The 72,089-nt window shown below is 46.6% G+C and overlaps 1 protein-coding gene across 1 annotated transcript; it reads left to right on the forward strand.

Moving 5' to 3' along the window:
* Positions 1 to 5,881: 5,881 nt before the first annotated feature.
* RASGEF1C (RasGEF domain family member 1C) lies at positions 5,882 to 51,145 on the forward strand. Its single transcript, XM_055566466.1, has 14 exons — positions 5,882 to 6,010; positions 16,351 to 16,533; positions 16,703 to 16,825; positions 17,962 to 18,099; positions 24,995 to 25,195; positions 26,078 to 26,152; positions 35,270 to 35,359; positions 36,913 to 37,015; positions 37,556 to 37,635; positions 37,717 to 37,812; positions 41,240 to 41,335; positions 43,304 to 43,427; positions 49,900 to 49,972; positions 50,470 to 51,145. Exons 2-14 carry the CDS (start codon positions 16,357 to 16,359, stop codon positions 50,492 to 50,494), a joined length of 1,401 nt encoding a protein of 466 aa, XP_055422441.1. The 5' UTR covers positions 5,882 to 6,010; positions 16,351 to 16,356; the 3' UTR covers positions 50,495 to 51,145.
* Positions 51,146 to 72,089: the final 20,944 nt, after the last annotated feature.

The raw sequence follows: 72,089 nt of genomic DNA on the forward strand, positions 1-72,089 counted from the left end.
AGTCCAACTCTCACATCCATACATGACTACTGGAAAAACCATAGCTTTGACTAGCTTTGACATTACTTTCTTGGAAAAGTAATGTCTCTTCCTTTTAATATGCTGTCTAGGTTGGTCATAACTTTTCTTCCAAGGAGCAAGAGTCTTTTAATTTCATGGCTGCAGTCACCATCTTTAGTGATTTGGGAGCCCCCAAAAATAAAGTCTGTCACTGTTTCCATTGTTTCCCCATCTATTTGCCATGAGGTGATGGGACTAGATCTTAGTTTTCTTATTGTTCTTTTGTTCTTATTGTTCTTATTGATCTTACTTTTCTGATTGTTGAGTTTTAAGCCAACATTTTCACTCTCCTCTTTCACTTTCATCAAGAGGCTCTTTAGTTCATCTTCCCTCTCTGCCACAAGGGTGGTGTCATCTGCGTATCTGAGGTTATTGATATTTCTCCCAGAAATCTTGATCCAGCTGTGCTTCATCCAGCCCTGCATTTCTCATGATGTACTCTGCATATAAGTTAAATAAGCAGGGTGACAATACACAGCCTTGATGTACTCCTTTCCTGATTTGGAACCAGTCTGTTATTCATGTCCGGTTCTAACCGTTGCTTCTTGATCTGAATACAGATTTCTCTGGAGGCAGGTATTCCCATCTCTTGAAGAATTTTCCACTTTGTTTTGATCCACACAGTCAAAGGCTTTGGCACAGTCAATAAAGCAGAAGTAGATGTTTTTCTGAAACTCTCTCACTTTTTCGATGATCCAACGAATATTGGCAATTTGATCTCTGGTTCCTCTGCCTTTTCTAAAGCCAGCTTTAACATCTGGAAGTTCATGGTTCACGTACTGTTAAAGCCTGGCTTGGAGAACTTTGAGAATTAGTTTGCTAGTGTGTGAGATGAGTGCAATTGTGCAGTAGTTTGAGCATTCTTTGACCTTGCCTTTCTTTGGGATTGGAATGAAAACTGACCTTTTCCAGTCCTGTGGCCATTGCTGAGTTTTCCAAATTTGCTCCCTAAGTAACTTATTTCAAATATAGTTGATCCTTGAACAACACAGATTTGAACTGTGCAGGGCCACTTATATGTGGATGATTTTTCAGTACATACATACTACAGTGCTGTACAATCAATGGTGCTTTGAATCCATAAGTGCAGAACTCCATATTCAGAACTACAGATATGCAGCGCTGACTGTAAAGTTAAACATGGATTTCTGGCTGCATGGAGGGTCAGCACCACCAAAACCCTGCATTGTTAAAGGGTCAGCTCTATAATGACTTAGTTAGATTTAAAGAAGAAGAGTGGTAAAGGGTACACCATGAAAATATTAATCAAAAGAAATCTAGAGTAGCAATATTAATAACAGTAAACTTCAGAAATTTACCAAAGATAAAGAAGGATATTACATGATGATAAGAGGCTCAGTTTACAAAGACTGCATAACAGTCCTAAATGTGTATGCTTCTAACAGCAGGACATTAAAATACATGAAGCAAAACTGAAAGAACTGAAAGACAAAATAGACAAATCCACAAATATATTTTGCTTACAGACCTCAAAACTTCTCTCTCACTAAACATTAGAACTAGTCAACAGAAATGAGCAAGGATGCAGAACTGAACAATGTCATCAAGCAGCTGGGTCTCACTGATGTTTACACAACACTTCACCCAGCAACAGAATACACTTTCTTTTCAGATGCACATGGAATATTCACCAAGATATATTATGTTGGATCATAAAACACATCTTAACAAACACAAAAACATTGCACTACAAATTATGTCTTCTGACCATAAACGAATTATATTGGAAATCAAATATACAACAGTAACAGAAATTAAGATGCTTACTCCTTGGAAGGAAAGTTATGACCAACCTAGATAGCATATTCAAAAGCAGAGACATTACTTTGCCAACAAAGATCCATCTAGTCAAGGCTATGGTTTTCCCAGTGGTCATGTGTGGATGTGAGAGTTGGACTCTAAAGACAGCTGCTGCTGCTGCTGCTGCTAAGTCACTTCAGTCATGTCCGCCTCTGTGCGACCCCACAGACGGCTGCTCACCAGGCTCCCCCGTCCCTGGGATTCTCTAGGCAAGAATACTGGAGTGGGTTGCCATTTTCTTCTCCAATGCATGAAAGTGAAAAGTGAAAGGGAAGTTGCTCAGTCGTGTCTGACTGTTAGCAACCCCATGGACTGCAGCCTAGCAGGCTCCTCCATCCATGGGATTTTCTAGGCAAGAGTACTGGAGTGGGTTGCCATTGCCTTCTCTGAAAGCTGAGTGCCAAAGACTTGATGCTTTTGAACTGTGGTGTTGGAGAAGACTCTTGAGAGTCCCTTGGAGTGCAAGGAGATCCAACCAGTCCATCCCAAAGGAGATCAGTCCTGAATGTTCATTGGAAGGACTGGTGTTGAAGCTGAAACTCCAATACTTTGGCCATGTGATGAGAAGAGCTGACTCATTTGAAAAGACCCTGATGCTGGGAAAGATTGAGGGCAGGAGGAGAAGGGGACGACAGAGGATGAGATGGTTGGATGGCATCATCAACTTGATGGACATGGGTTTGGGTGGACTCCAGGAGTTGATGATAGACAGGGAGACCTGGAGTGCTGCAGTTCATGGGGTCACAAAGAGTTGGACAAGACTGAGCAACTGAACTGAACTAAACAGAAAAGTCTCCAAAACACTTACAAATTAAACAACACATTTCTAAGTAATTTGTAGGTAAGATAAGAGGGGAAATCTGAAGAGAAATTAGGAAATATTTTTTGCTGAATGAAAATATGAAAATTTGTGGGATATGCCTAAAAAAAAAAGAATTGATAACATTAAATTCTCACATTAGAAGGGAAGAAAGCCTTACATCAATAATTAAAACGTTTACCTTAAGAAACTAGACAAAGAAGAAGAAGATAGAACCAAAGTAAACAGAGGGAAGGAAATATTAGAAATGTAGAAATCAATGACATTAAAAATATACTGTGTCCACGGGGAACACTCAACATAGTAAAGCTATCAGTTCTCCCCAAATGAATCTACAGATTTGCTACAGTTCCAATCAAAATCCCAGAAGGATTTTTTGTAGGTATAGACAAGGTCATTCTGAAATGTATATGAAAATGCAAAGAAACTAGAATAGTTTAAAGCACCAAAATATGAGTGGTAAAAAAAACAAGAATCTATTTATGACAGTGCATGCCTGTAAAGAAGCTCTGCTGATTACCAAATGTTACTAATGAAATGCTGTTTGGCTTTGAGTTGCTCAGGGTGACACAGAGTAGATCTAAGTCAGGAAGATAGTTCTGGTTTGGGCTCTAAGAAGAATCTGAGACTCCCACCTCAGTCTACCAGGCATGGTGGCTTGTGGTCTGTGGTCCCTCCTTCCACTACTGAGGACTGGGAATCCTCCAAGTTGGGAACCAGAACTTGGACCTGTAGTGCAAGTGTTCCCTCTCTGGGCCTCAACTTCTCCACCTCCTGGCCCACCTGTATTCTCTTCTGGCACTTTGAGACTCAGAGGTAAATTTCCAGCCTGTACATGGGACCTCTGTGGCCCAGAAAGATGGAGGAATCTAGAGGCGCACAAACATCCTGATTTTCAGAAAGAAGGCAGGAGCTGTGGGCAGGATGCCAGGTTGCTGTTGACATTGGGCAGTCCTAGTGCCCCTATGCAGACCAGAGCTAGACAAGGTCAGGTACCCTCCCACTCCAGTCCCACCAATTCAGTGAGAAAATGAGGCCCAGAGGAGGGAAGCATTCCATCCCAGGCTATACCATAGATCAGTGGCCAAAATAGGACCAGGATCTAATAGTCATCCATCCACTTACTCATTTCTTCATTTTAGATGTGCTTGGGGGTATAGTCACAGCTATGGTTTTTCTATTAGTCATGTATGTATGTCAGAGTTGGCCCATAAAGAAGGTTGAGTGCCAAAGAAGTCATGCTTTCGAACTGTGGTGCTGGAGAACACTCTTGAGAGTCCGTTGGATTGCAAGGAGATCAAACCAATCAATCCTAAAGGAAATCAACCCTGAATATTCATTGGAAGGACTAATGCTGAAGCTGAAGCTCCAATACTTTGGCCACCTGATGCGAAGAGTTGAGTCATTGAAAAGGACCCTGATGCTGGGAAAGATTGAAGGCAGGAAGAGAAGGGGGAGACAGAGGAAGAGACGGTTGGATGGCATCACTGACTCAATGGACATGAGTTTGAGCAAACTCCTGGAGATAGTGAAGGATAGGGAAGCCTGGCATGCTGCAGTCCACAGAGTCACGAAGAGTCAGACATGACTTCATGACTGAACAGCAACAACCGTGTGCCTAAGCACAGTTCAGGCACTGGGGATGCTGCAGTGGACATGAAAGACTGTCCCAGGGTTCTTGATCTTGTAGGGAAACAGAGAAGAAGTAAATAAAAGGTATCAAAGACTGTGAGAAAATAACTCTGGTGATGAAATGTCTAAGGCCTCCAAAGGAGGTCTGTATACTGTGATCTGAGATGATCCAGTGTGCATTTCTCCTTTACTTTCACACTCACAACTTTTCTGACACCAGTTTAGCGTCCTACAATTCAGATTTGTTTCCTAAGCACTCTTTCTCAAGAAGCTACTGGAGGATGAGCTCCATCAAAATGAGGAAATAAACCAGAAGAGAAGACATGAGCTACAGAAAGCAGGAGACCCAACACAAGAGGAATGATAAGGGAATCCTTTGGAGGATGGTGAAAACTATTCCAGGATAGTGGAATTTGGACCATGACCCAAGTCAGACCATGACCCAAGACTCCTTCACTCACCTCCTCCTGTAGCCTCTGCCGGTGAGGGCAGTGCTGCTGTTTCCTTGCATGGCCAGTGTGTGCTTTCCCTCCGATTTTAAGACTAAGAAGTATGTTGCTTGGGGTAGATGCACAAGATGCCATAAAGCAAAGCAAGGGAACAATTAACACAAAAACTAGGATGGTTTTTGCCTAAAGGTTAGGGAGTAACCTGATTTATCAGGGAAAGTGCATAGGGATTTAATGGTACTGGTAATTATCTTTATCTTAGCCTGGATAGAAGTCCACAGATGTTCATTCTTATTGTTATAATAATAATAATAAAAGTAATTCTTATTTAAATTGTAGATACATTTGAAGAATCTTTTGTGTTTAAGAGGAAAGAGTATCAAGAGAACATCTTTGTGGTGGTCTCCAAACATGGCCCCATATTTACTCTGGTAGGATAACCTGGGTGGGTCCGTTGCTCAGGGATGGGATGAGGGGGCTACCGGAGGAGGTGAGTGGAGGAGTCTTGGGTCATGGTCTGACTTCCTGAGGTGACAAGACCCTTTCTGGGGAACTTGCGAGTAGGGCCATGACCAAGCCTTGGGAGACACAGGGCTCTCCACAGTTGGGTGCCTGGCAAGACTGAGGTGTCAGTCAGGCACTGGACATGCAGCAGAAGTTTGAGCAGTGAGAGTGGGCTGCTCTGTCTTTTCTATTCACTTTCATTCACCAGTACCCAGTTTACCCCCTACTAGCCCCACCCCTCCCTAACCAGATTCTAGCCAGTAGGGATAAGTGGTTCCTGGAAGTAAGGAAGCATGGCGGTTAGGAGGGTAAAACAAAACCACTTCATTGTAGTTTGGGGGAGCAACTGGCCAGTGTAGTTTGATTCCCTAATAAGGACTGGTGTCTTTCAGCCCAATGATGTCCCTTATAGAAGTATGTCCTCAGGAAACAGTCAAGGTTATAGACCAAGAGTAAGGAATTGACCAGATGGATTAGGGAGCAAGAGAGAGACCAACTTTCCCTTTTTGAAAGGCTCTGTTTTTACTTACTGACCTGTGGTAAGTATTGGTGCTGTCAACCTGCACTCCACAGATTGCCTGCAAGCTGAGCCCTGGAATTTCAGAAACCCTAGCTCCCCAAGATACGGAAGCAGCAGGCTCTGTCAGCAAGTTGAGGACCGTATGGAACACGAAAGCAACCCACGCCAGTCCTCTCCTCACAGTCAAGTGTGTTGGCTCCCAAGGTAAGGCCAGGTGCATTCCCATGTGGGTAAGTGCAACCTCTGGGCTCAGGTCTGGGGGAGACTCTAGCACCCTCACAGTATCCCTTCAAACAGTAGGGAACAGGGAGGAGCCCTTCATGAGATCCAAACTGAAAAGAGATGAGTATCCCAGCTCCAGGATTTGTTTAGGGAGGAGGGAAGGAGAACCACAGAGTTTGTTGGGCCTTGGACAAGATGCTGCCACAGCTCAGAGCAGCCAAGCATGAGATGGCATAGTCCAGGCCCCTACCTCAGTTGTACCCTTACCTCCTCTGAGGTTCCAGTGAGGGTGTGGGAAGGGCTTGGCCATATGCTGCAACCTCTTCTTCAGCTGAGTCCTTTAGGGGCTGCTCAGGGAGGCTGGGCCATGCTGAGATCCCCAGTAATCAGGTTGCCATCCTCAAGCTCTCAGCCTCTGAGCACAGCTCCCAGCTCCCCTGCTTAATCTCTGAGCTGTGTCTGTCTTCCACTCAGCATTTGCCAATCTCCTTCCCAGGGCCAGGGGTAGGAGCTGGGTCTGGAGTCTGGAATCTGGGTAATAGTTACTAGCTGGTAACCTCCACTCTACTATACCTTGTAGGGCCCAGATTTGCTCATCTATGGATGTGGACGATCATTCCCATATGGTCATTTTAAGGATTAAGTGACATGTGAGAACAAAAGACATATAAAGCCTGATGTAGAATCTGTTTCTTCTTGAAATGAAACCCCTGAGGGTCAGAACCTGTCTGGATCAGATGGGGCAAGTACTTGATCCAGGACCCTTGAAACAGCCCCGAGTTTAGCTCCCCTTCCCCTAGGGCACAGACTTTCCCTGTTCTTTCCCAATCAGTCCCAATCCCAAAGATGCCCACTTGACTCTCTCAATCATACCGTGGGCCAGCAGAGGGTCCGGATGCCCTACCTGGGGAGCAGGTCCTGCCTGGACCCTGTGAGAAAAGCTTGGAATTTAGGTCTCTTCTTAGAGCTTCAGATAGCCATGCACAGAGGGAAGTAAAACTGAAATATGGGCCTGAAGAGGCCATCTAGGTGGGTTTCTCTTTCTTTCTTTTAAAATTGTTTTTAATTGGAGAATTGCTTTACAATGTTGTGTTGCTTTCTGCTGTACATCAGTGTGAATCAGCTATAAGTATACATATACTCCCTCCCTCTTGAGCCTCCCTTCCACCCACCCCCATGGGCGGCAAGAGCTCATAGCAGGGGGAGAGGAGGCCTGGGGCTTTCAGGATGCACACAGATTCAGGGACTGTGTGGCCCCAAACCCTCCCAGAAAGCTGCAAGGGGATTAGGAGCATCATCCTACAAGGGGCCTCATCTCTGTCCCAGAGCACACATGGCCTTGACGGAGTGATGGAACAATATAAGATGCTTATTCCCACTAGTATTGTTTTTGTTGGAGTTTTTTTCCATGGTTGGTTTCTGGAAAATCCAAGACTTTAGAATTAATGAGGTATAAAAATCCATATACAAAACCTACTAGCAATACTCAATTAAAGATATAATGGGGGGACATCAGGGAAGATAGTGGCATAGAAAGTACCAGGATTCCATCTCCAGCTATATGACGGTAAAGCTAATATAATCTGTCTAATGTAATTATTTTCACACTCTGGAATCTATTTAAAGGCTTGCAACTCCAAGAGGAAGACTTAAACAGTGAGTCTTAATTAATTTTGTTCAGTTTCAGGTCTGAATATGCTAACAGTATCCTCCAGCCTTCAGCCTCATGGCAGGCAGCCATGCCCATGGCAAGCAGTTTGTCCATGGTTTATGGGAGCCAGGGTGGGCAATAAAGCCCTTGTTCTCCAAATATTGGGGGCCTGAACTTTTATGCTTATTGCTTCTGATCGTGGAGGCACAGATGCAGAAGCAAGCCAACTTAAACAGTCCCAACCAGCTGAATAGGCTTCAGGGAATATAAAGAGCCAGAGCCTGGTTACCCCTCCCTTCTTTTTTCTCATATTCCCCTTTTGGGAGCCAGACATTCAAGGACTAGGACTTTTTATTTGTTGCTTAATAAAAGCAGCCACATGTAGGGGAGAATTTTTAGAGTTACTGTACATGCCTGTAGAAAAGTGCAGGTTCAAAAAGATCCAAAATTTTAGATCTTAATCTTACACATTAGGCTGATCCCAGCACAAAGGCATTGTGAAGAAATTAAAAAAAAAAAAAAAAAAAAGAACCCTTGAGGAAATCTGATTTCCAGATTTCAGTTACTACATTGTAAGACTCAAACATCCCATTTTCAACAACAAATAAAAAATCTTAAGGCATACAAAAAATGGACCATTGGAAGGAGAAAAAAATTAACACAAACCATTCCTGAGAAAGACCAGATGATAGACTTAGTAGACAAAGATGAGGTGACCAGTTAAGAAAACTATTCTGAAACAAAATAGAAATATCAATAAAGAGATGGAAAACATTAAAAAAAAAGAAAGAAAGAAATTTGGAGCAGAAAAGTATAGTACCTGAAATTAAAAATTCACTAGATATATTCCAAAGCAGATTTGAGCAGATAGAAAAATCAGTGTACTTGAAGATAGGATGACTGAGATTACTGAGTCTTAAGAACTAAAGGAAATGAAGGAAAAATACTGAAGAAAAGTGAACAGAGCTGAAGGAGCCTGGGGAAAACAAATAAGCAAACATACATATTGTGAGGCTCCCAGAAAGAGAGATAAAGAGAGAGAAAGGAGCATAGAGATTATTTGAAGAAATGATGGTTGAAAACTCCCCAAATTTGATGAAAAACATGAATACAAATGTTCAAGAAGTTCAATAAACTCCAAGTAAAATACACTCAAAGAGACACATGATGAGACATATTGTAACCAAATAGTGGACGATAAGACAAACAGAATATTGAAAGCAATGAGAGAAGCAAATTGCCATGTACAAGAGACCCTCAATAAGATTATTTTCATATTTCTCATCAGAAACCTTGAAGGCCAGAAAGCAGTGGGTTGATATAGTCCAAGTTCTGACAGTAAAAACATTGCCAACCAAGAATTCAATATATAGCACAAGTATCCATCAGAAACTAGAAAAAGAAGAGCAGTCTAAACCCAAATCTAGCAGAATGAAAGAGTTTATAAAGATCAGAGACTAAGTAAATAAAATATGGAATATAAAACAATTATAGAAAATCAATGAAACCTAAGGTTGTCTCTTCAAAAAGATTAACAGAAATGGCAAGCATTTAAATAGATTGACAATAAAAAAGGAAATTCAGTTCAGTTCAGTTCAGTCGCTCAGTCGTGTCTGACTCTTTGCGACCCCATGAATCGCAGCACCCCAGGCCTCCCTGTCCATCACCAACTTCCAGAGTTCACTCAGACTCACATCCATCGAGTCAGTGATGCCATCCAGCCATCTCATCCTCTGTTGTCCCCTTCTCCTCCTGCCCCCAACCCCTCCCAGCATCAGAATCTTCTCCAATGAGTCAAGTCTTCGCATGAGGTGGCCAAAGTACTGGAGTTTCAGCTTCAGCATCATTCCTTCCAAAGAAATCCCAGGGCTGATCTCCTTCAGAATGGACTGGTTGGATCTCCTTGCAGTCCTCAATTACTAAAGTTAGAAGTGAAAGTGGGGACATTACTTCCAATTCTACAGAAATAAAAAAGGCGTATTAGAAAGTATTGCAAACAATTGTATGAGAAAAAATTGGATAACCTCAATGAAATGTACAAATTCCTAGAAACACAAAACCTACCAAGATTGAATCACAAAGAAAATCTAAATAAACCTATAATTAGTAAGGAGATTGAATCAGTAATCAAAATCCTCCTGACAAAGAAAAGCCCTGGAGCTGATGGCTTCACTGTTGATTTCTACCAAACATTTAAAGAAGAACTAACACCAATCCTTCTCAAACTTTTCTTAAAAAGAGGAGAGAACACTTTCTCATTCTATGAGAGCAGCATTTTTCTGATGTGAAAGTGAGACAAAGATACTGCAGAAAAAGAAAACTCTAGACCAATACTTCTCATGAATATTGATGCAAAAATCCTCTACATCATACTAGCAAATTGAATTTAGCAGCATATTAGAAGGACCCAATGGGATTTATTCTTAGAATTAAAAGGTGACTCAACATATTAAAATCAATTAATATATTGCATTAAGAGAAAGAAGGAAAAAAATCATTTCGATTGATTCAGAAAAATAATTTGACAAAATCCAGTATCCTTTAATGATAAAAACACTCAAGAAACTAGGAATAGAAGGAAAGTACCTCTACAATAATAAAAGCCACTCATGAAAAACCCACAGTTAACATTATACTCACTGATCAGGAACAAGACAAGGATACCAATTTTTGCCAATTCTTTTCAACATGTTGTTGTTGATGTTCAGTGGCAAAATCATGTCCAACTCTTTGGGACCCCATGGACTGAAGAACACCAGGCTTCTCCTTCACTATCTCCAGGAGTTTGTTCAACCTCATGGTCATTGAGTTGAAGTCATCCAACCATTTCATCCCCTGTTTTTCCCTTCTCCTCCTGTCCTCAATCTTTCCCAGGATCAGGGTTTTTTCCAGTGAGTCAGTTCTTTGCATCAGGTAGCCAAAGTATTGGAGCTTCAGCTTCAGCATCAGTCCTTCCAATGAACATTCAGGGTTGATTTCCTTTAGGATTGACTGGTTTGATCTCCTTGCAGTCCAAGGGACTCTCAAGAGTCTTCTCCAGCACCACAGTTCAAAAGCAAGACTTCTTTGGTGCTCAACCTTCTTTGTGGTCCAACTCTCACATCCATACATGACTACTGGAAAAACCATAGCTTTAATTGTATTCAACATAGCTTTAACTCTATTCAACATAGTGCAAGAATTTCTAGCCAGAGCAAGTAAAAGAAATAAAATGCAACTAAATTAGAAAGAAGTAAAATTAACTGTTTGCAAATGAATGACCTTATATGTAGAAAACCCTAAAGATTGCACACCAAAACAAACAAACAAACAAAAAAAAACTGAGCAAAGTAACAGGATACAAAATCAACCCCAGAGAATTAGTTGTGTATCTATACACTAACAATGAACAATCCAAAAAGGAAATTAAGAGAAAAGCTCCATTTACAATAGCATCAAAAAGAATAAGCTCAGAAACTTATATTTAGAAATCAAATCTGTTTGGCCCAGGAGGCAGAACACTTATGCCCTGAAACCATAAAACTTTACTAAAAGAAATGACACCAACAAATGGAGACAACCTGTGCCATGGATTAGAAGACTTAATGTTGTTAAGATGTTAACACTATCCAAAGCAATCTGCAGATTTAATGCCACCTGTATCAAAATTACAGTTGTGTTTTTTGCAGAAATAGAAAACTATCTAAAATTTATTTGGCATCTTAAAGAATCCTGAATAGCCAAAACAATCTTGAAATAGAAAAACAAAGTTGTAGGAGTTGTACCTCCTGATTTCAGAATTTACTACAGAGTAATCAAAACAGTATGGTATTGTTGTAAAGACAAACACATAAACCAGTGGAATAGAATAGATAGCCCAGAAATAAATGACAGTGTGTAGTCAAACTGTTTTTGACAAGAATGCCAAGACCATTCAATGGGCAAAGAACAATCCTTTCCCAAATGATGCTGGGAAAACTGGATCTCCTCATGTCAGATAATAAAGTTGGACCCTTTTCTAACATCATGTACAAAAATTAATGCAAAATGAATAAAAAACTTAAACATAAGAGCTGAAACTATAGATCTCTTAGAAGAAAACACTTGGGAAAAACTTCATGACCTTGCATTTGGCAATGATTTCTTATATATGACATCAAGGGCACAGGCAACAAAAGAGAAAAATAGATGAATTGCACTTCACCCAAATGAAAAACTGTGGTGCATCAAAGAACACTGTCATCAGAGTAAAAAGGCAACCCGCATAAAAGAGGAAAATATTTGTAAAACACAAACCTAATGAGATATTAATATCTGGAATATATATAGAACTCTTCAAACTCAACAACAACAACAAAAAAGCTTAATACAAAAATTAGCCAAGAACTTGGACATTTCTCCAAGGAAAATGTATATGAATGGCCAATAAGCACATGAAAAGGTGTTCAACATCACTGATCATTCAGTTCTGTTCAGTTCAGTTCATTTCAGTCACTCACTCGTGTCCCACTCTTTGCAACCCCATGAATTGCAGCACACCAGGCCTCCCTTTCCATCACCAACTCCCGGAGTTCACTCAGACTCACGACCATCGAGTCAGTGATGCCATCCAGCCATCTCATCTTCTGTCGTCCCCTTCTCCTCCTGCCCCCAATCCCTCACGACCATCGAGTCAGTGATGCCATCCAGCCATCTCATCCTCTGTCGTCCCCTTCTCCTCCTGCCCCCAATCCCTCCCAGCATCAGAGTCTTTTCCAATGAGTCAACTCTTCGCATGAGGTAGCCAAAGTACTGGAGTTGCAGCTTTAGCATCATTCCTTCCAAAGAAATCCCAGGGCTGATCTCCTTCAGAATGGACTGGTTAGATCTCCTTGCAGTCCAAGGGACTCTCAAGAGTCTTCTCCAACACCACAGTTCAAAAGCATCAATTCTTCGGCGCTCAGCTTTCTTCACAGTCCAACTCTCACATCCATACATGACCACTGGAAAAACCATAGCCTTGACTAGACGGACCTTGTTGGCAAAGTAATGTCTCTCTTTTCAATCACTGATCATTAGGGAAATAAAAATCAAAACCATGATAAGATGGCATTTCATACCCTAATGGTGGCTATCATCAAAAATAAAGAAAATTGGTATTAGCATGGATGTGGAGAAATTGGAACCCTTTTATTTTACATTGTTGGTTGGAATGTAAAATGGACAGCTGCTATGGAAAACAGAATGACAAAGGGGGAAGCCACCCAAATATCACTGATGGATGAGAGTCAGGGTGACAGTGAGAGTGAGGGTGAGAGTGAAATTGATGGTGAGAGCTAGGGTAATAAAGAAAATATAGTACAAACATACAGTGGAATACATTATAAATATCCATCCATAAAATGAAAGGAAATGCTGACACGTGCTACAACATGAATGAACCTTAAAGACCTCACGCTAAGTGAAATAAGTCAGTCCCAATAGGACAAATACTGCTGGGCAGCATTGGTGATATAGTGGGGAGCATAGCTGCCTCCAGAAAGACAGATACTATATGATTCCATTTATACAGGTAGCTAGAATAGTCAAATTCTTAGAGAAGAAAGTAGAACGGTGCTGACCAAGACCTGGAGGGAGTGGAGAATGGAGAGTTACTGCTTAATGGACATACAGGTTTATTTGGAGAAGATGGAAATTTTCTAGAAATGGATAGTGGTAATGATTGAGCAATGGTTAACGCCACTGAAGTGTACACTTCAGAATAGTTGATAGGAAAAAAAAAAAAAAAAGGACCTGCCTGCCAATGCAGGAGAGAGAAGAGACATGGGTGTGATCCATGGGTTGGGAAGACCCCCTGGAATGGGGCATGGCAACCCACTCCAGTATTCTTGCCTGTAGAATCCCATGGACAGAGGAGTCTGGCGGGCTGCAGTTGGGGCTGCAAAGAGTCAGACATGACTGAAGCAACTTAGCACCCATGCACACCAGTGACACCACTGGACCAGGACTTTTCTTCTGGAACGTTTTTTGATTACTACATTGTAGAGAAAAAGGAAGTAGATTAGTGGTAGTTTGATGACCACCAGCTTGTGGCTGATTTCCTAGTAACTGCTAAGGGGATGAGGGTTTCTTTTCTGAGAGTGACAAAAGTATTCTAAAATTAGCTTGTGGTGAGGGTTGGACAATGGTGTGAATATACTAAAAACACTCAATTGTTCACTGAGTGAGTGGGCTCTATGGTATGTGAATTATATTTTAGGAAAATTGTTTTAAAAAGCAAAAAAATGAATAGTTAAAATGGTAAATTTTACATTAAGCAAATAAATAACTATATGCTTAACAATTTTTGAAAAAGATATAATGGAAGAGAAGGAAGAAAGATTGGAATTCAAATATGTAAACGTGTAAATGTCTACTACACAGGAAAGCAAAGGCAGACGTGACCCTGATTTGAAGTTGTGACCTACCGCAAGGATAATCGCCAGCAGCTATTGATAGCTGGTTTCAGGAGCACCAGCCACAAAGCTGGAGGAGCAGGGTAGAGGGCCGTTAGGCCACAGCCAGCTCGGACAACCTGGAGAAGCACAGGAGTACTGTCGACAAGGCTTTCTGGCACAGATCTCCATTGGTATTTGGAATTGCTTCTCACATGGTGTCCTAGGCCCTTGCAGGTGGTGAGTGCCTGTGGGGAGGGCTGACCCTGGTGGCCCTTTCTTCTCCGAGCCCAGTACTGTGCTGAGCGCTTTGTGTACTTACTCTCAGCGGCTCCTCTCCATAAACGGCAGAGGAGAGATTCTCTTCCTGTTCTCAGTGCACAAAGGCGCTCTTCAGGGTCACTTTCTAGGAGTGTCCTCTCCCTCTGTCCCCTTGGTCAGGCCAGACCCAGTGCCCACTCAGGAAAGGATGCTTGAGGGAGCATCTCTTCTCCTGTCCCCTGCACTGGCCAGCTACACACATTTCTTCCATGGGTTCTTCAGAGTTCCATTTATGGCAGCCTTTTTATGCCAACGGCCAGTGCTGGGGGTGGGAGCAGAATGGGTCTTGTAGACTGGCTACCCAGGACCCAGAGATGTCATTTCTAACTGGGATTTGGAACAGGTTCCAGGGAGAAGATCCCAGGTGTCTGGCAGGAGAAAGCAAAACTTGCTGGCCTCACAAGGGTTCTGTTAATATCTAGTGGCTCCAGTTTGGGGCTTTGCGTGAGGGGCAAAGGCGGCACCCACCCCAGAGCTGACCAGCATACCCCACTGAGCATTGGCAGCTTCCATATGTCCACACATGCAGCCACTTGCCCACTGAGGGACAGGAGACAATTTTGTGAAATGTTTAGTTTCATCAGCTGAAAACTGGACACTTAACAACTTTGCTGGAAAGATGAAACAAAGCTGGGGCTGCCCAGGCTGCTGTCTCCACTGGTTCCCACACCCCCAGTCCCTGTCCCCCCACACCATGTGCCCTTAGGACATCCTTCTGTGGGGCTCCTTCTGGTACCCAACCTCAGCTTGGACTCTCCAAGTCCTTCTGTATCTACTTTCAGGGCCAGGTCACCCAGAGGACAGAATTCAGAAACAGGTTGGGGCCAGGGTCTGCCAGGGGGGTATGGCAGGGTAAGGTGAGCAGGGTAATGGGGAGATGAATCCCTGGAAGGCCCCTGGAGTGAGCCTGCAGGACTCCACAGTTAAGACTGTGGGGGCAACTTGAATGTAACGTGGGGGATGGTTAATCAGTCACAGGCTTGGCCAGGACTTGTTGCCATACCTGCCCCAAAGGCTTCATTCAGGAAGACTGGTCAACAGGGATATATGTAGAGCCTGAGAGAGGAAGCGCTGTCCACTGCACTCTCATGGATGGGCCCCTGCTGCAGGCCGGGCCCTTGACCTACTGGATCAGAAGACATGCCTGTTCTGGCCCCACCTGAAGGAGGTCTGGCTGGAGACTTTTCTTGCGGTGCTGGCTGCACCCCAAGCACTCCGCAGTGCTGACAAGGAGAGGCTTCTGACTCCACCAGAAGGCAGGCCCAGCCTTGACGGGGTCGCTGCAGGGAAGCTTTCAGCCATGGCCAGAGGGAATGGAGGACTGAAGATGATGGGAAAGCCTTCCTGCAGGGGAAGACAGCTGGACAAGTCAGTGGGTTCTTATCGCAAAGACCTGGAAGGCCAAGCTGTGGAAGCTGCACCTGAGAGAAGCTCAAACACACTCATGTTATGGAGCAGTCCACAGAGCAGCTTCGGGCACAGCAGGATCCAGGCCTCAGCCACGGAACTCAGGAATGTGCTTTCCTGGCTCCTTGAGGGACAAGATGGTCCCAACAGTGCCATTGCATCAGCTCAGGGACCTAGGGGAAAGAGCTTTCAAGTGCCACACAAGTTCTAGGATTGCATCTGAACCCTCTAGTTAGGATCAGGTCCACTTCTGATTCATTCTTGTGGCCAACAGCACGGCAAATATGCTGATTGCCTAAGCCTGGTCAAAAGCAACCTTCACTGTAAGACTCGACACTGGAAGCAGTCAATCCCTAAATGGCCAGGACTGATAATGAAACAGAGATGGCTCCTGGGGGATGCAGTGGCTTGGGATGCTGCCATCCCTGGCAGACCTCCCAGGAAGTGATCACTGGGCTCAAGTGGGCACAGAAGTGCCTATGGGAGGCAGGGCCTGCCCAGCCAGGGATCCTGGGAGATCAGCAGATCCAACTGCCACCTTGCCATTGCAGGTGGGCATGCCCCAGACACTCAGCGCATCCGACATGGTCACCCCGGGCAACCTCGGCCCACCCCCGACCGAGTCCACGGACGGCGAGCAGGCTGGGCAGCTCCTCCTGGGTGGAGCTCCATCCTCAGCCTCCCTGGACACCCTGATCCAGCACCTGGTACCCACCGCTGACTACTACCCTGAGGTGGGTGATCCACCCAGTGGGGAGGAGGGGTAGCAAAATGGGCTCTGTCCCACCATGTCCGGGGTAGACAGCAGAGCCGGGGCTGGCTGGGCCTGGGGGCGCAGGGGCTGGGAGGCACAACCTCCCGGGCCTTGTGATCACGTGCTGCCTTTCTCCTGTGTCCCCGCAGAAAGCCTACATCTTCACCTTCCTGCTGAGCTCACGCCTCTTCATCGAGCCCCAGGAGCTCCTGGCCCGAGTCTGCCACATGTGCATTGAGCAGCAGCAGCTGGACAAGCCAGTGCTGGACAAGGTGAGAGGCAGGGCCGGGTAGTGGGCCTCCGAGTGTGCTGCTCTCCCTGACATGCCCTGTGAATCAATATCTTGGATAGGCAGAGATTGCCCCTATTCACCTGCCAGGGGCTTCTGACTTGTCTGAAGCCCAGAGCCAGAAGGGCAGAGTCAGAATCTTTAACCCCAGTGCTGTTTTCCAGGGTCTTAGGGGAGCCACTGGGATCACACAGCCCAGACCTGGGCCCCCAGAGGATCACGAGGAGAGGCCCAGCTGTGGCCGGGGGTGGCCCTGCAGTGCCTGCTGCCCTGCCTGCCCCCCGCATCTTCTGTTCGACCCTTTCTTCTTCTGCTGGTCCGCTGATGGCTCAGCCTTCCCTCGGCGCCCCACATCCTTTCCTCTGTCCCTCGCTGTATCCCAAGGGCTGCAACTGTCTATTTATACATGAGTCAGTAGGGTTCCACTGTCCAGTGACAGAAACCTGATTTCAACTGACCTAAGGCCAAGGGACTTCACTGGCTCACATAACTGCAGTCTCGAGCTACTGCTGGCTCCAGGGCCTCAAGCATCAGCGGTCTTTCTCCCTAAGACCCCTTGCTTTGTTTTCCTCTGGGCCAGCCTCTCTCTTGCTAAGGCAAGTTCTCTGCCTGGTGACACGTGGCCTCCGTGGTCCAGGGTCCTGGTCTACCCTTACCAATCCTATGGAAAGAAGATTCCAATAAAGATCCTGATCTCGTTGGCTTAGCTTAGGTGTCATGCCCCTCTGTGGGCCAATGCCATGCCCTGACTGGCCAGCACTGATCTGGCATGTTCCTGAAGCCCTGGGGTAGGGCCAGCTGGAAATGAGGGAGAGGGGGCCCCCTACAGGCAAACTGAGATGCTATCACCACAGAAAGGGAGATAGGAGGACTGGCGGTTATGAGTAAGCGGTGACCCCCATTCCACACATGCGTCTGCCCCCTCCGCTCTCCGTGGTCAGCCCCCATGCCCGTCTGTCTCCTGGGACAGGGGAAGGAGAAGCCCACCTGCCCCCAGCCATCGCTGCTGCCCTTGGGCAGCCCACTTGCACAGTGAGTGGCTGAGGCAGGGACCGCTGTGACCCCCCACCTCCCAAGCAGCCCTCACCAAACGCAGATGACCCTTGGCTTGCCTTGCAGGCCCGGGTCCGGAAGTTTGGCCCCAAACTGCTCCAGCTGTTGGCCGAGTGGACAGAGACGTTTCCGCGGGATTTCCAGGAGGAGTCAACCATCAGTCACCTGAAGGACATGGTGGGCCGCATTGCCCCCTGTGACGAGGTGGGCGAGTCAGGCCAGAGTCCTTTCAACCTGTCTCCACCCTCACACCTGGGCCCTGAGCCTATTCCCAGGCTGGCCTCTGGGCCCTCATCTCCCCACCCGCACCCTGGGGCCCCTCTGAAATCACCCCCTTCCTGCCCCATCAGAGAATCAGGCACTGGCAGAGCTGGCAGGGAAACCAGGCCTCTAGGTCTAGACCTGGGCTCTTGAGCTCTCTCCTATCCTGGTCTCATCAGATGGCAAGCGAAGGGCTCTCACAGCTGCCTGGTCAGGTCAGTGACCCAGCAGGCTGGCTTGGCAGAAGCCTCTTCCCCAGTAGCTTGGGAGGCAGCCTGTGTACTGGGCATCAGGTGCCTCTGCACACCACACCTTGCCCTTGTTCTCCCAGCTCCATTACTCTGGGGAAGGCACTTAAAGGTGAAAGAGGAACAAAACTCCCTACCTCCCAGAACTGGGGTGAGAACACAGAGGGGAGTGCGTGTCGCTTGTCTTGGGAAGACACCGAATGTGGCAAGCTGATAGCCCCACAGTGGGTCTGAACCCAGAGCCGCAGGAGCCAAGGGAAATTGCTAAGGCAGGCTGAGCAACAGGAAGCTGCGAAATCCGAGGCCTAATGAGGCTCAGAAAGGGAGGCCCTGCCCTGGGGCAGATTCAGAGACAGAGCAGGCAAGTGAGATGTTCTGAGAGCTTGATGAGATGAAGGTCATCTCCTCCTCTGCATCCCTTGATCCATCTGGGGATTGATTATGACACTTGGCTTAGGTACAGCAGGAAATGTTGAGGGAAGGCTCCATGACTGGATGGATTAGGAGAAGGAGGCAGGAAGGGGAAATGCTGAGCGGTTTGCTACATAGTTGGCTACTTTGATGGGTGAGTGGAGGAGGGAAGAGAGATGTTTGGGCGGTTGGGTAGGCAGGGAGATTAATAAGATAAGTGGCTGTGGAAGACTGATGGAAAGACTGAAGGAGAAAGGCGGAAATGATAACTAGGGAGTGGGTAGATGGATGAACAGATGGATGGGAGGGTGGGAGAATGGATAGGTGGATGGGTGTGCGTGTGGGTGTCGGTGAGAACATGGATGGGAAGGTGGGTGGATGGATGGAGGAGTGGGTAGATGGATGAGGACAAATGTTGGAATGGACGGAGGAAGGGTAGATAAATGAATTGATGGATCTGTTGGTGACTTTATAAAAGGGGAGGTGGGCATCACAGATGGACGGAAAATAGATGGATACAGAGACGGTAGATGGATGGATGGATGGATGGATGGAGTAGAGGGTTTGTAGGGGGATGAGAGCCCAGTCCTCTGCTTTATCTCCACCCCCACCCCCCAACAGTAGGCCTTTAAGCAGTGTGAAGTCTAAGCCATTGACAAGATGGATTATCTGCCCTTGTCAGGCCTGCCTCTCCATTGGCAGAGCCATTTCAGAGGCAGACCCTGCCATTCTGGCCACAGGGCTTTGGGACAGATGCAAGTCCTGGGCTTATTTCTTTGAGAAGCAGCGCCTCCTCACTACACCCTCAAGAATCTGCTGGGAAATCTGTTCTAACCACTGAGTGGATGAAAATAAGACACAGCCAAGACCTGTGAACGGACTGTTGAAAGCAGTCATCCACCAGGTGTGGATTTTCAGAGCTGAAGTAACTCATTTAGGGAATTTCTCATCCCTTCCCATACAGTTAGGTAAGCTAAGTGATGTAAACTGGAGCTGAGATTCCCTAGTCCCCATGCCACCCAGCCAGGCATCGGCCAGGGATGCCCCATCTGTCTTTGTGAGTCCCACATTGCCCCTCTCCAGAAAGCACTTGCTCCCAGGGGATGTGCGGTAGACGTTGCTTCCCTTTCCTGATGCTTCAGGCAGCCTGCAGGCTGCTCCCTTCCCAGCACAGGCAAAGTCTCAGCTGAGAAAGGAGTTGGTGAGCTCTGAACCAAACTGGTAAGTCAGGACCCACGGGACTCAGAACCTGAGGTCAGGGTCAGACCTTCTGAGCCCACAGCTATGTGACTTTGGGCGAGGTGCTTCCCCTCTCCAAATTAGTTTCCTCATCAGTCAAACGGAGATTATAACTGTTACCATCACACAGGTCTGAGGCAGAGTCCCTGCAGTCCCCTGTGCTTGTATTTCAGCACTTGGTAAACCTAAGCTATGATGAGGAGCAAGTTCTTTCCAAAACCCAGGCACATGGGGATTATTTTTAACTTTTATGAAACTTTGTTACGGAACTTTTCACACATAGCCCACCAGGCTTCTCCATCCATGGGATTCTCCAGGCAAGAATACTGGAGTGGGTTGTCATTTCCTTCTCCAATATACAAATATAGATAGTAGTAACCATGAAGTCCCGTGTGCTCATCGCCTAGATTCATCCGTTATCAACATTTGGCCGAACTCGTTTCTTCTCTCCTTTCACACACTTCCCCCCTCCCTCCAAATGTTTTTTTTTTTTTAAATCATAGACATTATATATTTTGCTCCAAAAACATTTCGGAATCATCTTGTAAAAGATTTCTTACACAGAGATGATAGGGTCAAATGATATGAAGTGTAGAGCACACACAGTGGGGAAAGCACGAGTGTTTCCAGAGCGTGTGTGTCTTGGGGTTACCTAACCTCTCTGGGCCCGAAATTATTTTCTGTAAGAGGGAAGATGATAATCCCTCCGTCGCAGGATGGTGAGGAAAACAGCGCTGTTCAGGAATGTGAAGGAGGTAGGGCAGGCCAGTGGGGAGCGGGGCTTCCCCGTCAAAGTGGCTGTGAAAGGGGAAGCCTTTCTCTTTCCGCCTGACTCCCTGCCATCTCCCGGAAGCCTCACGTTCCCCCTGTGCTCCCCACCACCTCTCAGTAGCCGGGAACAAGGGGCTGGAGGGGCTCCAAGGAGGCCCTGTCCGTGCCTGTGGAGTCTGAGCTGCTCCGTCTTTGGGTGCCCCTCTGCTGGGCAGGAGACCCTGCCCTAGACGGTGGCTCCCGTGCCCCCCCTAGAGGTTGGGCTCAGCCGTTTCACCTCAAGAAACCCGGCAGTTTCACCTTTTGGTGATGCCGAAGCTGAAAGAGATGAGGGGGGGCTCCAGGGAGGCCTAGAGGGTCAGAGACCTGCTGAGAGAGACAGGGCAGGGAACTGCAGTCCCCTGGCCACACGCACTGGCCGCTCAGGAGACTGGACGGGCAGCCCTCTCGGTCACCAGCCTTGCTCTCCGACTCACACGGCTGTCTGCCGGCTCCCCGGGGCCACAGGTGGCGGCTGCCAACTTAGAGAACAAGCTGGTGATGGATGGGTGCAGAGCTCCTGCCTGTGCTGCTGGACGTCGGCCACAGGCTCACTCAGAAGGGAGCTTTCAGGAACTTTAGAAAACAAGGGTCTTTTCTTGTCTGGTTGGAAACCGACCCTAATCACAAAACGCTGGGTCCAGGAGAACTTGGAAGTACCTGGAGAGCACTACCCCTCACCCAGGCCGCCCTGCGACAGCGACCTCCACGCTGATAGCCGGCTCTGCACGCAGCGGGCGGCACTGTGAGAACTGAGAACAACAGAGAAAACAGTCCAGCCCCTGTCCTCCGCCACTGGGGGAGCTGAGGCTGCAGGGCGGGCCGGGGCTCCAGAGGTAGGCCCGGACAGCAACAAGGAACACCTGGGCTTTCTGGGGGTAGGTCCCCAGGCCTGCCTGCATTGTCCAAGATCACGCAGCCTGCATCCACAAGGTGTGGAGATCACTGAGCAAACGAGACAAGGTCAAAGAGAAGGTCAAATACCCTCCCCACATTCAGATTCACCAAAAAAAAAAAAAAAAAAGCCCAACAGATAAGCTTGAGGTTAACACCACTAGAAAATTTTTAAATGAATTAGCACATAGTCAGTGGCGATTTGGAGTGGATATGGGTTCTACAGAAACAAGGCCTACTACATCGTTTGCATATTTTTAAAAATAGGGGCAGTGCGCGGCTGTATCAAACTATAGCCACAGACGCACTTCATCCTTGATTTCAGTAGGCTCTGCAGTCTGCCTTGGAGAGGCTGACAAGCAGGTGAAGGCCAGGTTTGTCCAATCCGCTAATGTGTGTGGGTCCCTCCTGTTCATTCTGGGCACCAGCAAAGAGAGACCCAGCGTCACCTTCATGGAGCTGGTACTCCAATGAGAGGCTTGGGCAAGGACTGTGAAAGAAGGGAATGGAGCTCAGAGGAAGAAGGCTACAGGTCCTGCCTTGGCGGTGGGGCAGGAGAGACAGTGGGTCAGAGGGGTGGGGGGGTGATGGCCTGTGTCTGGAGCACGGAGAAGAGGAGCAAGGGCTACATGAAGGCCACTGAGCACAGCCAGAGCTGACCTCAGGATCCCTGAGCCATGCCGGGCTTTTGTCTTTGCAACAGTTTAGGGAAGGAGGGTGCGGTGGTTAGATGTGTGTTTGGAACAGAACGCTCTTGCGGCAGGGTGGAGTGGACAGAGGCTGGCGGGAATGCACGGGGCCCACTGAGGTGGCTGCGGCTGCAGCCACCAGGGAAACGACCGTGGCCTAGACCACATACACCGTGGTGGAAGACACGGGAATGGAAGCAAGCAAAATCAAGAGGGCTGCTGATGGTCTGGAGCGGCCTGAGGGAGAAGGTGGTTTGAGGATGGCTCCAAGCCAGGAGCCTGAGACAGGCAGCAGGCGGAGCGGGCAGCCCTGCGGAGGGCAGCGTGACTTCTGATGGCATGTGTCTGGTCCTGGTGTCCTTGTCCACGTGGCTCTGGAGATCAGAGGAGAACACTGTCCACACACTGCCCACACTAAACGACATGCTGGAGGCGAACCAGAAAACACAGGAGTGAAGCACAGAGGATGATCAAGAGAGGAGGAGATGAGGCAGGAGGAACCTGGCATGCAGCCACAGGGCAACCAGCAAGCCCGCAGACAGCCCAGAGCAGGAGAGCTGGGGAGCTGAGGCAGACGCTGCCTGAGAAATTACCTCCTGGCTCTCATGACAGGAGGTCCTCGGTGACAGCGAGAGTCAGCCTGGTGATGAGAGTGGAGTCAGGTGGGTGGTGGAGGGCTGAGTGGGAGATGCAGGAACTCGACAGCCAGTGTAGGCCCCTCCAGACTGAGTAGCAGAGAGACATGAGGGGTGGGTGGAGGTGTAGGGGCCCACTGCTGACCGATGTGTCACTGGGGCTGACTCTGGCTGGACCTGACTCGCTGTCTTCCTGGCACTCAGATGAAAACCTGGGAGGCAGCATGTGTGGTAAGCATACTTTGGGATACAGCCCTGACAGCTCAGTTGGCAAAGAATCCACCTGCAATGCAGGAGACCCCAGTTCAATTCCTGGATTGGGAAGATCCCCTGGAGAAGGGATAGGCTACCCACTCCAGTTCTTGGGCTTCCCTTGTGGCTCAGCTGGTAAAGAATCTGCCTGCAATGCAGGAGACTTGGCTTGGATCCCTTGGTTGGGAAGATCCCCTGGAGGAGGAAACGGCTACCCACTCCAGTATTCTGGCCTGGAGAATCCCATGGTCTGTATAGTCCATGGGGTCACAAAGAGTCGGACAAGACTGAGCATCTTTCGCTTTCAAGGTGAGAGGGCGGTGTTCCTCCCACGGGCAACAAAGGGAAGTCAGACCTCAGGTCACCCCCACACTTGGCTGCCTTCTCGGTCTGTCCCTCACGACTCTGGGAGTCAGGGTCAGCATTAGGGTTTGGGTTCAGGATCAGGCTCCCTGTGTCCCAAGGGCTCTTCCAAAGCTGTCCTGGCCACTCCACAGAGAAGCACTTTCATAAAGTGTGGGGACACCATCTCCAACAGGGGTGGTCCTCAGCGCTCCTCCGAGCCCCATCAGAGACTTAAGGAACTACTGAGGTCCCCAGGCAAGCCCTGCACCCTGTTGCTCACCTGCAAAATGCCTCTGGGATTGTGTGTATGAAGAACATGCATTTTTCCTATCGGAAATTACCTCGCGGTGCTGACTAGTCACCATCTTCTGAGGCATCTGGGACCAGACCCCACTGGAAACCCCACCTGCCTGCCTGACACCTTTTTGCTGCCAGGAGTCCAGACCCCAGATGCCCACTGCTGCTCCCAGGCCAGGTCCCAGCTCGAGGGGGTTGAATCCACCTCTGGGGAGGCCATTTGCTGACAAATTGGGGGGGCCTGTTCTGTGAGTTACTGACAGCCCTTTGGGAAGGTGAAGACATCTTGGTCCATAAACCCAGCTAGTCTGATGTACCTTCCTTGGAAATAGGGGTCTCTGAGGGGCAATAATTGGTTTCACTGTGGGGTGGGAGGGTGGTCCCTGCACCAAGCCCAGGGCATCTGAGCTGCATGGCGAGGGGCCCTGTTGCTACAGTAAATGGTTATCAAGTGTCCACTGCATGCCCAGAGCTGTAACACAGGTCAACTCAGATTCCCTGCTCTCCGAGCTATCACTGCAGGGCCGTAAACAACCGCAGTCATCTCCTGCAGTGGTCCCACAAGGAAGTCACGTGGGGTGAGCTGGAGAAGAGTGCCCGGGGCGGGGGATGGACAGCAAGGCTGGGCAAGGAAGCCCTCTCTAAGCTAGGCTGGGAGACAAGAGGGACACCTATTAAAGCCAAGCAAAAGGCTAGCATCCAGGGAAGGGCCCATCCCACACCTCCCTTCCTCCACTCCCTGGCAGTGCCCGCCCCACCTAGACAACTCAGGCAGTTTGCACCCCAGTCATCCTCCCCGAGGTGTGCTGTACTCAGCTTCCGCTGGCGATCCTGCAGCCTTTGCCCCAGCCAGCCTTGCCTGTGAGCCCCAACCCTAGCCTGTCCTGAGTTGGGTCCTGGTACAAGTAGGTACACCTAGGAGTAGCCCATCCATGTCAGCTGGGAAGCCTTCCTGTCTTAGACATTGCTATGTGAAGGCAGGTTTCCCAGCCTGAGCACCATCTCTACCCCACTCCAGGCGTACAGAAAGAGGATGCATCAGCTCCTGCAGGCTCTGCACCAGAAGCTGGCAGCTCTGGGCCAGGGACCGGAAAGCCTGCTGGGCACCGACAAGCCCATCTCCTATAGGACCAAGCCTCCAGCCTCCATCCACAGGGAGCTCCTTGGCATCTGCAGTGACCCCTACATGCTGGCTCAGCAGCTGACGCACGTGGAGCTGGTGAGCAGGCCTGTGCCACCCTCCACCCAGACCCAGAGCCTGGAATACTGAGCATAGCCAGCCACCCCTCCCCCATCTGGTCCCGCACCTCATCTCAGCCTAACCCGGGGTCTGAGCCCATCCCTTCAGGGCCACCCTGGCATCTGCAGAGGGCCCTGTCTCTGGAGCAGTCTCTCCCCATGCCTGGGGCAAGGAATAGAAGGCCCGCAGGTACCAACCTTGCCTAACTTTGACCTCTGGCCTGTCTGAGTCCAGGCCTCCCCAGACAGAGGAATGAGGTTCATATCCTGGCTCTGACACCACCGGATGTGTAATCAGCCCCACAGCTAGCACCTTCCCCACCCAGGTCTCAGTTTCCCCCGTCCAGGACTCACACAGCCACTGCACCCACCCCAGCTTTACAGAGAAGCGCAAACAGCCTTTATGGTCAAGACTTATATTCACTGTCTCATTTCATCTTCCCACCCCCCGGCCAGGTAGGTGTTGTTATTATTCTCTTTTCACAAATAAAGCTAAAGCCCAGAGGTTTAGTTTAAGTGATTTGCCACAAGTCACACAGCAGGAGGAACAGAGCCAGCATTCGTTTCTGACCCAGATCCCGTGCTCTTAGCCCCCAGGCCTACCCAGGAGGGAGCAGGTCATTGCGATGACCCAGTTTTGAGGAGAAGCACTCCCTGTGGAGACGCTGACCTGGCCTCCGTGAAAAGCAGCAGCCCCTGGGCAGAGGAAGGGAGAGGCTGACATCCTCAGGATGGTGCTGAGCTCTGTGACAACCCGGAACAGGGCTGTGGGGCCCCCCCGTGAAAAGGGCAGTGGGCCCATGCTGGGCACCCAGTGGACATCCCTTTCTCCTTTTCCTGACTCCTCTTCTCTCTGCTGCAGGAACAGCTGCGGCACATCGGACCTGAGGAGTTTGTCCAGGCTTTTGTGAACAAGGACCCTCTGGCCAGCACAAAGGTAGAAGGCCCGTGGACAGACTGTCCAGGCAGGGACCCCTACCCACGAGTCCCTCTGTGGGATTCCCAGAGCACCAGCTCAGCCAGCTCCAGAGGGGCCCGAACAGAGCAGATGGGCTTGGGGGGGACGTGCCCATTCCACCCATGCCCCTAGCCTAAGGCGGGCCCATCCCAGCAGCCCTAAGTCCCAGGGAAGCCTGGGAGGGCGGGACGAGCCTGACGGGGTCAGCCACCCAGCAAGGGTTGGGGGCACTCCATGATCCAAAGCTCTGGGTGGGTCAGAGGGTGGAGGTTCACACCCAGGCCACTACTAGATCCCATGTGCCCTCCCGGTGTGTTGTGGTGGGCACCAATGCCCTCTAGTGGCCACTTGGGGAACGCAGGTCGATGCATGCTGTCCAAGAAATTCAGGGCGCACACTCTTCTCTCTGAAGGCGGATTACACACCGAATTTCAGAGCCTGCCCCTCTTTCTGAGAGCCCATCCATCAGTATACTTGGTGTTTATCAAGGAGTTAAATCTGAAGCAGAACTGGAAATATTATGTCTTCTTCCCTGGCACCTAATAAAAGATGTGCAAACTAAATGTACAATTGCATTTCACCTCCAGGATAAGCAGAGACTAAACAGTGTGTGTGTGTGTTAGTGTGTGTGTGTGTTTGTGTGTGTGTGTGTGTGTGTGTGTGTGTGTGTGTGTGTGTCTAGGGAAAGGGACAGTCTCACAAACAGCTAGTAGGGGGTGAAATTGGCACAGCCACTTTGGAGAGCAGCATGGCAATAGAATCAACACTTGAAATGTACACTCTGGACCCCACCTTTTCACACCTAACAATTTATCCTACAGGTATACACACACACATGTATACACAAAGATGTACACACAAGGATATCTGGGATATTTTTCTGTGTTTTATGACCAAAGACTGGAAGCAAACTACCATACCATCCACAGGGACTCGATTAAATATCGTAATACATCCATACATAGAAGGCTATGCAACCATTAGAATAAGAGCATCTGTAAGAATGGAATGAAGGACATTTGCATGGCATCTTTGGTGGCTCAGATGGTAGAGAATCTGCTGGCAATGCAGGAGATCTGGGTTCAGTCCCTGTGTTGGGAAGATGCCCTGGAAATGGGAATAGCAACCCACTCCAGTATTCTTGACTTCCTGGTGGCTCAGACGGTTAAGTGTCTGTCTACAATGTGGCAGACCCGGGTTCGATCCCTGGGTTGGGAATATCCCCTGGAGAAGGAAATGGCAATCCACCCCAGTACTATTGCCTGGAAAATCCCATGGACAGAGGAGCCTGGTCGGCTACAGTCCATGGGGTCGCAAAGAGTCGGACACGGCTGAGGACTTCGCTTTCTTTCACTTTCCAGTATTCTTGCCTAAACAATTACATGGACAGAGGAGCCTGGCAGGCTATAGTCCATGGGGTTGCAAAGAGTTGGACATGGCTAACACTTTCTTGGGCCTCCCTGGTGGCTGAGATGGTAAAGAATCTGCCTGTGATGAAGGAGACCTGGGTTCAATCCCTGGGTTGGGAAGATCCCCTGGAGGAGGGCATGGCAACCCACTCCAGTATTCTGGCCTGGACAATCCCCATGGACAGAGGAGACTGGCAGGCTACAGTCCATGGGGTCGCAAAGAGTCGGACACAACTGAGTGACTAAGCACAGGACGCAGCAAAAATGGAATGTTTGCCAAAGATCCATTGTTGAGAGATGAAAAACTGAAGAGCAGTGACAAAGAGCATGTGACCACCTGTGTAACAAAGGAGGGTGCATAATGCACATCTGCTTGTATGTCTGTGTGGACAATCTCTAGGAACGCCGGCACGCTGAGGAGTTCATCATGGACCTGGGAGCAGGAGTGGGGAGGAGACGCTGCTCTTAGGCGGTTGTTTTTCTGTTTTGTTTTGTTTGGGGTTTGGGCCATTTCCAAGTATTATATTTAATTGTGAAAAACATCATGATTGTTTACCCACTCTACTGTAAATGAACACTTCTGTGTTCTAGCCTCTCAGCTATTACAGATATTGCTGCTATGAACATTCTTATCCATTTCCTATGTATGTGGGTACATTTTTTTCTAGATCATCAGTTCTCAAGTGGTTTAGTCCCAGGACAGCTTTCAGTCTTAAAAATTATGGAGGACCCCAAAGAACTTTTGGTTATGTAGATTAATTACAGAAAGTTCCCTACATATGAATGACTTCCATTTTGAGAGCACATTCGTAAGTCCCATTTGTTCCTAAGTCCAGCAAAGTTAGCCTACATAGCCAACTAACACAATTGGCTATATAGTACTGTGCTGTAATAGGTTTGTAATACTTTTCACACAAATAATACATTTTTAAAAACCCACAAAAACAGAGAAAACATTTTAAATCTTACAGTACAGTACTTTGAAAATCACAGTACAGTACAACAGCGGGCATACAGGGGCTGGCGTCACGTGACTAGGAAAGAAGGGTTACTGACTGGAGAAGGGAGAGGAGGGGGAGACAGCAGAACTGAAGGATCAACAGCAACAGGAGATGGAGGGCAAGCTGCCACTTCACTCATGTCTGATGTTGATGGAACGCACATTCACATCTTTGAAAGTTCACAACTTGCATGTTCATATGTAGGCAGCTTATTGTCATAACAGCTCCCTGTATTTATTATAATGGGCTTCCCTGTGGCTCAGAGGTAAAAAATCTGCCTGTCAATACAGGAGACATGGGTTTGATCCCTGGGTCAAGAAGATCCCTTGGAGAAGGAAGTGGCAACCCACTCCAGTATTCTTGCCCCATGGAGAGAGGGGCCTGGAGGGTTACAGCCCATGAGATCGCAAAGAGTTGGACACGACTTAGCAACTAAACATTTATTATATTACCCAGTAAGGCCAATAACTTTAAAAAATATTTATTCATTATCATAATAATCTATTATATGTTAATAAGTTACATATTTTATGAAAAATAACTCTATTTTCCAAAAAAATTAATGAGAAGAGTGATATTGTCTTACGGTATTTTAAAAAATTTCTCTCAGTTCAGTTCAGTCATTCAGATCAGATCAGTCGCTCAATCGTGTCCGACTCTTTGCTACCCCATGAATCCCAGCACGCCAGGCCTCCCTGTCCATCACCAACTCCCGGAGTTCACTCAGACTCACCTCCATCGAGTCAGTGATGCCATCCAGCCATCTCATCCTCTGTCGTCCCCTTCTCCTCTTGCCCCCAATCCCTCCCAGCATCAGAGTCTTTTCCAATGAGTCAACTCTTTGCATGAGGTGGCCAAAGTACTGGAGTTTCAGCTTTAGCATCATTCCTTCCAAAGAAATCCCAGGGCTGATCTCCTTCAGAATGGACTGGTTGGATCTCCTTGCAGTCCAAGGGACTCTCAAGAGTCTTCTCCAACACCACATTTCAAAAGCATCAATTCTTCGGCGCTCAGCCTTCTTCACAGTCCAACTCTCACATCCATACATGACCACAGGAAAAACCATAGCCTTGACTAGATGAACCTTTGTTGGCAAAGTAATGTCTCTGCTTTTGAATATGCTATCTAGGTTGGTCATAACTTTCCTTCCAAGGAGTAAGCGTCTTTTAATTTCATGGCTGCAGTCACCATCTGCAGTGATTTTGGAGCCCAGAAAAACAAAGTCTGACACTGTTTCCACTGTTTCCCCATCTATTTCCCATGAAGTGATGGGACGGGCATTCAGTCGTGTCCAACTCTTGGTGACCCCAGGGACTGCAGCACACCAGGCCTCCCTGTCCATCACCAACTCCCCTAGTTTACTCAAACTCATGTCCATTGAGTTGGTGATGCCATCCAACCATCTCACCCTCAGTCATCCCCTTCTCCTCCTGCCTTCAATCTTTCCCAGCATCAGGGTCTTTTCAAATAAGTCAGTTCTCCGCATCAGGTGGCCAAAGTATTGGACCTTCAGCTTTAGCATTAGTCCTTCCAATGAATATTCAGGACTTGTTTCCTTTAGGATGGACTGGTTGGGCTGGTTGGATCTCCTTGCAGTCCAAAGGACTCTCAAGAGTCTTCTCCAACACCACAGTTCAAAATCATCAATTCTTCTGTGCTCAGCTTTCTTTATAGTCCAAATCTCACATCCATATATGACTACTGGAAAAACCATAGCTTTGACTAGATGGACCTTTGTTGGCAAAGTAATGTCTCTGCTTTTTAATATGTTTTCTAGATTGGTCATAACTTTTCTTCCAAGGAGCAAGCATCTTTTAATTTCATGCCTGCAGTCACCATCTGCAGTGATTTTAGAGCTCAAAAAAATAAAGTCTGTCACTGTTTCCATTGTTTCCGCATCTATTTGCCATGAAGTGATGGGACTGGATGCCATGATCTTAGTTTTACGAATTTTGAGTTTTAAGCCAACTTTTTCACTCTCCTCTTTCATTTTCATCAAGAGGCGGCTCTTTAGTCCTTCACTTTCTGCCATAAGGGTCGTGTCATCTGCATAGCTGAGGTTATTGATATTTCTCCTGACAATCTCGATTCCAGCTTGTGCTTCATCCAGTCCAGCGTTTCTCATGATGTACTTTGAAGGTAAGTTAAATAAACAGGGTGACAATATACAGCCTTGATATACTCCTTTCCCTATTTGGAACCAGTCTGTTGTTCCATGTCCAGGTCTAACTGTTGCTTCCTGACCTGGATACAGATTTCTCAGGAGGCAGGTCAGGTGGTCTGGTATTCCCATCTCTTTCAGAATTTTCCAGTTTGTTGTGATCCACACAGTCAAAGGCTTTTGCATAGTCAATAAAGCAGAAATAGATGTTTTTCTAGAACTCTCTTTCTTTTTTGATGATCCAACAGATGTTGGCAATTTGATCTCTGGTTCCTCTGCCTTTTCTAAAGCCAGCTTGAACATCTGGAAGTTCACAGTTCACTTCTGTTGAAGCCTGGCTTGGAGAATTTTGAGCATTACTTTGCTAGCATGTGAGATAAGTGCAATTGTGTGGTAGTTTGAGCATTCTTTGGCATTGCCTTTCTTTGGGATTGGAATGAAAACTGACCTTTTCCAGTCCTGTTGTCACTGCTGAGTTTTCCAAATTTGCTGGCATATTGACTGTAGCACTTTCACAGCATCATCTTTTAGGTTTTGAAATAGCTCAACTGGAATTCCATCACCTCCACTAACTTTGTTCATAGTGATGCTTCATAAGCCCCACTTGACTTCACATTCCAGGATATCTGACTCTAGGTGAGTGATCACACCATCATGATTATCTGTGACATGAAGATCTTTTTTGTACAGTTCTTCTGTGTATTCTTGCCACCTCTTCTTGATATCTTCTGCTTCTGTTAGGTCCATATTGTTTCTGTCCTTTATTGAGCCCATCTTTACATGAAATATTCCCTTGGTATCTCTAATGTTCTTGAAGAGATCTCTAGTCTTTCCCATTCTATTGGTTTCCTCTATTTCTTTGCACTGATCACTGAGGAAGGCTTTCTTATCTCTCCTTGCTATTCTTTGAAACTGTGCATTCAAATGGGTGTATGTTTCCTTATCTGCTTTGCCTTTCGCTTCTCTTTTTTTCACAGCTATTTGAAAAACCTCTCTCTAATGACTGGCAATAGCAGACAGCTGAATTCTCTTAATTTGCATTCAATCTCTTGACGTAACATTATTGTGATTGAAAATCCAACTTCCTCACACAAATATGTAGCTGGAAAAAGAAGGAGTGTATTACGGCCTTTTCAAATAATTGTGAATATTCTTATTTGATACTACACTAAAACTCAACAAGGAATAATTTTTTACGATTAGTTGTAGTTTGGAATCTGAACTCCATCACATTAAAGTCATTGGTCCATCTTGAAATGGCAACCCACTTCAGTATTCTTGCCTGGAAAATACCATGGACAGAGGAGCCTGAGGCTACAAAGAGCCAAAGAGTTGGACACGACTGAGCAACTAAACCACGCATCTTGAATGGATCTTTTTGCGCATGTACAATTTTGACATATATTGGCCATTTGGAAAATATGGGTTCACCTAATCAAGCAGATCTTCTGAATGTTGACATATTTCATTAGATGATATTTTAAAATAATATTCATTGTATATATTCACTACTAATATCATCCAAAAAAGTTCTTAAGTATTGGGAACCTGTCAGGCTCCAGAGGCGATATGTGTTTTTTAGGTTCCCAATTTTCTCTTGAAAACTTGAATTTTATCCTTGGCAACAAATACTATCAATTGTTTACCTTGAAGTTACAGGATCATTTTAATTGATTTAAAGGAAGCATCAGCCAAATACTGAAATGTGCGTAACCATATGGGTCAGTCTTTTTTCAGGTTAAGTGGTGCTCCATGGGTAAAGTTCAGCTCACGTCAGGCACACCAGTGCGTTTTCCCAAGAGCACCATGAGCCTGAAATGTGTGTAACCATGTGGGTCAGTCTTTTTTCAGGTAAAGTGGTGCTCCGTGGGTAAAGTTCAGGTCACATCAGGCGCACCAATGTGCTTCCACAAGAGCACCATGAGACCTGTGCGCACAGCAGAAGTACCCCTGTCTACAGTCCTCCCTGCGCACCTGCAGGTTCTACAACCGCAGATCACACCACTCTCAGATTAGTAATATTAGAAAAAATTAAAATTCAAGAAAGTCCTAAAAAAACAAAACTTGAATTTGCTGTGTACCAGGCCACTATTTACATAGTTTTTAGATTGTATTGGGTATTATAAGTAAACTAGAGGTGATTTAAAGTATACAGGAGAATGTGCAGGAGTTTGTGCAAATACTATGCCATTTTACATAAGGAACTTGAGCATCCTCCGATTTTGGTATCCAAGAGGGGTGGTGGAACCATTCATCTAAGAATGCCAACAGATGACGGCACTCCCGTTCTGTCACACAGAATATGAAAAAGCCGTATACTCAAGGGTTGAGATTTAATAAAACTGAAGTTTATGTTCTCAAGAACATCCTTAAGTCACACTCACTTTTTTTCTTTTACTGTGAGTATGTAATAGTGAAGAACACAATGGAATCATTTGGGGCTTCTGTCTCAGTTCAGGCTAAGGAAGCAGTAATTTTACCCATCATTCTATTATGTAGGAGTGCAAATGTTAAGACAGTGAAAAGGCAGGAATATTTTATGAATATGAAGATAGGTTTGCCCTCGTGGACCTCCGAAAGGGTCCTGGAGGCCCCCAGGAGCCCAGGGACGACGCTTTGAGATGTTGCTCTAGGATATACCTGTGAACGGAACCACTGCCTGCCCTGCATCAGTCACAGGCGATGCCAAGTGAGGCTGTATCCATTTACACTGTATCCATTTACACTGCCACCAGGGAGTTATTCTTGCTCCACGGCCTCATTGACACTTGAAGTTGTCAAACTTAAATTTTTGTCAGACTGTTAAATGGAGCATCTTTTCATGTGTTTTTGGACCTTCTTGTTTCCTCTTCTATGAAATGCCTGTCCCTAATTTTCCTTCAGTTTTCTATTAATGATTTGTCTTTTTTCTTAAGGATTTTTAAGAGTTTTGTGTGAGAATTTAAAATATGTACTAGTTAATTATCCCTTGTCAGTTAGGTGTACGGCAAATTTTCTTCCCCTGGTTGCTTTGCCTTTCATTCTCATTACTGTGTCTTTTAATGAATAGGTGTTCTTAATTTCCTCCTTATAAGGAATTTACATTTTTGGATTATTTCTGCCTTCATAATTTGAAGCTATGCTATTAGGTACAGACAAATTTAAACTCATGCTATATTCTCAATAACTCAAAAATTTTATCTTTATGCAGTTACCCTTTAAACTCTTCTAATGCTTCTTGCCTTAGAGTCTTTTTTTTGGCCTTAAAGTCTATTTTGTCTAATATTAAGATAGATATGTGATATTTATCATGCGTATTTTTCTATTTTTATTTATATCCCTGTGTTTGGGATGTAGTTCTTGAAAATAACAGGCGGTTGGATTTTTTTTTTAATTTTTGACTAAACAAATCCATATAGAGTAATTTCTGATCTGTGTGGATTTGTTTTTACCGTTTTCTGTTGTACCTTGCCTTCTTTACCTATTCTTCTTTTTTCTTTCTTTGCTTCTTTTGGATTCTCTGAAATTGTGATACATTTATACAGTGGATTTATAAAATTATGTTTCCACTTTTTAAATTATGTTTCTAAAGGATATTTGATAGCACATGAGAACGTTCATGTGGGAAAATATGGAAATGTATAGTTATAGATAGAAACGTACATACATACATATGACTGATCCTCATTATTTGCCATCCTTATATCCTATAGTCATCATGAACACTGAATTGGCAAATATTGAGTCCTTAGTCCTAAAGAAAATACAAGATTAGGTTCCTTGCAAGCGTCTCATCACAGCCTTTTCATCAACCAGTCAATATATAACCTTGATTTGTGTGTGTTTCTGTTTAATGAGCCCTTATATTGTTGATTCAGTAACACTGAATTCATGGCCAACAGTACTACAACGCACGTCTGAATGAAGCTTGTCAGACACATATTTTCTTCCTTAGGGCGCATGTCAGCCTCCGTGTGCTTAGGAACATGAGGCAGCATGGCAGCGCTGTGCTGGAGGGTTCCATCTCTGTGCTTGGGGCTACTCTGACCAGTGAAATCACCAACAGACATCACGAAAATGCAAAAAATGACACTAAGTAGATTAGGAAAAGGACACTTGTTTACAGTACAGAAGCTGAAACCAGAAGTCAGGGCATCAGCTCAACCTCAGCTGGGAACTCACAGGCGCGGTGGGTGACAAACGTCTTGCCACTCTGTGCATGTCCACAAATGACCTAGAAGTGATGAGAGTGTGAATTTGGAGGTTACAAATGAAATGAAATTTTAGGAAGCAAACACGAAATTTATGAGTAATGAGCATTAACTGTGTGTAGGGGTATATGATATATACATATATTAAGTTACATCTTTAGGTGTATAGAAAATATAACTAGAAGGATATGTCAAATCACTGATATTTGTGGATGGTTTTGAGGTTTCGACGTTTCTAAGATCGTCTATAATGATGATGGCTGACTTTTAAAGAGTTATTCACGTTCAAAAAGTTATGGACAAAAAGTCTGAGTGTGTTCTTGTGTCTTTCCTAGCCTTGTTTCAGCGACAAGACTAACAACCTGGAAGCTTACGTGAAATGGTTCAACAGACTGTGCTACCTCGTGGCTACGGAGATCTGCATGGTGCGTAGACCCTGAGCTGGCATGGCCAAAGCTGGCCGGGGCTGGAGAGGAGCCCCCCTGGCGGGGAACCAGAAGGCCATGATGAGCCCATCTGTCTCCTAGCCCAGAGCCAGGCTGGGCACCCTCTGGGATACCAGGTGTTACCTGGCTTTTGCCTGTAGAGACATTTCCCTCTGAGTAGAGCCTGACATGAATCCACCTGCCTGTCCCAGAGGGAGTCAGATGCTTACTGAGGGAGAGGGGAGTAGGCTATCCGCTTCTCCCACCTGTGCCTGGGGCGGCCTGGCCTGCAGCTGAATTCTGTGTAGCTCACTCGGGACTTGGTAGAAATAATCCAACTTTAAGAAGTGGGAGATCGCCCTTTGAAGTCCAGGTCCCTGGCATCTCCCAGAAAGCAGGGAGACTCGGCAACACCGAGCTGGATGTGCTGACCACTGGATCTCAGCCCTGCCAAGCCAGACCCTGCCGAGCCTCCTCCCCTCCTTACGGCGGCGGGGCCCTCTCCCCAGTCCATTCCTCCACTGAGAGGTGAAGCCCAGGCCCCCTGTCTCAGGGACGGTTTGGAGGGAGCATATATGCTGAGGTGGGCTCTCTGGAAGCAGACAGAGCTTGAGGGGTAAGGGGTTTGTTTATGGGGTCAATGCCTGCAATCGACAAAGTGGGAGAGGCTCAAGCGGCTCCCGTCAGGACGCCCACACCCTGCCATGGTCGAGCCTGCTCGTCCGCCTTGCTTGCTCACTGTTGCCATCGCTGTGGGGGCTGCCCTCCAAAGCACAGCAGGACCTCAGGTGGCAGCTCTCTGAAGGGTTCAGGTATCACAGCTCCACCAGTAACACAACACACTTCTCAGTGGCAGTAAAGACCACACCGCACATCTGGGAGGCAGGCGAGCTCCTTAGAGAGGATACTGTGGGGTTCCGTGAGCCCTGCCTCTTCTGACTTCGCATCCCTGGCCTGGGAGCCAAGAGAGATGGGGCTTTACCTGAGCAAAACCTGGACTGAGCTCACCCCAGAGCCAGGCAGCACTCTGCCAAAGAAGGACACAGTCTGGTTCTGAGTCCTCAAGGAGGTCAAAGTCTCACACAGTCAGCTGGCATTGGGGGTGAGGTCGCACAGTCAGTTGACAGAAAGCAGTGGTGGGGCTTCTAGGGGACAGGGCCTCGGGGTCACCGTGTGGCCACCACACCCCATGCAGAGTGAAGGCTGTTTGGTGCTGGGAAGAGAGGTGAGGTGGCTCTGCTTCCTGCACCCAAGGGAAGAGATGCTGGCACTGAGCCTGAGAGGAGGGGGACATGAGAGGCCCCCAATGCCCCCCATGTTGCAGGCGGCTCGTGTGTCCCCACAGAAGTCCCACCACTCCCCACTTGACCCTCTGTGCAATGGACTCTGTGCTGCCTCCCCCCGGGGCGTGGTGAGACCCTGAGTCCTCAGGCTGCAGATCGCCCTGGTCCAAAGCATCTCAGCTGGAAAGTTTAATGAGGGGAAAGATGCCTAAGCAGGTCAGCGCAGGGTGGGGACCCCTCATCACTGAGGCTCGGGCACCCTGTCCCCAGCCAGCCAAGAAGAAACAGAGGGCCCAGGTGATTGAGTTCTTCATCGACGTGGCCCGGGAGTGCTTCAACATCGGCAACTTCAATTCACTAATGGCCATTATCTGTGAGTGGGCCGGCCAGGCCTGGGGCCCCCAGGGCAAGTGCTCCCAGAGGAGGTGGGGCGGGCGCAGCCAGGCAGTGGGGCGCCAGCCAGGATGTGCCTCTGAGCAGGAGGTGGGTGCTGGCTGGGCTCCAATTCCCCCACCCCACCCCAAAGTCCTGGGGAGGTGCCCCTTTAGAGGCAAGCCCAGCCCTTTCAATGTGCTTTGAGAGTTTGGCAGCGTGTACCCAGATTCAGGTCGAGTGGGGACCCAAAGCAGGCTCCTCGTAACAGTATAAGCCCATGTTGTGGGCATGGGGACAGGGGCCTACACATACAGAAGCCAGGCCAGCCTGGACGCAGCGTCCATTAGCGCCCACCCACCCCTCATCTGGCAGGCCGAGGCTCCCCCAAATGTCAGCTCTCGTCAGGGTGCAGCCTGAGAGGATTAGGGGATCACCCAGCTGGGGGCTTCCCAGAGGAGCTGTGTAGCAATAAAACTATGCAGCCCAGAAGAGCCCTGCCAGCCTGGCCCTGTGCCCAGCTTAGCCATCCCTCTTCCAGCGGGCATGAACATGAGCCCGGTCTCCAGGCTGAAGAAGACTTGGGCCAAAGTGAAGACGGCCAAGTTTTTCATCCTCGAGGTAAGCAAGGCTGCTGGGCTGCTGGGGGCCACCAGCATCCCCAGGACACAGTTGCCCAAATGCCTCCCTGTCTCCTTGCAGCACCAGATGGACCCAACAGGCAACTTCTGCAACTATAGAACAGCCCTGCGAGGGGCAGCCCACCGCTCCCTGACTGCCCACAGCAGCCGGGAGAAGGTAAGTCAGAGGCTTGCCTGGCCCTCAGAGCTCCTCCCTGCTCTGGACCACCTGGGCTCAGGAGGGCTGTGTCAGAGATCCTAGGTGGGGACTGGACGGTCACTTGGTCCAATCCCTGCCCTTCTACAACCCCTGTAATAGAGAGTCACGCCACCTTGCTTGAATGCCTCCAGTATAGGTAACTCACCATTTCCCCAAACAGATCAAGACACTCCCCAGCAGCTCTAACTGGTAGCTAGATGGATGGATGGGTCAATGGAAGAATGGATGGAAGAAGGATAAATAGATGGGTGGAAGGGTGTGAAGAGGGGAGGAGAGATGGAAGGAAGAATGGAAGGCTAGAGGCTGGAAGGAAGGTAGAGGGAGGAAATGAAGGAGGGGAGGAGGGGAGGAGGTTTGGAGGTGCTGCTGCAGGCCTCCAGTGCCCCAGGCCGAAACTTTGCGGCCAGAAGTTCACTCTGCTCTCTTCCTGCCTGTGGCTGGCTCCTTCCTCCCCTCCCGCTCCCCTCGTCTCTGTCGTGAAGCCCCTCCACACAGGTCTCTCTGGGTGACCTCCGTGTTGAGCTGGGTTCCGATGGAACCGCTCAGGTCCAGAGAACAAGGGCACAGGTTTACAGTCGTGAGGACGCACAGAAGTGGTGAAAAATCCTCCCACGTGGGAGATGCTGCCACCCCGAGGACCGCTCCAACGGCCCTGCCTCCAAGAGGCCTGCACCAGGCACCCGAGGGGCCGCCTCTGTTCCCAGAGCCCCACTGCCCTGAATCCCCACCCTCCATCCATCTCAGCAGGGCTCCCATTCCAACTCCATTTAGCCCTCACACACCGGAACTGGACTAGGAACTCAGCACCACAGTGAGGGGCTGCAGATGGACGGAGACCACCCCACCTCTGGGCCCAGTAAGGAAGAGAGCAGGACAGGGCTCTGGAGCAGAGCCCACTGGTCCTGTCCTGTGTCCACTGCTTACCACTCTATGAGCTCGTATGAGCTACTGTACCTCAGTTAGTAAAGAATCTGCCTGCACTGCAGGAGGCCCAGATTCAATTCCTGGGTCAGGAAGATTCCCCTGGAGAAGGGATTGGCAGCCCACCCCAGTATTCTTGCCTGGAGAATCCCATGGACAGAGGAGCCTGGGAGGCTACAGTCCATGGGGTCATAAGAGTCAGACACAACTGAGCGACTAGACCACCACCATGAGTTACTTAACCCTGAGCCTCAGCTTCCTCATCTGTGAGATGCGGTATTAAGAGCCCTACTTCACAGGACAGTGATGAGGATGAAATGTGACCCCATCTGTATGCAGTTTAGCACACGAAGTGCTCAGGCCCACCACTGACGCCCCGGCGACCAGGGTGCAAAAGGAGACAGGAAGGGTCTAAACACGGCATGGAGATGGCAAAGACGCCTCTCACTGTGTAGGTTGTCTCCTGCCATACTGGTATCAGGAATGAATATATGTGACATGCTCTCACTGTCTCCAAGCCCTGGCACAGAGAAGACACGAGCAAATGGTTGCTGAACGGACATAAATCTAGGATAACCAGTTCACCCCAGTTTGCCTGGGACTGCCCCAGGCTTAGCACCACAAGTTCTGCATTCCAGGAAACTCCTGTTGCCAACAAACCCTAGTGAGCCTGGCTCTAGCCCCGGCTTAGTGGTCACTAGCTAGGTGACCTTGTCCCAGGCCCTGACACTCCACGGGCCTCAGTTTCCCCCGCTGCCCTGCCCAGCTGAGCCAGCCATGCTTCGATGCCTTGCCGAGTGCTCAGTGCTCAGCTTCTCACCTCCAAGCCCTTGTCAGCTCGGATGGGGAATGATCTAGGCATTCCCCGAGCCAGAAGTGTCAGGACTTGAGGGACGGGCTGGAAGCTGGCTGTAGCTGGACTGGCCACACGGGCCCAGCTCTGGAGCCTGAGGGCAGAGCAGATGTGTTATTTCCTGCGCTGGCAAAACACAGCACATTAAACTAGGTAGCTTACAACAACAGAAATGTCCTGTCTCACAGTGCCAGAGGCCAGAGGCCAAAGTCAAGGTTGGCAGGGCCACGCTGTCTCTGGAGGCCGTATGGAAGGATTCTTCTTTGCCTCTCCTGGTTTCCGATGGCCATAGGCATTCCTTGACTAGTGACTGCATCACTCTTACCTGTCTCTTTTCACATGACTGTGTGAAACAGATAGTATATGTCCAAATTTACCTCTTTTTATAAAAGTACCTGCCCACATAATCCAGTATGACATCATCTCCACTTGATCCATAGCAAGACTGTATCTCCAAATAAGTTCCCATTTGTAAGCACTGGGGTTTAGGACATCAACATGCCTTTTTTGAGGGGCACGATTCAATCCACACATAAGGTAGACCCAACTGACCCCCAACAGTAGCCTGAGCTGTCAGCAGCTGGTCTCCTTTCTTGTACTAAGTGCTAAGTCACTTCAGTCATGTCTGACTCTGTGTGACCCTGTGGACTGTAGCCCACCAGGCTCCTCTGTCCATGGGATTCTCCAGGCAAGAGTACTGGCATGGGTTGCCATGCCCTCTCCAGGGGATCTTCCCCACCCAGGGATTGAACCCGCATCTCTTACATCTCCTGCATTAGCGGGCAGGTTCTTTACCACTAGCACCACCTGGGGTCACCAGGTGCAGAATAAGGAGGGAGAAACAAGACAGCCGACAGTGAAACAGACACCTGGCCCTTCTCAGGCTGAGTGCAGAAGCCCGTCCCTTCAGGAGCCAGAGTAGGGATGTTTCCTGGCCTTGCCCTGATATGGTGCGATTAGATCTTTAGCTTCAAGAAAGACACGGAGTAGCACATTGTTAAATATATTTGTAAAAGAGGCCACAGAGTTTCACAGCAGATGATTCACATTCCATTTTTTTAATTCATAAAACCAAAACTTTTTAAAAAATTGTTCTATTTCCGTCTATTTATTTTTGTTTTAATATTTATTTTATATTTAGCAGTGTGCTCAGTACACACCATTCCTCCTGAGGCACATGAGTGGGGAGGCCTGTCTGTGGACCCATGATCCGTGGGGGGAGGCTCCCACTGGCCTCTCCCAACAGACGATGGGAGAACATTCAAAGGCCGCTGAAACTCTGCATCTTTCCCTCGGCCCCAACACGAGGGAAATATACAGCAGGAGCTCAATCAGCACTGGGGTCCAATGGGGCCTGGGAGAAAATAGTCTCGTTCCAGTCTGTGGCTCCTCTGTGGTTTCCACATTGCCCGCCCCCATGGTGCATATTAAGTAGTCTATAACCCGTGGATCTCTGAGACTGGGCAGCCTTGCCCAGGAAGTCTCTCCTGCCCTCTGCATGGGGGTATCTGAGGGCCCTGGGGCAGGGGGCTGCTGACACGGCTGCCTCTCTCCTGTGCAGCCACTATGGGGAGGCCAGCTAAGGGCTGACCTGCACCCTCTCCCTTCCAGATTGTCATCCCCTTCTTCAGCCTGCTCATCAAGGACATCTACTTCCTAAATGAGGGCTGTGCCAACCGCCTCCCCAACGGACATGTCAACTTTGAGGTAGGGTCCAGGCCCTTGGAGGGCCTGCCACCAAGTTAGGCAGACTGATAAGAGCTCCCCGAGCTGGCCCCGAGTGGTTGGATTAATGTAGGGCTCTGAGGCGGAGTGCAGCAGTTTGCAGCCAGCATCAGGGCGGGACTGTTGGGGTCCCTCTGCATCTTCTGCAGGAAGAAATTGAGGCTCATGACCACGTGGATCCCCACTCTGTAGAGGCCTTGTGCCCAGCACAGGTGAAGTAGCATAATTTTCAGTCCTTAAGAAGCACCAGGCTGGTGAGAGAGAGCCATGCAGACCCATGGTGACAACTGACGAGGTGCTGTGTGACAGGAGCTGCAGAGGAGCACAGTTCAAGGTCAGGAGAGGCCTTCCGAAGGAGGGCCCTTAGCAGCAGGAGGAAGTGATCAGGCAAGGTGGAAAGAAGGAGATAAAGACTTCCTCTCCCTCTGCAGATAACATCACTGGCAGCTCAAGTGTTCTTCCCTCCTCCAGGAAGCCCCCACTGACCTCACAGGCAGAGGGAGGCCCTTACATAGTGGACTGTTATCCATCAGTCACAGCACTCAAGTCCCCAAGCTCTTTAGAAGCAAGGCCAGGCTGATCCACTCCGTGTCTTGACCCGACACACAGACTCACCCAGCACATGTGTCTCAAAGTGGCTGTGGGCTGGGCATGGAAGGGGAGCAATGGAAGAGCAGTCCCAAGGGCACAGGTTAGTGATAGCAGATGGTCACTGTGTCAGACAGAGCATCGCATGAGCAGTGATTCCCAATCCACAGGAAAGCAGGGGCTTTTCTCCTGCAAGTGGACCAGCCCTACCCTGGTACAGCCCCACTCATTCTCCAAGTGGTAGCAGTTCTGGGCTGGCCCCTCACTCTGTCCAAGTCTCAGTCTCTCCCACCATGGAACAGGGCTTCCACCACGACCACACAGAGGGTCTGGGAGGTGTGGACATGCAGCAAGGCTGGCCAAGGGCTCTGCTGCTACCTCCTACTAATAGGGCCCATGGTGAATGCCTGGACTCTCTCACCTGGAGCTGCCTCTGCTGTGGGCCTCACCTGGACACCCCAGCAGGTCTTCACATGCAACCCACAGGCCTGATGACCCCTGAGGGCTGGGCATAGCTGGACGAAGCCCAGTCCAGCAGGTGGCCTGGGTGCCGCATCCCAGGGAAACAGTCCAGGCTCAGGCAGCAAGGAAGAGGCTGGGCTTGGAGACCACAGGGGCTAAGGGGCTAGGGAGTTCACAGTGCACACCCTGTCTTTTGTCTTTCTTGAATTGGTCCTTATAACCAAGGCCTAGGAGGAAGGGTGGGTGGTTGGACAAGAAGGCAAGGTACTTAAGTGGCCGCAGATGCCTGGGCATGGGCAGTGGGGGCTAGAGGCAGACATCAAGGCTGATCAGAGGAAGCCACAGAGTGGGGTTCTCACCCAGTCACAACTGTGTATTTAAAAAGCCTTCTTTAAGTTAGCAATTTTTAAATTTTTAAATAAATGTATTTAAATTTTGCTCAAAATTCTACTTAAATGAGTTAAATTTTATTTAAATACATTTATTTAAATGCATTTACATCTCAGACTTGCTGTAAGTAGGGATACATCACTTGCCATAAGTTGAGATAACCACAAAAAATAAGCAGAATGAAACTGAAGCAGTAGTCACCTCTAGCTTTATGCACTGCCTGCTGATGCCCATAGCCCAAGACTGCCCTTTCCCCAAGACAAGAAAGGGGGATGAGCCTTAGGTATTGGGTGTAGCAAATTCTTCACAGAGAATAAAGAGAGATGACCAGCATCCAGACTTCCTGATGAGGGACTCTGTCATTTTCTGCCCCGTGATCCACTCTGCCCACCCTAGAAGCAGGCCTCACTGGGAGTGATGAGAGAGGACGAGCCAGGGCCAGCCCCACTGCCACAGGTGACCTCCAGGCACTAAGGGCGCCTACGCTTTATGTCTCTATGTCATTGGCAGAAATTTCTGGAGCTGGCCAAGCAAGTAGGAGAGTTCATCACCTGGAAACAAGTGGAGTGTCCCTTCGAGCAAGACCTCAGCATCACCCACTACCTGCACACTGCCCCCATCTTCAGCGAGGATGGTAAGGCAGCCCCTGGCCTCCCTTGCCCTCAGCCATGAAGCTCGTGGGAGGTCTCTTAGTTACATCACTGTTCAGGGCCCTTGCTGTGAGCAGGGATGCGCCACACCCAAGTGTGCTGGTTCTGGGAGGAAGCAGAGAAGACTGTATCCCCCACCTGGATAATTGCTGCCCCCAGAGCACAGGACAAGGCCTGGGGAGAGGCAGGTTGTGGCCCCAAGGTCGGGCTGCTCCCTGGGCACAGTTTGGATACTGTTGGACATTGTAAATCTGAACGATGTTTGACCCTAATTCCCTCATCAGGAAAGTGGGCATGATGATAAAAACAGCCGTCCCAGGGCTCATGTGGGGATGGTAAAGCACCAGGCTGACTGGGTCTTTTCACAGCTGGTGTTTGCATGTGTATGTATGTATGCCATGTGAGTTCCCATGTACATATGTGTGCATGTGTAATACACACCGTCATGAAATGAGGCATCCATTCTCCCAAGCACTGTTGATATCCGTCCCCTTAAATAGGTTAGCATTTCCATCTGATCATTTGTCAGATACAACAGATTTGCTTATGAATTTACTGAGTATACTCCCGGAGCTGCCTCCTCCAGAAAGAGAAAGTAGTGGAGAAGCAAACAGTCATCTGGGGCTGAGTTGATGACCTTCGCAGGGACAGTGTGGCCCCATGGTTAGCTGCTTTCTGGATGCAGGATGTCATGGGACCACGCTGGGAGGACCCTGCTTAGCACACAGGAGGCCTGATTCTCATCATGGCAGGCATTCTACACATGGACCCACACCCGTACTCAGGAAAACATCATCTGCCAAAAATAAAAAATTAAGGGAAAGAATTTTTTAGTGACTTGCTTCTTAATTAATATTTTCAATTTGGCCATTTTATTTTTTTATATTTTGAAGTTAGTAAATTTGGGGGGGGTCTCACCCATATCTGGAGTCTCCTCTACCACACATAATGATAAGCTCACCAGCCTGGGTGCTCCCACCCCAGAAGCGGTGTTACCTATTGGCACCTATTGCATCTATAAAGTTGGGTAATGAGAGAAACTACTTCCTAGGGCCATGGTGAGAATTAACTGACAGGGCACCAGCAAAGCCCACAGGACTACATTCAATCAATACTGATTGTATTCGTTTCCCATTGATGTGACAGATCACCACAGATTTGGTGGCTCAGAACAACACAAATTTGTCCTCTTATGACTACAGAAGTTAGCAAGCCTGAAATCAGTTCTACTGTGCTGAAATCGAGGTGTTGGCAGAACTGGTTATTTCTGGAAGCGTTAGGGGGGAAATCCATTTCCTGGCCGTTTACAACCTCTAGTGTCTGCCTGCCTGGATTCCTTGGTTTGTGGCCCCTTCTTCCATATTCTTCTTATACCAGCCTCTGCTTCCACCATCATATTGCCTTCTGAAGTCAAGTCTCCCTCTTTCCCTCTTGTAAGGATACTTGTGATTGCAGTTAGGACCCACCCAGATAATCCAGGATAGATAATCTCCTCATCTCTAGATCCTTAACTAAATCATATTTGTGAAGTCCCTTTGGACCATATTCAGGGGATTAAGACCTGTGTCTCTGGGGCCATTATTCAACCTACTAATGGTTATTGTCATTAGTGGAACGTGGGCAATAAAACGTCAGAGGCACATTAGGAGAGAGGTGGGGAGAGTCTAGGGCAGGAAGAGGAGAGGTTTGGGGGTGCATTCCATTCACTCCTTTAGTCAACAGTATTTCTAGAGAGTCTGCTAACTGCCAGTCAGACAGACTGCCATGAACATACAAGTAAAATCCTGGCCCTTCTGGAATGCCCTTAGAGGGAAGCACCTTCCATTTTGACCCTCCTTTCTTCCTATCCTTCCCTCCACCCTCCACCCCCGACACACACACACACACACACACACACACACAAAATAAGGCTGAGAAAATCAAGAAAAGGAACATAAGATGTATTAGGCCCCAGTTAGGATGGGTGAAGCCTCTGACAAAAGCCTGGCCCTGCCCTCAGTCCCATCAGACCTCTCCTGACAGGACGTGCTGGCAATCCAGTCAGCTCCCTGAAACAAGAGAAAATAGAGAAAATCTCAGCAGAGACATAGATTATATACGGAAGAGTCAAATGGAAATTTTAGAACTGAAAAATGCAACAACTGAAATAAGAAAACTGAACGGATGGGTTCAATTGCATAATGGAGAGAACAGAGGGAAGAACCAGTGAGCTGAAAGGCAGAACAATAGAAACTATACAGTCTTAACCACAGAGAAAAAATAGACTGAGCCAATCTCGAGGCGCCAGTGGGACTGTAACAAAAGACGTAGCACTCATGTCATCAGAGTCTGGGAACGAAAGGCCAAGCTGGGTATGGTTGAAAAGCACTCAAAGACGTAATGGCAAGAAATTTCCCTATGTGGAAAAGACATAAACCTACAGATTCAAGAAGCTGAGTGAATCCCAAACGGGATAAACCAAAAGAACCTATACCAAGACATATCATAATCAAACCTCTGGAAACTAAAGACAAAAACAATCTTGAAAGTACTGAGAGCGAAATGACAGTACCTACAGGAGAAAAACAATTCAAAGACATCAGGTTCATCATCAGATACCACAGCCAGGGGCAGTGGCACATGTGCTGAAAGAAAACAACTATCAACCCATAATTTTATATCCAGTGAAAATATCCTTTAGGAACGTACCATAGATAAGTCAAAATGGAGTTCTAGAAACTGTTCAAGGAACCCATGAGAAAAGAAGAAAAACAAAACACAGAACAAAAAGAAAACAATACATGAGTAAATAAATAAGCAGGCAGAGTTAAGCTCTAACATATCAATAATTATATTAACATAAGTGATCCAAATACAGATATTGGCAGAGTAAATTAAAAATGTGACCCAACTATATGCTGTCTACATGAAACTCATTTTCAAATATATGATATAGACAGGTTAAAAAGTAAAATGATGGGAAAACATTAATCAAAAAAAAAAAAGCAGAAATGGCAGTATTACTATAAGATAAATTGCTTCAGAGCAAAGAAAATTTCCACAGACAGAGAGGAACATTCAGTTCAGTTCAGTTGCTCAGTCGTGTCTGACTCTTTGCGCCCCACGAACCACAGCATGGCAGGCCTCCCTGTCCATCACCAACTACTGGAGTCCACCTAACCCATGTCCATTGAGTCGGTGATATCATCCAATCATCTCATCCTCTGTCATCCCCTTCTCCTCTTGCCCTCAATCTTTCCCAGCATCAGGGGCTTTTCAAATGAGTCAGCTCTTCACATCAGGTGGCCAAAGTATTGGAGTTTCAGCTTCAACATCAGTCCTACCAATTAACACCCAGGACTGATCTCCTTTAGGATGGACTGGTTGGATCTCCTTGCAGTCCAAGGGACTCTCAAGAGTCTTCTCCAACACCACAGTTCAAAAGCATCGATTCTTCCAAGCTCAGCTTTCTTTATAGTCCAAATCTCACATCCATACATGACTACTGGAAAAACCATAGCCTTGACTAGATGGACCTTTGTTGACAAAGTAATGTCTCTGCTTTTGAATATGCTATCTAGGTTGGTCATAATTTTCCTTCCAAGGAGTAAGCATCTTTTAATTTCATGGCTGCAATCACTATCTGCAATGATTTTGGAGCCCAAAAAATAAAGTCAGCCACTGTTTCCCTTGTTTCCCCATCTATTTCCCATGAAGTGATGGGACCAGATGCCATGATCTTCGTTTTCTGAATGTTGAGCTTTAAGCCAACTTTTTCACTCTCCTCTTTCACTTTCATCAAGAGGCTCTGTAGTTCTTCACTTTCTGCCATAAGGGTGGTGTCATCTGCATATCTGAGGTTATTGATATTTCTCCCAGCAATCTTGATTCCAGCTTGTGCTTCCTCCAGCCCAGCGTTTCTCATGATGTACTCTGCATATAAGTTAAATAAGCATGGTGACAATATACAGCCTTGATGTACATTTGGAACATTATGTAATTATAAAATGGTCGGTCCCCAAGAAGATGTAGCAATCCTAAATGTGTATCCACCAAGCGACAATGTTTATGAAGCAAAACTCAATAGAACTGAAAGGAGAAATAAATAGATCCACAATTATTAATATAATTGGTGACTTCAACACCCTCTCTTAACAACTGATATAACAACTAGGGAGGAAATTAGCAAAGACAAAGCAGAACTCACCAATATCATCAAAGAGGATCCAATGGATATTTATAAACCATTCCATATAACTACAGCAGAATACACATTTTTTTCAATTGCCCATAGAACATATACCAAGATAAACCATATCCTGAGCTACATAAGACAAAGTGCAACAAATTTAAATAACTGAAATCATAGGGTATATATTCTGTGATCACAACAGAATCAAACTAGAAATCAATAACAGAAGATAACAGGAAAATCTCCAAATGCTTAGAATCTAAACAACATACTTCTAAATAATCCATGAGTTAAGAAGTCTCTGGGAAATAAAAAATAATTGAACTAAATGGAAATGCTATCAAAATTTGTGGGATATAGCTAAAGAAGGGCTGAGAGAATTTTACAGCATGGAATGCATACATTAGAAAAAATGAAACACCTTGAATCAATCATCTCAGTTCCCACTCCAAGAACCTAGAAGAAAGAAGAGCAAAATAAACCAAAAGTCAGCAGAAGGAAAAAAATAAGAGCACAAGAGAGCAGAAATCAATGAAATGGAAAACAGAACAATTTTTAAAAGTTAATTAAAGAGCTTGTTCTTTGAAAAGCATAATAAAATTTCCATCCTCTAGCAAAGAACATCTTGACAAATAAAAATGAGAGAAAGACAGAAATTATTAATATTGGGAATGAAAAAGAGTATCACTACAGACTCTGCCAACATCAAAAGACTCATAAGAAAATACTATGAACAACTATATGCATGTAAATTTGACAATTTATATGAAATGGACCAATTTCTCAAAAAACACAAACTTCCACAATTCAACATAAAATAGATAATTTGAATAGCCTATAGCTATTAATAAAACTGAATTTTTCATTTAAAAGCACTCCAAAATGGAGTATCTGAGCCCATGTGGTTATACTAGAGAAGTCTACCAGATATTTAAAGAAATAACACCGACTCTGTACCATCTCCTTCAGAAAAAGAATGAAGAGGAGGGAACTTCCCAGGTTGCTTATAAAGCTAATATTATGATGTCAAAATCAGACAAACAGTACAGATAATACAGACTGATGTCCCTCATGTATACAGATGCAAAAAATCCTTCAGAAAATACTAGCAAATACAATTCAGCAATATATAAAAATAATTATATATCATGACTTATTCCAGAGATGCAAGGCTATTCAATATTTAAATAGATAACAGAGAACCCAGAAAGAGACCCACACGAATATTCCAAGTGATTTTTGACAAAAGTGCAAAAGCAATTCAGTGAAGGAAAGATAGTCTTCACAACAAATGATGCAAGTGTATCTGGACATCCACAGGGCAAAAAATGAACTTCAACCTAAGCCTCACATTTTATACAGAAATTAACTCAAAATGGATCACAGGCTTGAATGTAAAACTATAAAACTTTTAGAAAAAAAAAAGAGAAGCAAGAGAAAATCTTCAGAATGTAGAACCAGACAAAGAGTTTCTTATAAAACTAAATATGCGACTACTATATGACTCGGCAGTTATTCTCTTGGGCATGTGTTTATTCCAGAGAAATGAATGTTTACATGTTTTCACAAAAACTCATACACCGATGTTTACAGAAGCTTAATTTGTTACAGCCAAACCCTGGAAACCACCCAGATGGCCTTCAGTGGGTGAATGGTTAAACAAAGTATGGTGTGGAATACTATTCATCTACAAAAAGGAATGAACCACACAATACACACTACAGCATGGATGAATCTCCAGAGAGTTACAGAGTGAAAAGAGCCAATCCCAAAAGGGTACATCCTGCCTGATTCCATTTATACAACATTCTTGAAATGACAAAATAAAGATACAGGGAACAGATTAACGGTGGTCAGGGATTAAGGAAGGAGTGGGGCTGGAAGGGAGCTGGGTGTGGCTGTAAAAGGGCAGCATGAGGGATCCCTGTGGTGACGGGATGTTCTGCACCTTGACTGTGTTGACACCAATATCCTGGTGATAATCTCGTCCTATAGTTTGGCAATTGGTTACTGTTGGGAGTGCAGCCTGACAGGCTCCTCCTTCCATGGGATTTTCCAAGCAAGAGTACTGGAGTGGAGTGCCATTGCCTTCTCCAACTGTTGGGAGAAACTGGGTAAAAGGTACATGGACCTCCCTGTATTATTTCTTACAATTGCATGTGAATCTGAAGTTACATCCCAATAACAAATTAATTAAAAAACAAAAAGCAGGTGAGACTGTTGAGTGTAGAAGAGGTTATTATCAATGATCATAAATGCATAATATCACTTCATTTTCTGATTAGGTCTTTATTTGGCTTCTTATGAAAGTGAGAGCCCAGAGAACCAAACAGAAAAAGAGAGGTGGAAATCTCTAAGGTGAGTCTGTGTGCCAAGACAAGGTTGGGGTGGGGGGGGCAGGGTAGAGGGAGGGGTCGGATGCTTGGGGCCAAGTCAGAGCTGAGGGACTTCATCCATACCTGGTTGTCAGCCTCCTGGGAGGCCCTCCATGGGGGTGGGGGCAGGTCAGACCAGGGTCTTAGAGGTTAGGGAGGAACTCAAGCACTGGGGTATGGAGAAGAGGTGAGGACCGTGACCCCCCAGAGCTTGAGGTTGCCTCGTGGGCAGTTGAGATGTGTGCCCCAGGGCCTGGAACCCCAGTCCACACTCATGCGAGAAAGTTAGACACGCACCATCTCTTCTTGTTCGGCCTGTTAATACAGCTGAACAAGGTCAGAAAGGAGGAGCAGTAGTGGGCTCTGAGGACTGAGCCACAAAGATGGCAAATGCCCCTCTGGGGTGGGGGTCACAGCGAGTGTATAACCACAGGCCAGGCCAGCAGGTTCTCACCACCCTCAGCATGTTTAAATCTGCAGGTCTTCTATTCTGGGGAAGACGTGAGAGGCACTGAGCTGGAGGAGGAGGAGGAAGGAGAGGAAGAGAGGAAGCCAGCCTTCTGCAGCCCTGCCTGCCCCAGCCAGCCCAGTGGGAGGCGGAGGCATTGATGCATCACTGCTTTGCAAACTGGGATCCTGTGGCCTGCCACCTGCCACAGTGACCACATGGCCCAGGCAAACTTTCTCCACCTTTTGTGAAACCTCAGCCCTGGAAGGGCCCAGGGCCTCCAAACATATGAGGGGCACGTGCCTCGGGGGCCCTGCCTTCAGAACAGTGGTGGTCACATTGCTGGTCAGTCTGTCTGTCCTCAGCAATGATCCAAGAGGTTGGGCAGCTATGGTCTCACCCTCGCCATGGAGGTAGACACCTAGCCTGTCTCCAGGTGACCTGGGAGCCTTCATATCTCCAGCAGACATCATGGTGGCATGAGAGGGGCCACAGCCCCTGCCATTTTACTAATGGACCCAGTCCTGCCCATTGAGATGGGCTGGTTTCTGTAGCCCTGTGTATACCCTTTCGGCATCCTGCTGGTATCGGGATAGCTTCCTGGTGAGAGCTATGATGCCGGTCAGCAGGACAAATTTGAGTCACGGACTTGACCACGTGTACAGTACATTGTGAATTTTAGATCTGGTATAAACACATTGGTATACCCTGTGTATTCACATCCACTTCACCTCTCTCACTGGTGACTTTCTGCCAGGATGCAGGGCAGTGTCCCAGTTCAGGCCCGGGAACGCAGTGACCACAGGTCAGGAGGGGGACTTGGGGGCCATTTCCATGCCACAGACCCCATATCCTGCTGAAACTTGCTGGTGCACAGTAGGTATTTGGTGAGCTCCAGTGAGTGGATACTGACAGCCATGTGTGAGGCCAGATGCCTCGCTTGTTTGGGTGAATAGTGATGGAGTCGGGGAGGACCCACAGCCCACAGGAGGTCCTCCAGTGGGCTCTCACTCTGCCCTTCACACACTGAGCCACATCTCTGGGCCTGGAGCAAATGGGTCATGGAGCTGCTGAGCCCCCACCTGGCATGCGACCAGGTCACCCAGTCAAGAAGTCAGGGAGTGTGATGGGCACCTCCATTCCTAGTCAGGGCTTGAGCACAGAGGACTGTGTTGAAGATGCAGTGATGCATCTTGGCCAGCCCCTGACCACATCAGGCCTCTCAGAGTCCAGACCCAGCTCAGCTGGGACCGGCCTCAGCTGTCTTGGCAGTGTGGCCTTTGGTCCCACCTGGGGGACAGGCAGAGACAAGACAACCAACACCCCAGATGCCTCCCCGAACTCGAAGAACTCTGCCTGATGAACCCAGGACCTCAGCAAGGATCCTGCAGCCTGAAGAGGCGTGGGAGTGTGCCTGTTCGGCTTGAATGGAATCTGCTCTACTCCAGACCAGCCTACCCCTGTCCATCTGAGACCCCAGAGAGGCTGAGGAGTACAGCGGGTAGCAGAGACGATCTGGGTTTCTGTCAGGCCCAGGCTCCCACCCTGCTTCACACTATATCTAAGCTCTCCACAAGGGTGGGGTGGGGTTCTGGGGCCAAACCCAAGGGTTCCTAGGGATCCCAGAAGCTAACTAGAAGCACTTCCTGATCCCCTCAGGCCTGCCCAGAACACTCCCTTGGTGTCTGGCATCCCCTGGGGCAACACTAGACTAGACTCCTAAAGCCATCAGCAGGGACCGTGCGTGCTCCTCAGGCATGCAGAGCACTGCCTGTTGGAGGTCGGGGCAGGTGCACAGAGTGGGCTAGTGGCCTGGAGATGCGATGGCAAGCCCAGGGCTGAGGCCTGGGGGGGCTCCAGGAGGCTTCCCCAGGTTATCTCCTTCCCTCCTCCCCAGCCACAGGGAGGCAGGACATGCTGGACGGGGCCCCCAGTTCCACAGGCCCAGGCCTTGCCAGTCACCTGACTCCCTATTCTTGAGCAGCTCAGCTCAGGAGCCTGTGAGGAAACCCCAGAATACTGAGCTTCAGGAAGCAGCAGGTGAGGTCAAGGAGGTGGGAGCACCTGGCCACAGTGTGTTCTCTGCCTCATGCAATCCTTCAGCTGGGCCCAGGATTCCAGACCCCAAATTCCTCCCCTCTGCCACACCCCTCAGAGTCCTCTCCATCTCCTACCAGAGGACCGCAGCTCCTCCGGGCTGTGGGGAACATGAGGAAAGGATGCTGGAGAAGTAGTACAGGCCTGGAAGTGGAACTCCGGAGGTCAGCTGTGAGGCAGGTCAAGAATGTCTCTGCTCATAAAGCCCCGAGGCCGTCTCCTGTTTCCTGGTTCTGTGGCCTTGCGCTGGGTGTTCCCACCGCCCGGCATGCTGTAGTTCAGTTTGTGGATCTAATAAGAGCTGCAACCTCAGACACTGCAGTCCCCCTTCCGGGGAGGGCCCCTGACGTCCAGCACTCACATCCACAGCTGCTGCCTCCAGCCTGCCAGTCCCTTTGGCCCAGGGCAGAATAAGTGTCAGCTGAGGATGGCGAGGTGAGGCCTGGGCTCATCCCCATCTCGGAGACATTCCAGGCAATGAGGAGGCAGAAGCCCACGGCCAGCCCCACAGAGAACACAGGGCCAAGGGACTCGAGCTGAGTGCACTTGTATCTCGGATTTATCCAGGGACCCTGCTCCCCACCTCTGTGAGCAGCTGCTTGGTACCAAGCCCCCAATGCCCAGGCCAGGAGGAAGACCTTGATGCAGTAGCTCCACAGGTGGGGATCATGGTACCCCTTCTCAAGTGCAGCCTCAGGGCCCAGGGAGGATTGGTACCTGGCTCATGGCCTGTAGATGGTTCCTTCGCCACATCCAGGACTCACGGCCCCTCCCTGCAGAGGCCCTGCTGTCCGCCTGCTCTCCTAGCCTCAGTCCCCGTGGCCAGGTCAGATGGCCTACCTGGGGGGCAGCAGATGGAGCCCAGGCCTATGGACCAGGTGTCAGCAGCACAGGTGGTGCCCGAGCGTGATGCCCAGAGGCCCAATCTGGTGCCCGGTGACACAGCTCCCTGCCACACAGCAGGTCTGTGGCACCCAGCTCAGCACACTGCAGGCACCAGGACGCAGGGCTCGGGGGCGACCTTCATCCCCACTGTGCCCAGGAGGCCAGCGAAGGGCAGGGGCTGTGCTCATTCTTTGTGGTTTTGTACTTTTTCTCTAGTCTTCCCCATTCTATTGTTTTCCTCTATTTCTTTGCACTGATCACTAAGACCGACTTTCTTATCTTTCCTCGCTGTTCTTTGGAACTCTGCATTCCTCAGGGATCAGTGCAAAGAAACAGAGGAAAACAATAGAATGGGAAAGACTAGAGATCTCTTTAAGAGAATTAGAGATAACAAGGGAACATTTCATGCAAACATGGGCTCGATAAAGGACAGAAATGGTATGGACCTAACAGAAGCAGAAGATATTAAGAAGAGGTGGCAAGAATACACAGAAGAACTATACAAAAAAGATCTTCACGACCCAGATAATCATGATGGTGTGATCGCTCATCTAGAGCCAGACATCCTGGAATGTGAAGTCAAGTGGGCCTTAGGAAGCATCACTACGAACAAAGCTAGTGGAGGTGATGGAATTCCAGTGGAACTATTTCAAATCCTGAAAGATGATGCTGTGAAAGTGCTGCACTCAATATGCCAGCAAATTTGGAAAACTCAGCAGTGACAACAGGACTGGAAAAGGTCAGTTTTCATTCCAGTCCCAAAGAAAGGCAATGCCAAAGAATGCTCAAACTACCGCACAATTGCACTCATAAAGTAAAGTAATGCTCAAAATTCTCCAAGCCAGGCTTCAGCAATATGTGAACCGTGAACTTCCAGATGTTCAAGCTGGATTTAGAAAAGGCAGAGATCAAATTGCCAACATCCGTTGGATCATCGAAAAAGCAAGAGAGTTCCAGAAAAATATCTATTTCTTCTTTACTGACTATGCCAAAGCCTTTGACTGTGTGGATCACAATAAACTGTGGAAAATTCTGAAAGAGATGGGAATACCAGACCACCTGACCTGCCTCTTGAGAAATACAGGTCAGGAAGCAACAGTTAGAACTGGACATGGAACAACAGACTGGTTCAAGGCTGTATATTGTCACCCTGCTTATTTAACTTACATGCAGAGTACATCATGAGAAACACTGGGCTGGAAGAAGCACAAGCTGGAATCAAGATTGCTGGGAGAAATATCAATAACCTCAGATATGCAGATGACACCACCCTTACGGCAGAAAGTGAAGAGGAACGAAAAAGCCTCCTGATGAAAGTGAAAGAGGAGAGTGAAAAAGTTGGCTTAAAGCTCAACATTCAGAAAACTAAGATCATGGCATCCAATCCCATCACTTCATGGCAAATAGATGGGTAAACAATGGAAACAGTGACAGACTTTATTCTCTTGGGCTCCAAAATCACTGCAGGTGGTGACCGCGGCCATGAAATTAAAAGACGCTTATTCCTTGGCAGGAAAGTTATGAGCAGCCTAGACAGAATACTAAAAAGCAGAGACATTACTTTGCCAACAAAGGTCCGTCTAGTCAAAGCTATGGTTTTTCCAGTAGTCATGTCTGGATGTGAGTTGGACTATAAAGAAACCTGAGTGTGGAAGAATCGATGCTTTTGAACTGTGGTGTTGGAGGAGACTCTTGAGAGTCCCTTAGACAGCAAGGAGATCAAACCAGCCCATCCTAAAGGAGATCAGTCCTGAATATTCATTGGAAGGAGTGATGTTGAAGCTGAAACTCCAATACTCTGGCCACCTGATGCAAAAAGCTGACTCATTTGAAAAGACCCTGATGCTGGGAAAGCTTGAAGGTAGGAGCAGAAGGGGATGTCAGAGGATAAGATCGACTCAATGGACATGAGTTTGAGTAAAATCCAGAGGTTGGTAATGGACAGGGAGGCCTGGTGTGTTGCAGTCTGTGGGACTGCACAGAGTCGGACACAACTGAACTGAAGTGAACTTTTTCTCTGAGCCCTCCAGAGAAGGAGCAGGGATGTTAGGAACTTGAAGATATTCCTGACTAGGGTTTGCCTCAGAGACCCCTGGGCCTGGCTGGGGTTCAGAATCAATTCATCTCATACAGCTAATCCATGGGGGTCCTCTGAAGCCCCTGCCTCCTACATTGCTTCCCTACCCACCTAGTTTCTTGGGCGGGTGACATGACTGTGGCCAGTGACTTACCCCAGGAACTCAGCCACATCCAGGCTCCTGTGGAGGCCCGTCTATCCCATGACAGCTCTCCAGAGCAGGACCTCAGAAAATCCCAGGGCATTTCTCAAAGGTGTGTACAAAGTTATCCCAGGGGACACCACAGGCTGTTTCCCTAACAACACGAGACAGACAGCCACAAGCGTGGCCCCTCGTCCTTCAGATGCCTCAGGCAGGTATCAGACCTTGGGGCACTGCATCCCCTGTGCGGCAGGGCTTATGTGAGTTTCCCAAGGAAAGGGCACCCCACCCACAGAAGCCCCCCAAGCAGTGCCCTTTCCAGTCTCTAAGTCCTGACCACTGATATACCCCATCCGTGAGTCAAGGGGGCACAGAGTCAGATAACTCAGTCAAGAGCCACAGTCAGGGTGCGCCTCAACTGGAAGCTCCATTTCACCCCAAAACTCAAATGCTTCCAGGCTTTATACACAACCTAACAAACCCCATGACATGGGTGCTATCACGATCCACCTTGGCAAGTGACAAAATGTGGGCTCAGAAAGGCAAAGCCATTGCCCAAGGACACTGAGCATGCAGAATAGAGTCCATTGTCCACCAGGGCTCTGTTGCTAACGGTGCCGAGAAGCCAAGAGGAGCTCTGACTGGTCTCTGGCTCTTCCTACAAGCACAAACACAGTGACACGCATCTTTCCTCCACTCTTGCCCCTTCCTCTTTGGAGGGTTGCTGAGTTCCGCAGTATCCCCTGGGGTTTCAGGTGAGCCTCTATTGTCTCAGGCCTGCGCAAGACAAAACCTCCCAGCTCCCCTACTGCACACACACCCCTGTGGGCCCTGCTGGGCACAGTTGGGCCTCCTCCCTAGCAGCAGAAAATGTCAGGCTCACTGCATCCCCATCACACTACCCTTTGTCCCCTCATCCACACTCTAAGGTTAACATCCCACTACACAATGTTTTCAGTGAAAATGGCTTCATTTTTCACTTCTAGGACTCAAATGGGAACCCTAGATCCCTAGCCCAGGGTCAGATCCAACAGGGAGACATTGAAACACACACACAAGATGCTTCTCAGCAGAAGCAGGCCCTTGACCTCAGGCTGAGCACAGAGGCTGGCACTGCCTTCGACATCCAACCCTGGGCCCAGGCAGGACCAGAAGGTGGGAAGATTAACTGGGGACGACTAGACCTGAGGCCTAAGCTAGAGCCCCACTGCTGACGAACAGACCTCCACCAAGCAAGCAAGCTGGGAGAGCAGTTCAGCAGGGAGGGAAGACAGGAATTTACTGTGCCAGGGGCAGAGTGCAATGGCAGGAAAGACTCTCAGAGGCCAGATTGTGAAAGACCAACACCTCTCCACCGGGATGGGGGAGACCAAGGAGCTTCAAGTTTACCCCGAAGCTCTGGGTTGGGGCCAAAGGGACCCTGAAGAGTTTCAGGAGATGATGTAATTGTTAATTTTATGTGTCAGCTTGACAGGACCACAGGGTCCCCAGATATTTAATCATGTGAGGGTACTTCTGAGTGAAATTAACATGTGAGTCCATGTGCAGTCAGCCATGTCCGACTCTTTGCAGCCCCATGGACTGCAGCCCACGAGGCTCCTCTGCCCATGGAATTTTCCAGGCAAGAACACTGGAGTGGGCTGCCACTTTCTACTCCAGAGGATCTACCCGACCCAATCTCCTACACTGGCAGGCGGCTTCTTTACCACTGGCACCACCCAGGAAGCCCCTTTGAATCAGTGGACTCAGTAAACCAGATTGTCCTCCCCAACGTGAGGGGGCCACATCCAATCAGTTGGAGGCCTGAATAGAACAAAAAAATAGGGAAATTGCTGGCTCTCTACTTCCGACCCTGGGACACAATTCTCCTGCATTTGGCCTGAAATTCATACCACTGGCTCCCCTGACTCTCCAGCTTGCACACAGCAGATCTTGGGACTCTCAGCCGCCACAGTCACTTAAACCAATTCCTTATCATCTATCTATCTATAATCCATCTTCTATCACCCATCTATCTGCCATCTCTTTCTCTTTATCTATCTCTCCTCTTGGTTTCTCTGGAGAACCTAGACTAATGGTCAGTTTTAGAAAGATTTCTTTGATACCTTTGGACACAATAATTCTAATTTTGTAATTTATCTTAAGGAAAACAACTTGATTAGCATAGTATTTGCATAATAGAGAAGTAAATAATGGTTACATTGTTCCTGTTCCTATGACAGCAGGTAGACTGGGCTCCCCAGCCCAGCCCAGAACCTAGAAAACCCGCTCTTGCTCAAGAGGCATGCCTGAACCTCTTCTTGGAGCCGCATGGGAGACTGGTGCCCCAAGTCTGGCTCTGCTTGCACGCTGATGGGCTGTCTGTGAGGGGCTGAGTCCGCGATAAGGTCAGCACAGCAATGCAGAAAGCTCTGCAGCCAGTTTACTTACTCTTACTGCTTTTGTAGACAGTTAGATCCCATTTATTTCAATAGTTATTTGTCTTTTTGCATTAAAACATAAATAAAATACATCAGGATAGAGCACAGTTTGGTTTAAATTAAGATCTCTTAACACTAACATATACAACATCTCTGTCTAGGTCTGTCTTTGCAGTTAATCACCGGACCTCACACACTCAGGCATTTTGCAAAGAGACCTGCTAGGAGGCCCTGACAGGACACAGGTGAGAGAAGAAGGTAGGCTCAGCCAGAGTGTGGCAATGGAGATAGAAAACATGGCCAGGTTTGGGATACATTTTGAAGGTAAAAATTTCAAAAGGTTTACTGATGGAGTATAAGTCAATGTGAAAGAAAAGCAAAGGCCAAAACTGACTCCAAGGTTTTGGGGCCTTAGCAAATAGAGGAATGACACTGCCACTTCCTGAGCTACGGGAAGACTGGGAGAGGAATAGGATTATACAGGAAAATAAGGAATTTGATTAGAGGAAAACCCACGCTCAGTTTTTATAGGCTTGGTGGGCTGCTGTCTCTGGGGTCGCACAGGGTCGGAAGCGACTGAAGCGACTTAGCAGCAGCAGCAGCAGGTAGCATTAGTGGGAAAGAACCTGCCTGCCAATGCAGGAGACATAAGAGACATGGGTTTGAACCCTGGGTCGGGAAGATATTCCCTGGAAAAGGGAAGGGCAACCCACTCCAGTATCATTGCCTGGAAAATCCCATGGAAAGAGGAACCGGGGAGGCTATGGTCCATAGGGTTGCAAAGAGTCAGACATGACTGAGCGACTTATCTCACATGCATGCTCAGTTTGAGATATCCATTAGGCAGCCCTGTGAATATGTCGAGTACAGATTAGACTGACATGATTCTGGGGTTCTGAGGGCAAGTCTGGCCTGGGTATATAAATCTAAGGGGCTTCCTGTGCAGGCTGGTTTACAACCAGGGGCCCAGATAAAGCATATAGAGAGTAGGGCAACTGAGCCCTTTGGGGCATTTGACTGTTTAGAGGAAGGGGAAATAAAGCAGATCCATCAAAGGACATTGAGAAAGAGTGCCTAGAAGTTAAGAGGAAAACCAAAGAAGAGATGAAAGCTGATAAAGATTCAAGAAAGAAGGAGTGATCAGCTGTGTCCTGTGCTACTGAAAAGGCAAAGACAAGAATCAAGAGCTAACCTTCACAGTGGGCAGCAGAGGTAAGCGGCAACCTCAAAAGGAGGGGTTTCAGGGAAATGCTGGAGGTGAAAAAAAGTGAAAGGGTCATGTCCGACCCTTTGCGACCCCATGGACTGTAGCCCACCAGGCTCCTCTGTCCATGGAATTTTCCAGGCAAGAATACTGGAGTGGGTTGCCATTTCCTTCTCCAGGGTATCTTCCCAACCCAGGGATCAAACCCGGGTCTCCTATGAAAGTTTGAAGACAATTCAGAAGAAAATGGAAAAACTGACCCTCCAATAGAAAAATGGGCAGAAGATATGAACAATTTCATAGAAGAAGAAATGCAAATGACTCAAACTTATGAAAAGATGCTTATGGATGACAGAAATATTCAACCTCACTCAAAAAGGACCACATTGGTATGCTGTTTTCACTGCTTAGATTGACAGAATAATAATTGCAAATTGTGTGGGCAAAACTGGGGAAACAGACACCCCCATGTTGCTCTTCGTGTGTGTCCGTGCTAAGTTGCTATTGTGTCTGACTCTCTGCTACCCCGTGGGCTGTAGCCTGCCAGGCTCCTCTGTCCGTGTGGACTCAGTAGGTTGCCATGCCCTCCTCCAGGGGATCTTCTCAACCCAGGGATCGAGCCCAGGTCTCCTGCATTGCAGGTGGATTCTTTACCACCGAGCCACCATGGAAGCCCATGTTGCCCTTTGGCATCTAGTTAATACAGTTCTATGGAAGTGAATTTGGCGATTTTCATCACATTTGCAAATATGTATCTGCCGTGACGTGTTAATTCCATCTCTTGCAATTTGTCTTACCATGATGCTTGTACTCCTCCAAATGAATAAGCCTGCATACAGCTATTCATTGCAGCACCATTTGACAGCAAAAGACTGAAACTAACCCAAGTGTCAATAAGTAGGAAATTGGTTAAATCAATCACTGCACAGCTCTACCATAGAATACCATGCAGCTGTAATGAGGATGCTCTTTAGGTATTGATATGAAAAATTATCCACTATATGATACAGGTATATAAAAGCATGTATAATATGTTATCATTTGTGTAAAAAAGGATGAAAAAATATATATTTACATTTGCTTATATTAAATAAAATCTCTTAAAATTTTAAAACATTTTAAAATTCACAAAAGTCTAATAATAGTTAATTTTAGGGACATGTAGGCTGTGGATAGAAAAAGACTTTTTGCTTTTGAACTAAGCAATTCCTGGATTACTAGACAGGATCTATACATTATTCATTTCAAAGAATATTGCAATATTACTTTCCAGAATATTTACCAGTCTATACTCCCACCAACAGGATTCAGATCAGATCAGATCAGTCGCTCAGTCGTGTCCAGCTCTTTGCGACCCCATGAATTGCAGCACGCCAGGCCTCCCTGTCCATCACCAACTCCCGGAGTTCACTCAGACTCACGACCATCGAGTCAGTGATGCCATCCAGCCATCTCATCCTCTGTCGTCCCCTTCTCCTCTTGCCCCCAATCCCTCCCAGCATCAGAGTCTTTTCCAATGAGTCAACTCTTCGCATGAGGTGGCCAAAGTACTGGAGTTTCAGCTTTAGCATCATTCCTTCCAAAGAAATCCCAGGGCTGATCTCCTTCAGAATGGACTGGTTGGAACTCCTTGCAGTCCAAGGGACTCTCAAGAGTCTTCTCCAACACCACAGTTCAAAAGCATCAATTCTTCAGTGCTCAGCCTTCTTCACAGGATTCAGGAGGCCCCCAAATCCTTGCCAACAGTTAATATCATCAGGATATGTTCCTGCTGCAATATATGTGTACAAAATAAGGAATCAAATTAGAAAGATGATAAGCATCAGCAATCATAGGCTACAACACAAGGGGAGAGAACCAGACAGTGTCCAGAGAACACACAGACCAGACTGGAGTAAGTAAGAGGGTGCCGGTTCCAGGCAAAGCCCGCACTGAGAGGTGGCTGACAGATGTGACCGTCCTAACTGCCAGTGCTCCTGGGGAGCGGAAAAAGAGATGGGCAATGAAAAAAAGTCAGGATAACTGACCTTTATTACATGCCCTTTAACACTATAAATTATTTTCAAGTAGTACTTTGATTTTTTAAATTAACTTTAAAAATAATTTCTAAAGCCAAATTATAAAGTTCCATTCAAGCATTATACAGCAAAAAAATTACAATAAATCACTGTAGAAGACAGAATGTGGCTCTTAAACCTGAGAGGACTTGTGTACCTAGCATAATGAGCAAAGAAATGAGCAAGAGCAGGGACAGCAAAAGATGGGTTTGTCTCTCAAAAGTTATCTCTTTCCAAACTAACATGATTCCAAACACATAGAGCTACCAGAGGAGGAAATACCTGGGCATGGGGGATTGCAGGGCCTATTTTGCCAAAAGTTTTAATTTTGTTTCAGGTTCAAAGGACTTGTTAACAAAAGAAAGCACTTGTTAGACACAAATAAACAATTTCAACATTTAGTAGAGGATTTTTTAACTTAATTTCAATGTATAATCATTAAAAGAAAAGAGAAAGAAGAGTAGCAAAGCAGCACATACATCACTAAATTGAGCCAATAACTGGGCCGACCAACATCCAAACTTAAACAGCACTGGGAAGTCCCTCGTTAACGGCAATCTGGAGTCTGAACTGGGAAAGGGTCCTGGGCAGTGTATCCACTCCATGAGTGAGACCTCAAGCTGTAGTTTCAGGGCGTTAGACTCCAGGAGGTTCTGCCTGACCCTCTGATTGCAGGCAGCCATGGAATCCAGGCAGCATCCAGGCAAGCCAGAAGCAAGGTCAGAGGTCTGCTCTCCTGCTTCTGAAGCTTGAACAAGACTTTCTCCTTTTTATTTCCCTAAAAGGACCAGAAAAGTTTCTCAGGGCAGTGATGATAAAAAGTCTCTTTCGAGCATCAGAAGCAGAAATATCAAAGAGATATTTACTTCTAGAATGGTCATGTAAGGCGGTCCAGGGACCCACTTCCTAGCAAAACAAGCATAAGTGGGTTTTTTAAGTTTCTATAAATTGTCTTAAGAACATAAATAAAATCAATGACATAAATAAATAAATAAAATAAGTGAAAAAAATATTTTAAAAGATCTACTGAAACTCAGTAAGAACAATGAAAGTCTGTGGTGTTTGAACCATGACCCACTTCCTCACTCTTAACTCTCAGCTCAACATGATGGACACTACACTCCAGGCAGGTGCAGCCAAGAACACACAGGGCTCCCTCTCCCCCCAGATCCTGGTCAAGGGTCACCCTATCTCTCCAAGGGGGGCATCCTGCCAGTTTTTCTCACCCCATCTCCCAGTTCCATACTGTGCATGTATGTGCCAAGTCTCTTCAGTCACGTCAGATTCTTTGCAACCCCATGGACTGTAGCCCACCAGGCTCCTCTATCCATGCGGTTCTCCAGGCAAGAATACTGGAGAAGGTTGCCATGCCCTTCTGCAGGGTATCTTCCTGACCCAGGGATCAAACCCATGTCTCTTGCGTCTCCTGCATTGACGGGCAGGTTCTTTACCACTCATGCCACCTGGGAAGCCCCAGTTACATCTTGTAAAGGCTAAATCCTGAGTATGGATGAGAGGTCAGAGGCTCCTTTCCTCCACCAGCCCCTATTCATACAGTGCAAACTCTACCTCAGGTGCTTTAGTCAGAGAATATTGGAACCCTGATTACCCACACTCCAGTTCCCTTGTGCGGTGAAGTTTCCATGCTGGGAGAGGCAAGCCAAGAAGACCAAAGGCTATAGCCCCTACCCAGTGCTCTGCTCATAAAGAAAAGATATCACTCTAAGAAAGCAGGTCACTGTCCCCATCACCCACGGTGGAACTTTACCCAGAAGACACAGGCAAGCTGTCAGAATGGAGAACTCTCAAACTTTACCCAGAGAAAATTAGTTTATTTGGAATGTAATGTAGCAAAGTTCAAGCCTAAGGGCACTCTCAAAAACAATAGAGATTTTGGTAGTAAGCAATTAGTAGGAGATTAGTAGCTTCATAAGAACTATAAGCTAAACCATGAAAGAGCTAGGTTACCAGAAAGATACGCAGATACACAGATGACATCACCCTTATGGCAGAAAGTGAAGAAGAACCAAAGAGCCTCTTGATGAAAGTAAAACAGGAGAGTGAAAAAGTTGACTTAAAGCTCAACACTCAGAAAACTAAGATCATGGTATCTGGTCCCATCACGTCATGGCAAATAGATGGGGAAACAATGGAAACAGTGACAGACTTTATTTTCTTGGGCTCCAAAATCATTGCAGATGGTGAGTGCGGCCATGAAATTAAAAAGACACTTGCTCCTTGGAAGAAAAGCTATGATCAACCTAGACAGCAGAGTCATTACTTTACCAACAGAAGTCCGTCTAGTCAAAGCTACAGTTTTCCAATAGTCATGTACAGATGTGACAGTTGGACTATAAAGAAAGCTGAGCGCCGAAGAATTGATGCTTTTGAACTGTGGTGTTGGAGAAGACTCTTGAGAGTCCCTTGGACTGCAAGGAGATCCAACCAGTCCGTCCTAAAGGAAATCAGTCCTGAATATTCATTGGAAGGACTGATGCTGCAGCTGAGACTCCAATACTTTAGTCACCTGATGCAAAGAGCTGACTCATTTGAAAAGCCCTTGATGCTGGGAAAGACTGAGGACAGGAGGAGAAGGGGACAACAGAGGATGAGATGCTTGGATGGCATCACTGGCTTAATGGACATGAGTTTGAGAAAGCTCTGGGAGTTGGTGATGGACAGGGAAGCCTGGCGTGCTGCAGTCCATTGGGTTACAGAGTTGGACATGACTAAGCAGCTGAACTGAACCAGAAAGAACCATGAAAAAAGGCAATAATGAAGAATCCAACCAGGGTCAGAACAAAACTCAAAAATTGGCCTTTAAAATACCCCTGAACCTAGAAGTGTGGGATGAGGAGAGAGATGGGAGAGAGGTTCAAAAGTGAGGGGATGTACTATGGCTGGTTCATATTGAAGTTTGACAGAAAACAACAAAATTCTGTAAAGCAATTATCCTTCAATTAAAAAATAAATAAAAAAATTTAAAAACTACCCCTGAAAGGGGGGTTGCATTTGATTGGGTCAGACTGTAGAACAGTTTATGTCCCAGGAAATTGTAAAAAACAATAGAAATATCATCCAGGAATTAGTGGAGCTTAGCAGAGGGTGTGATACCAACAAAGACAGACAGGTAACAGAGAGATAAGGGAAAGAGACAGTCAAAAAGAACCCTGCCAAAGCCACTGTCATCCCAGGGTGACTGTGGACATGTCCAAGATGGCACACTCTGGGGAAAAACATCAAAGGCTTCACACTGCCATAAAAACAGATATGCTTCTCTAAAACAGTCCAGCTAAGTCACCGAACAAATGAACAAGCAAACAAGAATTAGCCTGAGAGAGGGTGAAAACCAGTATCCAGATTTACTAACACATATTTTCTAAAATTTCTAGTTTCCAACAAAAAATTTTAAGATGTGAAAAGAAGCAGAAACATCTGCCCATGTATAAGGGGGAAAAAAAACAGGCAATGCAAGCCAACTTTGAGAGGACCCTGATGTCCGATGTAATACACAAAAGCTTCAAAGCAGACCATTGTAAATATGTTCTAAGAGCCAAAGGAAACAATGCTTAAAGAAATAAAGGATGAAATGATGGCAATGTTTCATCAAGTAGAGAATATGAGATATAAATTATAAGAAGGAAGAAAATGGAAATCTGAGGCTGAAAGCATAGTAACTCAAGTAAAGACAATTACTAGAACGGCTCAAGAGTATATCTGAACTGTTATAAGAAAGAAATAGCAAACCAAAAGATATGTTGATACAGATTATTCAACTTGAAGAACAAAGGGAAAAAAAGAATTTTAAAAAATATGACTCTATTAATCTTATAAACATATGCATAATGGGAAGATTAGAAGGAGAGGAAAGAGAGAAAGAAACAGAAAAATTTGTTTGAAAAATAATAATAGCTAAAAATTTGTCAAATTTGATGAAAAATATTAATCTGTATATCCAAGAAGTTCAATAAACTCCAACCAGGATAAACTCAGACACCCACATACAGACAAATCATAGTAAAAATGCTAAAAGACAACAGAAGAATGTCTGAAAATCTTTGAAGCAGCAAAAGCAAACAGCACATCATGTATAAGAGAACACCATCAGAGACAAAGGTAAGCAGGGAGATGATGTAGTCACAGTGCTGAAAAAAAAAATGTCAACCAAGTATCTTATCTAGCACAGCTATCTTTCAAAGGATAGGCTGAGCTCTTAGAAGAGTCTTGTGATTAAATGACAGATATATGAGTGGGGACAGAAAGCAAGCAAAAGGTGGCTAATGCACAGAGAGTTATGGCTTTTACTCCATAACTCCTTGGGGTTCAAGGGCCATGGTTCTTGACAGGGTCACATTGTTTTCCAGAAATGTGGTCATATAGTCAATGTGCTAGTTGGAAAAGGATTCAGCTGAGGACAAAGAGCCCAGAAAAGAATTGAGAAAGACCATAAGAAGTGAGGGAGAGAAATGTGGCTGGATGAATAACAGGATGGAGCAGAAGTAAGGGGAACAGACAGTGCTAAAGAAGTGGACTGGAGGGAACATGGGGATTGCTTGATTGTGAGGTGGTACTGTAAGAATAGGATGCTGAAGGCCAGAGCATGGAGAAAATAATAAAGATAGAGCAGAAATAAATAAAATAGAGATAAGAAAAAAAATAGAAAAGATCAATGAAACCAAAAGTTGGGTTTTTTTGGAAAACATAAAATTAATAAGCCTTTAGCCTGGCTCATTAAGAAAAAGAGAGAGAGGACCCAAAAAACAAAATAAGAAAGGTAAAAGGAGAAATCACAACAAATAACACATAGATACAATCATAAGAGAAAGCTATGGACGGTTATTTGTCAACAAATTGGCAACCTAGAAGAAATGAAAATTTTTCTAGAAATATATAATCTCCCAAAACTAGATCTGGGAGAAATAGATAACCTGAACAGACCAATTACTAGCTTTGAAATCAAATCAGCAATCAAAAAACACCAAACAAACAAAAGTCCAGGGCCAGATAGCTTCACAGGAGAATTCTACCAAATATATGAAGAAGAGTTAATACCGATCCTCCCCAAACTATTCCAAAAAATCTAAGAGGAAGAAACACTCTCAGATTTGGTCTACAAGACTATCATTGCCCCAATACCAAAACCAGATAAAGACACTGCTGCTGCTGCTGCTAAGTCGCTTCAGTCGTGTCCGACTCTGTGCAACCCCATAGATGGCAGCCCATCAGGCTCCGCCATCCCCGGGATTCTCCAGGCAAGAACACTGGAGTGGGTTACCATTTCCTCCTCCAATGCATGAAAGTAAAAAGTGAAAGGGAAGTCGTTCAGTCATGTCCGACTCTTAGCGACCCCATGGACTGCAGCCTACCGGGCTCCTCCATCCATGGGATTGTCCAGGCAAGAGTACTGGAGTGGGTTGTCATTTCCTTCTCTGAGATAAAGACACTACAAAAAAAAATAAAATTACAGGCCAATATCTCTGATGAATGTAGATATACAAAAATCCTCAACAAAATACCAGCAAAACTGAATTCAACAATATAGAAAAAAGGATCGTACATAATAAAACCCAGCGGGATTTATTGCAGGAATGCAAGGATGATTCAATATCTGCAACTCAATCAATAGGATATACCACATTAAAACAAAGGATAAAATCACATGATCATTTCAATAGATGCAGAAAAAAATGCTTTTGACAAAATTCAACATTCATTTATGATAAAAAAAAAACTCAAAAAGTTGGTATAGAGGGAATATATCTCAACATAATAAAGGCCATTTATGCCAAACCTACAGCTAACATCATACTAAGTCATGAAAAGTGAAAGCTTTTCCTCTAAATTCAGGAACAGGAAAAGGATGCCCACTTTCACCACTTCTATTATTTAAAATAATATTGGAAGTCCTAGCCACAGCAACCAAACAAGTAAAAGAAATAAAATGCATCCAAATTGGAAGGGAAGAAGTAAACTGTCACTATTTGCAAATGGCATCACCGACTCAATGGACATGAGTTTGAGTAGGCTCTGGGAGTTGGTGATGGACAGGGAAGCCTGGTGTGCTGTAGTCCATGGGGTCACAAATAGTTGGACATGACTGAGCAACTGAACTGACTGACTAACTCATTTGCAAATGACATGATATATATAAAGAAAACCCTGAAGTCTCCACAAAAAAAACTAGTACAGTAAATGAATTCAGTAAAGCTGCAAGATACAACTTGTAAGATACAAAGTTGCAAGATTTACAAACAGAAATCTGTTACTATTCCACACACGTAAACAAACTATCAGAAAAAGAAACAAAGAAAACAATCCCATTTATCAGTTCAGTTCAGTTCAGTTGCTCAGTCCTGTCCGGCTCTTTGCTACCCCATGAATCGCAGCATGCCAGGCCTCCCTGTCCATCACCAACTCCCAGAGTTCACTCAAACTCACGTCCATCGAGTCGGTGATGCCATCCAGCCATCTCATCCTCTGTCGTCCCCTTCTCCTCCTGCCCCCAATCCCTCCCAGCATCAGGGTCTTTTCCAATGAGTCAACTCTTCTCACACCAAATAGAACAAAATAACTAGGAATAAACTCAACCAAGGAGGTAAAAGATCTATACTCTGAAAACTATATTGATGAAGGAAATTGAAGATGTTTCAAATAAATGGCAAGATACCCCATGTTCACGTATTGAAAGAAGTAATATTGTTAAAATGTCCAAACTACCCAAAGCAATCCCTAGATTTAAGGCAACCCTTCTGAAAATATCCATGACCTTACAGAACTAGAACAAATTATGCTAAAATTTGTATGGAACCACAAAAAGCAAACAAGCAAAAACAAATAGCCAAAGGAATCTAGAGGGGGGAAAAAAAAGAATAAAGCTGAAGGTATCAGACTCCTTGACTTCACACTATTCCAAAGCTACAACAATCAAAATAATTTTTTCAGTTCAGTCTCCCAGTCATGTCTGACTCTTTGCAACTACAACACGCCAGGCTTCCCTGTCCGTCACCAACTCCCAGAGCATGCTCAAACTCATATCTATCAAGTCAGTGATGCCATCCGACCATCTCATCTTCTGTCATCCCCTTCCCCTCCTACCTTCAATCTTTCCCAGCATCAGGGTCTTCTCTAAGGAGTCATTTCTTCATATCAGGTGGCCAAAGTATTGGAGTTTCAATTCAGCATCAGTCCTTCCAATAAATATTCAGGACTGATTTCCTTTAGGATGGACAGGTTGAATCTCCTTGCAGTCCAAGGGACTCTCAAGAATCTTCTTCAACACCACAGTTCAAAAGCATCAATTCTTCAATGCTCAGCTTTTTTATAGTCCAACTCTCACATCCGTACATGACTACTGGAAAAACCATAGCTTTGACTAGATGGACCTTTGTTGGAAAGGTGATGTCTCTGCTTTTTAATATGTTGTCTACATTCACCATAGCTTTTTTCCCAAGGAGCAAGCGTCTTTTAATTTCATGGCTGCAGTCACCATCTGCAGTGATTTTGGAGCCCAAGAAAATAGTCTGTCACTGTTTCCATTGTTTTCCCATCTATTTTCCATGAAGTGATGGGACCAGATGCCATGATCTCAGGTTTTTGAATGTTGAGTTTTTAAGGCAGCTTTTTCATTCTCCTCTTTCACCCTCATAAAGAGGTTCTTTAGTTCCTCTCTGCTTTCTGCCACTAGACTGGTGTCATCTGTATATCTGAGGTAATTATTTCTACCAGCAATCTTGATTCCAGGTTGTGCTTCATCCAGCCTGGCATTTTGCATGATGTACTCTGCATATAAGTTAAATAAGCAGGGTGACAATATACAGCCATGACATACTTCTTTCCCAATTTGGAACCAGTCCATTGTTCCATGTCTGGTTCTAACTGTTGCTCCTTGATCTGCAGACAGGTTTCTCAGGAGGCAGGTAAGGTGGTCTGGTATTCCCATCTCTTCAAGAATTTTCCAGTTTGTTGTGATCTACACAAACACTTTAGAGTAGTCAATGAAGCAGAAGCAGATGTTTTTCTGGAATTCCCTGGCTTTTTCTATGATCCAATGGATGTTGGCAATTTATAGATAATGCTTAATAATCATTAGGATGAGGTGGCCTCTATACCCCCAAACAAAGATGAAAAGCATCACTGACATATTCCTAGTGCCCATGAGATGATTTACCCATCCACAAACCTTGACTTAGGAATGTATCTCCTTATCCCAGTTGCCCCTTGGTGATATAGTGTGCAACTATAAATACTTCCGACTGTCGTCCCTCAATCCCACCCAGTAATAAGCTACCCTATAGCAAGCTGATCCATGGATTATGTGGAGATACCTGCCTCCTTTTTTGGTCTCCAGATGTCTTCCTTCTCAATTCAGTGGGCACTTATCATTCCTTCCATCCTCTAATAAGAATAAAATCCAAAGTCCTACTAGAAATACTGGCTGGACAATAGACCTGGGGCTGAATTCATTTATTCGTTCTTTTAGTCAACTTTCACCGAGTGTTGAAACCAGTGATCTAAATGAAAGCACAAACAGGGCCTACAGGGCACACAGCGATGACAGGTGGCGGAGGAAGCATACGGTACTTTAGCGTGTTTGGTGTTTCCTTGAATTAGCGGCCTTAACTACAGTCACAAGTCTATACATTAGATCCCCAGAACTTATTTGTCTTATAACTGGAAATTTGTACCCTTTGACCAAAATGTCTTCATTTACTCCACCTCCCACCCAGCCATGAGTTCAGCTTTTTTAGATTCCATATATACAGCCAAACCTCAGAGATATTGCGGGTTTAGTCCCAGACCACCACAGTAAAGCAAGCATTACAATAAAGCAAGTGACACACAATTTTTTTTCTTTCTCGATGCATAAAAAAGTTATATTTACACTATACTGTACTCTATTAAGTTTGCAATAGCATTATGTCTAAAAAAAAGTGAATATCTTAATTTAAGATGCTTTATTGCTAAGAAATGCAAACTATCATCTGAGCCTTGCACAAGTCGTAACAGCAACATTTTATTGTATTATAAAAATATAACAATAATCAAAAAGCAAAATATTGCAAGAATTACCAAAGTGGGAAACAGAGACAGCACTGATTAACTTGCCTGATACAGGGTTGCCACAAACCTCTAGTTTGTAAAAACTGCAGCATCTGCAAAGTACAGTAAAGAGAAGCATAATAAAACAAGATAAGCCTTTAAGTGAGATGATGTGATTTTTCTCTTTGACTTATTCCATTTAACATAATGCGTTCAACACCATCCATGTTGTTCAATAAGGCAAGATTTCCTTCTTTCTATGGTTGAATAATATTCCACTTTTGATAATTGAGTTATATGACTTCCTTATATATTTTGGATACTAACCCTTTATCAGATACACAATTTACAAATATTTTCTTCCATTTCGTAGGCTATCTATTCATTTGTTGATTGTTTCTTTTGCTGCGCAGAGCTTTTTAATTTGATGGAGACCCACTTGTTTATTTGTGCTTTTGTTACTTGCATTTTTGGTGTCATATCCAACAAATTGTTGCCAAGACCAATGTCAAGAAGGCTTTCCCCCTATGTTTTCTTCTAGAAGTTTTACAGTTTCAGGTCTTATGTTTAGGTGTTGAATACATTTTGTGTTAATTTTTGTGAATGCTGTAGGACAGAGGTCCAATTTCATTCTTTTGCATATGAATTTCCAGTTTACTTCCCCCCATTGAATATTCTCCCTTGTCATACATTCAGTTCAGTTCAGTCGCTCAGTTGTGTCCGATTCTTTGCAACCCCATGAAGCACAGCACGCCAGGCCTCCCTGTGCATCACCAACTCCCAGAGTTTACTCAAACTCACGTCCATCAAGTCGGTGATGCCATCCAGCCATCTCATCCTCTGTCGTCCCCTTCTCCTCCTGCCCCCAATCCCTCCCAGCATCAGCATCTTTTTCAATGAGTCAACTCTTTGCATGAGGTGGCCAAAGTATTGGAGTTTCAGCTTCAGCATCAGTCCCTCCAATGAACACCCAGGACCGATCTCCTTTAGGATGGATGGGTTGGATCTCCTTGCAGTCCAAGGAACTCTCAAGAGTCATCTCCGACACCACAGTTCAAAAGCATCAATTCTTCAGCACTCAGCCTTCTTCAAAGTCCAACTCTCACATCCATACATGACCACTGGAAAAACCATAGCCTTGACTAGACGGACCTTTGTTGGCAAAGTAATGTCTCTGCTTTTGAATATGCTGTCTAGGTTGGTCATAACTTTTCTTCCAAGGAGTAAGCATCTTTTAATTTCATGGCTGTATTCACCATCTGCAGTGATTTTGGAGCACCCCAAAATAAAGTCTGACACTGTTTCCAGTTTCCCCATCTATTTCCCATGAAGTGATGGGACCAGATTTCATGATCTTCATTTTCTGAATGTTGAGCTTTAAGCCAACTTTTTCACTCTCCTCTTTCACTTTCATCAAGAGGCTCTTTATTTCTTCATTTTCTGCCATAAGGGTGGTGTCATCTGCATATCTGAGGTTATTGATATTTTTCCCAGCAATCTTGATTCCAGCTTGTGCTTCTTCCAGCCCAGCATTTTTCATGATGTACTCTGCATATAAGTTAAATAACATGGTGACAATATACAGCCTTGACGTACTCCTTTTCCTATTTGGAACGAGTCTGTTGTTCCATGTCCAGTTCTAACTGTTGCTTACTGACCTGCATATGGGTTTCTTAAGAGGCAGGTCAGGTGGTCTGGTATTCCCATCTCTTGAAGAATTTTCCACAGTTT

The sequence above is a fragment of the Bubalus kerabau genome, chromosome 1 (assembly GCF_029407905.1).
Source record: "Bubalus kerabau isolate K-KA32 ecotype Philippines breed swamp buffalo chromosome 1, PCC_UOA_SB_1v2, whole genome shotgun sequence".
Classification (NCBI taxonomy): domain Eukaryota; kingdom Metazoa; phylum Chordata; class Mammalia; order Artiodactyla; family Bovidae; genus Bubalus; species Bubalus kerabau.

What these genes read in the sequence shown, in the direction of transcription:
- RASGEF1C (XM_055566466.1), top strand. Translation starts at nt 16,357, where the DNA reads ATGCCCCAGACACTCAGCGCATCCGACATGGTCACCCCGGGCAACCTC. An exon ending in ACAAGCCAGTGCTGGACAAG is followed by an intron (nt 16,826 to 17,961) that starts GTGAGAGGCAGG and finishes CTTGCCTTGCAG; the next exon opens with GCCCGGGTCCGGAAGTTTGG. An exon ending in TTCACTAATGGCCATTATCT is followed by an intron (nt 37,016 to 37,555) that starts GTGAGTGGGCCG and finishes TCCCTCTTCCAG; the next exon opens with CGGGCATGAACATGAGCCCG.